Source organism: Taurulus bubalis, assembly GCF_910589615.1.
Source record: "Taurulus bubalis genome assembly, chromosome: 1".
Taxonomy (NCBI): Eukaryota; Metazoa; Chordata; class Actinopteri; order Perciformes; family Cottidae; genus Taurulus; species Taurulus bubalis.
This window is the reverse complement of record NC_136589.1, coordinates 14,253,706-14,325,794: the sequence shown is the minus strand read 5'-3', so window position 1 is coordinate 14,325,794 and position 72,089 is coordinate 14,253,706. Positions and strand designations below refer to the sequence as shown.

General features: G+C 42.0%; 3 protein-coding genes across 3 annotated transcripts in view; 2 read left to right on the top strand and 1 right to left on the bottom strand.

Annotated features, from left to right (window-relative positions):
* The window catches only part of crip2 (cysteine-rich protein 2), a gene marked incomplete at its 5' end in the record, with an annotated part of 20,364 nt that extends 20,035 nt beyond the window's left edge, over positions 1-329 (bottom strand). Inside the window, one exon of the mRNA XM_079217586.1 lies at positions 287-329. Within this exon, the coding sequence (XP_079073712.1) occupies positions 287-329 (43 nt within the window). The remainder of the gene's footprint in view (positions 1-286) is intronic.
* Positions 330-15,113: 14,784 nt separating this feature from the next.
* Positions 15,114-54,609, top strand: mta1 (metastasis associated 1; the record flags this gene model as incomplete). The annotated part of the gene is made up of 19 exons (XM_079231949.1): positions 15,114-15,141; positions 24,140-24,207; positions 27,075-27,168; positions 38,539-38,665; positions 39,649-39,712; positions 40,069-40,186; positions 41,557-41,659; positions 43,230-43,329; positions 43,708-43,896; positions 45,141-45,215; positions 45,708-45,766; positions 45,977-46,056; positions 46,153-46,272; positions 48,561-48,712; positions 49,516-49,705; positions 49,801-49,890; positions 50,870-51,025; positions 53,016-53,165; positions 53,654-54,609. 18 exons carry the CDS (start codon positions 15,114-15,116, stop codon positions 53,123-53,125), a joined length of 1,923 nt encoding a protein of 640 aa, XP_079088075.1. The 3' UTR covers positions 53,126-53,165; positions 53,654-54,609.
* An 11,076-nt stretch (positions 54,610-65,685) lies between these two features.
* tmem229b (transmembrane protein 229B) lies at positions 65,686-66,264 on the top strand (the record flags this gene model as incomplete). The annotated part of the gene is made up of 1 exon (XM_079217271.1): positions 65,686-66,264. One exon carries the CDS (start codon positions 65,686-65,688, stop codon positions 66,262-66,264), a length of 579 nt encoding a protein of 192 aa, XP_079073397.1.
* Between the last annotated feature and the right edge of the window lie 5,825 nt (positions 66,265-72,089).

The following is a 72,089-nucleotide window of genomic DNA, read 5'->3' as shown; positions in this document are numbered from 1 at the left end:
TTCAGAACTAGTAGCCATTTTTTATAAATGTAAGTTTTGTAACTCCACATATAGTCTAATCCTAAATTTGTAAAATGTAGGCTTTGTTTTCTTCAATTAATGGACAGAGTGCTTTATATCTATACATGCACACTATTCATGAAATGTTTAAATGAAAGGACTGCAACGTGACAAAAACTGAACCACGTTGCACCCCCCAAGAAAATAAAATGATCGATATCACCATAAATGACCCAAAAGTAATTTAAAAAGGTGGGAACCAAAATAAAAGCGGGTAAACACTCACCGAAATACACCGTCTTCTCACACTTGGGGCACTTTGAAGACATGTCGCGGGTCGTGGGTCGAGTGAAAGTGACCTGTTTTGTTTGTGCGGAGCGGCGTGTTCTCTCTCGGTCTCTTCTCTCCGCAGCAAGTGTCCCCGCACAGGAGCCGGGAGCATCTTTTGCATAGCTCCGCCCCCCGTCTACGTCACGGTACCCGACCTTGTGTCCCCTTCATGTGTTATGGGAAATGTTAGTACTCGACAAGGCTTCTTTCCAGTTGCTTGTTTTAACGTTGTTGTTTTTCTTAGTTTATGTCTCTTTAGAATACGTATTGCTATGGAAGTAGTCTTCAAACATGTATCGAGCAAACAAATAGCATTTTATTATTTAGCTAATATATACACTCCAATCACTTTGGTCACTTTAATCACTTTAAGTGGTGTAATATAAATTAATTTTAAATACTTTCTATTCCGTCTGTATATATGATATTGCTACTTTGGATTATTTTCTTCATTTTTTATGTGTCTCTTGTGTGCACTGCTGCTGTAATCTTGCAATTTCCCCTACTGCGTGACTATTAAAGGATTATTTTAATTTGATTTTATCTTGTAACTATTTACTGATGCTAAAAGCAGCTTCAACTCAAAAACTGAATTTCTATCTTGTTAATATTTTGAGCTGCCTGAACATGCTCGTCTCGGGAAAAACAACAACAGGCTCTGTTTTGGTTTTTATTTCATATTAGCAAGAAAGTGTCCCAATGTATACCTACGTTGTATAATTACGTTGAAATGAAACTGACAATCTGACTTAAGCAGCGAGTGACCAGACTCAACAAGGGTGTGCATTCCTCTTCAAAAGGGAGCAGCGTCGAGCACAGAATCCATGATCTTCTAACGCCACAACATGGCAAATAAACACACAGGACAAGCCACTTTTTTCTCCGCTGACGAGCAGGAGATGATCATGAACGCATATGAGGAATTCAAGAGCATAATCATGGCAAAATCTAAAGCTGCATTCACATCAAAAGTGTTGCGAATATTCACAACGCTTTTGCTGTGAACGCAGCTTAACGCCGCCACCGCTGCTGACATATGCGTGGCAAAATATCAGACAAGTTAAACGTGTCATTGTTGGGAGAATATTTCGGCTAATTTTAAGTGCCTCATCACCCAAATCAATTAGATTAGATTCATTTAAATGTACCTGCTGGCAGTAGAATACAAATTAATATATACTGTATGCGCGTATGTGTCGTGTACTATATATGTGTATATACATGTATGTGTTGTCACGGTTCAGCGCCACACTTTTCTTTAAGTTATTTTCATCCTGTCTGCCTGTCTGTGTACTAACTGTCCTGTCATTTCAGATCCTGCTGCACGCCCCCTTCATCAGTCACTCCCTCCTCGTCAGTCCTCATTTCTTGCACCTGGCCCATCCCTGTCTCACCTGTAGCACATCCCCTCATTAGTCTTCACTACTTAGGTCCCCTCACTTGCACTTGTCCCCTGCCAGATTGTCTTGTGTTTTTGAACCTAGCTCTCCAGCTTTCCTTGTGTGTTACCTGTTAAGTAAAGGAATCATATTCTGTACCTCTGCCTTCCTGAGTTGTGCTTTTGGGTCCTTGGGTTATCAGGCCGTTACATGTGTAGATTAGCATATAACTAGGAGTTTGAATATGTGTATGAGCGGATCAGTATGTATGTATTATTCATAATCAGAAATTCAATCAATTGAAGCAGTGAAAAGAAATTGTGTGTGATTCTCTGTATTCTTATGAGTCCACCTTAATCATTTTCTACAGTAATATGTATGGTGTACTAATAACACTGTCATATAATTATGAGTGCTTTCAACATATAGTTCACCATAAGTTTCTTAAGCGCTAAATAAACTTTACGAACAGCACGGCCTGCAGCGGCTTTCCCGATGTTCTCCACATCGCCGACACTGTACAAACATTTACCACTCGCAAAAAAGCTCCAGTCTGTGATCCAGTTAACGCATAAAGTATGTGAGACGGCCAATGCTCGGTGTTCAATGTACGGCTCAAGAAGGTCTCAGAAATATATGATTCCTTGTCAGCAGAATAGATAGCGCTCGTACAGGAAGTCATGATGATGTGAGACCAGATCTTGGTGATCTCGAAGAACTCTCTCCCTATAAAACTAATATTGTTCCTTCATCAATGAGGAAGGGAGCTGGCATTTTTGTCCGGTGGAAGTGGCCAGTTTATCCAGTGAATTTCAGTAAGCCTGCGCTGGAGCAGGTTAAGGGATTTTGATGTGTTGCTATGGTGATTTTTCCAAACTTGCTTCGTGGAATCGAAAAAGCCTGACCTGCGTCATCTTATCCTGAAAATTATCCAGCTAACTCAGTAAGCCAGGTTCGAGGAACGGTCTTTCGAATCAATAGCTGTTTTTTGGATGTTTTACGAGCAGTACCTAAAGGCAGCCTTTTTCTCTCTTTCTCTCTCTATGAGCCAGCCTGTGGTCTTGTCATAGCCAGACTGGGCCAGGCGGGAAAGCTTTTAGAGCAAGTAGTGCAGGCTACACATGCACTCCCATTTCCTCCCTCCCCTCTTTTCTACAAGAGGAGTAGGAGTAGTGTTGGGGTTGAATCACAATGCTCTCTTTCAGAATGAGTGACACGTAGGAATTTGGTTGGCAAAGGAAGACGTTGAAACGTGGCTCGGGTGGATTGACTTTCCCCTGAAGAAGGCTGCTGGCTTCGTGACATATTTGGCCTACTGGCTGCAGAAAAACAGCACCTGGATTTATCACAATCCAGAGTGACAAGTGGTTGTATCATTCACTTGTGATAACTTAATTAAAAACTGATTATCAGCTCCGACAACAGTTTGTCTGCCTCTTTCCACTTAGGTGTCTTGACTGAGGTCATCTCTTTCACACATGGGTGCTGTCTGGTCTGTCTGCCTATAGTGACACTGTGCAGGTCCTGGTCCAGGATCAGACACTCGGATATTTCCCACATCTGTGTCCCGGCTGATTAGCACCCGTCAGCATGCCTGTAACCGGTTCCTCCTTATCTCTGAGCTCACAGTTAAAAAACAACAACCTGATATCAAACAGCTTGAGACTCAACAGCCTCTCAAAGGCAGCCAGATTGTTCACATGGGCAACTTATGGGACAATTTAGGGGGCAACCGTGATCAGCATCACAGCCCAAGAAGAGGTTTTTCAGCAATTCCCACTCGCAGTAAAGTTGGAGGAGAGAGTCTTCCTGCCTCAGCTCTCTCTCTTTCTCTCTCTCTTTCACTCTCTCTCTCTCTCTCTCTCTCTCTGTTTCACAGAGGACACAAGTTCACGTTCAGCTCCAGTTTGCTGTGGTTGCACGTTTGCGTCGCGCAATCAGACTCAAACCTGCCGAGAGGAGAGGAGGAGGTCAAATACACTACAGAGACAAAGAGGATGTAAGAGATGGAGAGTGATAGGACAATGTTCTCTGCACTCCTCGGCTCACTGAACACGGATGAAGACGAGAGGAAGGGTATATTATTGTTCCCACTATCTGTAACATACAAATAATTTTGACTGAAAAGGAGAACGCACAATCAGCAAACCATTCCTTGAAAATCAAAGTTTAAAAGTGTCATTTAAATCATTGTCAAGGTCGGGGATGTATGGAGCTAAAATGAATGACAGGTGAGGGAACAGATGGCCCTGACAGGCTCGTACTCCGTCAGCGTGGCTCCGTGCTTCTGAGGAGACTGGGTAACCCCGGTGAGACTCAAGAGGACGTATCCAAGCCACGAGTTTCACTTTTCACTTTCTGATCATGGTGCTTGGTTCAGACCCTCACGGTTTCTCCAGAGCAGAGCAAGCATTCAGCCCCACAGAGGGAACGATGGGAAAAGAGAGAGAGAGAGAGAGAGAGAGAGAAGAGAGGGATGTGGTCCTGAGGGCGGAAAGGAATGTTAGTATTTTACTTCTGCAGAGTTACCATGGGGTGAACAAGGAAAAAAGCATCTCAAATGTGACACATCCTAATCTTTTCTTTATCTCAAAGTGTTCTCAGAGGAGCACTCTGACAATTTTACACATGCAGATCTTTTCTTTCACTTGTCATGAAGAGTACCACAGCCGGTGAAAACAGTTGGCTGTGCAGCTTAAATTCACTTTAGTCTGAGAAAATAATCCCAATGATGCCGTTCAGGGTTTCTCAATTCAGCTCCAGACTTCCCATTTATAGCAGAAAGCTTGCATTAAGAACTGTGGGTGTGCAATGTTGTTGGCATTTGATTGGCCGGGGGAGTCGAACCAAAGATGCTGTTCAGATGCATAATAGGATTTCATAGGATTTAGTCAATGTTTGAGCTTGACCTATACTCGGGAATAAACGTCAGGATATCCCAACATCTGCCGCATCAATTTTAACTATTCTTTCTCTCAAATCAATGAGGATGCCGCTTGACATTTTGCCTTACAAGGGTGAAAATGATTTAAAGCTATCACAGAATATCCATTTGATTTCCTATAGCATAGCATTGTGCAAGCATTGCATTTCCATTTCAGAGCTTTACTTCTTCAAAAAAATCCACAGGGAAACAAACACACTCAAAATAGTTAATTGGAAAAAAAAAACTTTTTTTTTATAATGGTCTTTGAAAATAATATATTATACCATGCTAAACAGTGTAGTTTAAAGACGTTGAACGGGTTATTTTAAATCTTAATCATATATCTATGTTGTTAAATTAGAAAACAAATCAAAGGTAAAGTTTAAAAATAAAAATAACACTTAAAAACTTACGCCGTCATCACATTTTCATAAAAAAGTTGCTAAATTCAGATTGGTTCGCTCAAATACATGACATCCTATTTTTCACAACTAAGCCCCACTGCTTCCAACCAGTGATAAGAGCAAAAAGAAAACAAACAAAATATTGAAATCATCGAAAAATCACCAAAATTGTTCAGAATTTGTCAGAAATGGTGTGTTTCTATCATAGTCAGGAACTAATTAAAAAAAGGAATTGCAGGGCCTTTGCATCCTTAGTGTGCATGATCCTAGTGGGCAACAATCTCCGAGCCCTTCCTCGTGGTAATCCTCGACCCTTTGTCCACCAGGTCTTATGAATTCCAGAATGCACACCTGTTTTAAACACCACACACGCCAACACTCATTACATACGCCTTAAGGCCAAACAGATGCCATAGCTGCCTTTAACCCCAGACAGCGACAATCCCTCAGTTACTTCCCTTTTCCTTCCTGTTCACCCCCCATCCTCCTTCTCCAACACACACACACACTCATACATTCAGGCTCCACAGATGTGAATGCAGGCTAATCCACACGAGCCACGTGACACTCAGAGCACACAGAGCGGCCGGCGAGGGCCCAGCCCAACACCACAGCTTCTTTCAGCCAGCGGGCACGAGAGCATGCAGAGAGGCGACAGGACCGTTTAGACCGGTTTGAGGGGTTCCAAGGGCCTCTATTTAAAGTGGACAAGCACGTCATTTAAAAGACCTCAGACAGCTGTGGTATTTCTGAAAATGTGAGAGCTGCAGTGTTTGTGTGGACGACATGTGATCATGCCATCGGAGCATGTGCGGGTCTTTGGGTAGGAGAGAGAAAAAAGAGACTGAATTAATTATTGAATGCGCTCCAGAGTGCCGATTATTTTAGAAACAGTAGCCTATGTTTAGCTCCGCGAGGAGGAAACAGGGGTAAGATTAATCTGTCTCGGCAGATGATAAGCTATATGTTGAGTGTTCAGGGAGATTTTAATAGCCAACAGAGATACTGAGAGGACAACAGGGACGGTTTTATCTGCCGTCTATCTACGGCTCTCCTTACAGAATGCTGTCCTCTTGACACAAACAAGTTAGTATAAACGACACACATAATATGCTGTCGTTGTAAGCCACAGAACCATGATAAATAAACCAGCAGTCTCACCCACAGATGATCACTTGTTCTGTGTTTAGTCACTATGTTTGAGTTGGTAGACCTCTATCAAGTAATATTCAGGTGTTAGACAACACCGGCAACATGTACATGTATGTAAACACCACCGATAAGCTTGTCCAAACTAAGTGCAATTAAAATCAGAAGAAACCACATTCAAGCCAAAATTGTAATATATTAGGTTGGAGAACAGAACAAATACCAGTGTCTGAATGAGTAACATTAGAGAAGGGGTTCTGATACTGATTCTAGACAGTAAAATTATGACGAAAACATGCACTTTAACGTTCAGCCGTATCTGATTTGAGGCTTCAGCAGTTTAGAATGGCAAATCAAATTTCAATCTCTTGAATACAAAATGTGTTTTTTGGCTGATCTGTGGTGGAGGGACACAAAGGGTTTCATACTAAAAAAGTACTAAAACCACTATATTTGAAAGCTCAGACAGCTGAAACCTCGTGTTAGCTGCAAATTTTGTGGTGATTTTGATTAAATACAATTTTATTTCAGAATATGCACCATGTGAGCACAATAAAAACTGCAAGAATTAGAGGTCTGAGAAATACATTTGAGACACTGTGCCTGGACCAAGAATAAGTACAAATGCAGAACAAGCCTCAGCTGATATATACTTTCATGGTGCAAATCTTCTCACTTATTTTCCATAAATGAAATGACTAAAAACTGTTTGCCATACAGTAAACGGGTGACCTTTGGGGGAAGTTGCCCTTCTCCGCCCCCCGTCAGGTCTACATACTCAATGGGACCTTTGACAGCACTGGGGTGTTTTTTTTACAGACAAAGCAACAGTCTGTTTGGGCTCCATGGCAGTATTTCTAAGTGGAGATGGGAGAGCGCTCCTGTATTTTCTTTAGCCGTGGACAGTACATTTTGAAGTATTTCCCTCGCACTTGGACTGTGAGGGGTTTGTATTGCACTGAATGCCGTTTTTAGTGATGTGGGTGTATTGTTTTACTTGGCAGACGTCTTCACTGATCACTGTTCGTTCGAGGTTCCACTTCAATGCATTTTCACTGCTCCCTTGTCTAATCTAAAAGTCTATTTTAAACCGGTGCAATCTCAATATATGTAATACATCTGTGGTTTAAATGTTCTGCCCTGTGTTTGTTTACGACATGAGGGGCGAGGGTTTTGGCATCATGTGTGCTGCGGCGATGAGGCGCGTTGAATGAGGGTGTGGTGGAGGCAGCTGGCAGAAGTTTTTTGGAAGGTTTTTATGTCTCTTTCTACACGACATCCTGTGATTCTCTCTCTCAGAGCTCCCTATCATTTCTAAGGGAATCTTTTAAGCGACGCACAAGGGAACTAGGCTCTAAACACAGTCAACCTGCATGAACTCACAAGTCTTTAAACACAGTATTATCAAAATGAGGATAATTAACAATGCAAATACTTACTTTACGATTATTTAGATTTAAAGGTGACTAAACCACTTTTATTAGGCTATTTAAACCAGTATTTAAAATACACCTCATTATACTTCTTACATCCTTTGTGTAATCCCACTAAAGACCCTGCAGTCTGTCGAATGTCTGACTAATCAAGGCTTTTCTATTTATGCTGCAGCATGTTGTTTAAGTGAATGATCAATACGCCCTGAAGACTCCATCTTACTCAGCTTATGCATCAAAATGTGCTGCGTGAGCATCGATCAGCAGCACTGACAACTGGCCGGCCGTATCAATCATGCACTTTGGATGCATGAAGTGAGAGTTTGACACAAACACAAGTTTTTAAAGAATACAATTTGTGGATAATGTTATTTCCAATATTCAAAACAGGTGCATCGATATACAAATGTGCACTGGGGCCTGTGGAGTGGGAGAATGTTGCCGTTTGATATATAAACCCTCAAAAAGGAAAACTCATCTCCATCAGGCTTTTCTTTTTTTGTAAAGTAAGCACCAATCTAAAACAGCCTCAGAGCATAATATCAAAGTCTCTATTTAATGATGTCACGATATGATATGTGGTAGATAGGTACCTCTCTTCTTCTCCAATACAATAGCCTCAGTACCTAATTTGACTGTGAAGTCCAACACTTTGCTGGTCAAATATACACCCATATAAAATGGTGTGTGTGTGCTGCATAACTAGAAGGCTAACTAGTGTACACGGGGACCAGTAAAAGATGGTGTGCACTGGGGCTCCTTGCAACCACGCCACTGATTCAAAGTTATAACAACAGTTGAAGTCAAAAGTATCTCAAATTATTCTTGAAATACCCGAGAGAAACTGCCTTCTCTTTCCCAAGCACTCAAACTGACAGGCGTTCCCTTGCTAAGTCAGTCCACAAACGATCTCACTCATTGTGACAAGCTCTGTCTCTCTGGTCCCCACATTTCATAATAAAAAATTCAGCTTTGGAAACGTTTTCTTTACCTCAGTATTTCTTTCCTTTCATATTCTCCTGGGAACTGAGCGAAAATATTGTCTTCCAAATTCAATTTTTGTGTGATATCCTACATATTCAGAGTTGAAAAAACATCTTACAAATTAGACTTTTTGAAAATTATTTTAATTTTTAATTTTACAGCATGTCCACTGTAGTGGGCCACAGGACAATTTCCGTGTGAAAAGACAGCCAAATATAGAAGATAAGAAAACTAACAAATTATGGCTATAGAGTGATATTAAACCATAATACATTCAACTTGATTATAAAACAAAATAATTATAATAATAATTCTTCTTCTTCTTCTTCTTCACCTGGCTCAAACTCATCCTCATCTCTCTCATCATCTGAAAGCTCCAAATCTGATTCTCCCTCAACTATCTGGTACAGCATCCTTTATGCTTGAGTTTTGTCTCTGACAACAATGTTGAGTCATTAAATACATACATTTTGTCCTGGTGTCCACTGGTGTCCACTGGTGTCCACAAATTTACATTCATGAAATGACTATTATTTAAATAAACAAATAACTGAAATGCTTCAGAACTAAATATATAATTTCTGACATGTTAATAAACAAGAAAATATATGAATATAATATAAAAAAGACAATAATTTAGCAATATTTGACTTACCCTTTGACTTTCCATAAAATGTGCTGGTTGATCTTGTATCGAAAGAAAGAGGAAGTTGTCATGATCCCACTCCTACCCATGTGGTATCAATGGAAAGCCCAGGATGTGTTCTTTAGAGTAGAGCAGGACTTGATAGGGTAATTTAAATGAGTAAAAGGAGAGATGCAAAACCAAAGTGTCCACCACAGAGGACACAAATGAATGGGCTGGGTCTCAGGAGGATATAGCTGTCCTATATGCAGTAAAACTAACTTGTCACATTCAGTCCATCAAACACGTTTTGTTCCAGTTGAGCTCTTAATTAGACCCTCTGAACATGGATCTGCGATGGCAAACACCAGGTCCCGTCCGATTTCAGGAGCATCATCCTGTTACACGATGGTCGAAATTACCTCTGGGCTATGGGGTGGAAATGATAATACTATAATGATATAATCATTTAAAAATAAAAAAAATATATAACAATGCCAATAATGCTAATCATAATTAAATTAATATTTAACCACCTGGAAGAACAGGGACGTGCATTTAGACATTATAATTTGCTGACTAAAGATAACTCTAATTTAGCAAAACATTTTCACTAATTAGACACCAATAATCGACTTATTGTGAAGTAAGTCTCAAAACACTGGTCAAACAGCCTACAAGCAAATTAATCTTATTTGTACTAATTCATCCAGCATTGTTCAACCTGACATGACAACTAAGTGTAAAAAGTAAAATACTCACTTAATCTGCTATAACTGCCTGAAGGTGTATCACATTATAGGCTCTAATCAAGTTTGTGGCGACTCAAGAGAGATCAGGTTTCCATCCCAAGTGGGAGCCAAACAAGGTGACGTATCTAATTAGCACACTAAGATGAATTCAGCAGCTTTGTGTGTGTTTGGTTGGCAGCACTCAGACTGAGTCATGATTTAAAACCCCAGTGATACATCATTTCAGAGGCCCTGTAGTGTCTTTAACTTTGATGATATATACCTGACTCTTCCTGTGTGTCAGCTGAATACCACAAAGCATTAACTCATGATTTATTTCAACGATAACACATTTTTAAAATTGAGACATTGCAGCATCTAGTTGCATCTTGAATTATTAATCATTTATAAGAGCACCTATATCTCCAGTACTGATCCTTCAGTGATCTAACTGGTTGTGTTTACATATATTTGTCCATGGGAATTCATGCATGTGTGTATTTTCGGCGGTCAGACATAAAATATGGATGTATCACAAGTTGCTGAATCTTCGTCTCGACATCAGCTGGTGATTGTCTCGCCTCAATAAAACGACAAACACTCCGGCTGGGAAGGAAATTCAAGACTTGACTTTCTGATGCCATTTGCCATTCCTGTGATTCTTGTTTCATGTCTGAGCATTGCGTGGGTTCCCCCCCCTACACACACGGCGCAGTCCTCTCACCAACTGCCAGTGCCTCTCCTCCCTCTGAAGATGAAGACACATTTGGCGGTTCACCAGCTGTTTCACAAAATATGTGCGGCTCTCTTCGTCTGGCGGCTCCTGGCATTTTGGCACATGATCCCGCGGTGGAGGCCGGACACTTGGCTGATGGGATTCCCTTGCAAGGTGGGGCCAAGTCCCAATGTGTGTGTGTGTATATGTTCCACATATTCAACCGCCTGCATCCATATCTGACACAGTTTTTTTACCCTCAGTGTGATAGTTATTCCACTTTCATTCTGTGAAGGTCACAGTATCAATAACCCGCGATTGCAATGTGGTTAATCCCTTTTGGATTAGGGCCAAGGTTTCTTGTGAGTGCCTTCAGAGTGTGGCTGAGTGGTTCCAGACAAGCCATGCTGGCAGTAACAGATGACAGACTGAGAGATGACCTCCAAAAAGCAACATCCATAGTGGAGCAGCTTTCTGGCACTCTACAGAGAGACAATGATGAGGACATGGTGGCAACGTTTGATTTATGTTATCCTGGAGGTCTATAGTCAATATATTGATGCTACTCTCTGGCATTGCCCCAGTATTCATGATATCTAACTGAAGTGTCCCTCCCACTACATCACTGCTCTGTGACGGAGCAACTCAGGAAGGACAATAGACAAGGCCATGTGAGGGATGACCCCTGCTGGTGGGATGAGGTAAGTGCAACTTAAAGCATCTTGTTTTTTCGATTTAGGCATCGCGGCTCAGAAAAGTTGATGGTTTCCTGCTGGTCTTGGGGCTCAAATGTGTGTTTTTCACGAGTTACAGATCATGGACAGCACTGCATCCATCTACGCATGGCCTTAAAGCAGCATTTTCTTTGTCTCAACTGCCCATTTTGACTTAAGCAAGACAATAGCTCCCCCTGAAGTCCGATGTTGATAAGTGCACGCTGTAGGCCCTGTGTAAGATTCTGTGCAGTTGCTGATATTTGTTGCTGTGAAATCTGTTTGACAGATCCCCTGCAGCAGAGATTCCCAATTAAAAGAGTTGTCGCTGCCTCGCGTCAAAGCCTTCAGAGCGCTGAAAAACATGGCTAGTCGCTAATGACGTCTGCAGCAGAGAGCTGTCAGAAATTACACTTGTGTGACTTGATAGACTTCAGCTTATAAGAGTTGTTTTCTTTAAACTGCAATGATGCCTGTTCGGTTTGAGGTGCTGATGTCACCGTATTAAACCTACAGCATGAGTTGCCAAACAAAGGCTTGAAAGATAACTGTCACTCACCTGGCTGACAGTAACTCTGTGGAGAGCACTGTCACAGGTATCGTTCGGTAATAAAAATGATTGAGTAATCCTAATGTTTTTTTCCACAACACATAAATACACCTATGCATAGTTAAGGGTGGAGGAGAGAGCACTCTAACAATAGTCCCTTTATTGCTCTACCTCCCATAGTGTCTCTGGATCCAAGCACTAGCTCCAGTGAGAAAACCAAAACGAGGAAGCACAATCAAAGACATGGAGTGGTTTCTGCCAGGAAACAGGCTTAATTGATTTTCTCTTTGTCTCTCCACTGCATGTATCTGTAACATGGAGGAGTGGAGGACCGAAAGAGGACGAGGGAGAAAGTAGGAGAAACAAAGAGAGGCCATCAGAGGTCATCCTCCGGGACTGCAACCAAACTGAGGGGAGGTTGTTGTTTTTTGCAGACGCTGTGCGTCTCGAGTCGATCCATCTCCGCGGACTGAGATTTATTGGGGAGAACACCTGCACCGTTCTGCAATGTATACTGTTCTGCATGCATGCTCGCCTGCCTGTGTTCCTGACTGCAGCAACATCTGGCAGAGGAGCACATGGATTCAGAAAGAACATCTGCACAGCAGCAAGCAGCCAAGTAAACAAACACTCCGAATGAAAGTAGTCACAGTTACCAAACATAAGGTGACATTGTTGACCGCTTTTCATTAATCCCATATTAAGTATTGGCACTCCCAGTTTATTAGGGAACATTACAACTGCTGAGAAGACAGCTCACTGTATGATATAACACACACACACACACACACGCACACGCACACGCACACACGCACATACACACACACACACACACACACACACACACACACACACACACACACACACACACACACACACACACTGTGCAGGGATTCACTGCATTACATTTTTATTGCTCCGAAAGAAGAAGTCAATTAGCAAGGTAAGCATATGAAATAAAGTGTAATACAGGGAGCAATTTTCTTAACAGCATGCAGCAATATTTAGACAGATAATGGAAGTGTGCTTCATGCAGAAAGGCTCATTGCAATGAGCAGCATACTGTAAATTGGAAAATAAATATATACTATATGCAAAAAATATCCATTGGGTAATAATGCTCTTTCATTTCTTTTAACATAACATATTTAATGTAGTTCTCTCTCTGCTCATTGGCATTTAAAGATATCCTTCGATGAATTGTATTTTCTCTCGCTCTTTTTCTGAAGAGACCCCCGAGACAACAATACAGGATCCCTCCAATGCAGCACAGTTCCAACATTAAGACTGCACACTTGAGCAGGAGTGCGTACTGTAAGTACACGCCATTGGCTCATGGTGGTCATGTGACTGCAGACTGTAGTCCCCTGTGTTAGGAAACAGTAATTGAGGCTTCCATATGGTATAGATCAGATGTAGCCTTCACCACAGCATTCCTCCAGCACAGAGGCTCCACGCTCGTGTCCACAATGAAAACTGAGCTAATCAACCGACCATCTACAAAAGACTATTTAATATATGCTTTCTCTTGTCTTACTGTATCTCACTTATTAAACATCTTCTGCTAAACACTCTTTTTTGTATTGAAAACAAAAGCAGCATTCTTGTGGGGGTTTATCTTAGAAACAAATACTTGTTTTTATTACAATATACTGCAATATAATCTTAATCTGTGTTGGTCTTTGCAGTAAAAAAACATCAAATTTTTCCATACAAAATCCTTCCTACTGTCTATTGGCTATTTGCATGCACGTTCATACATTTAACAAAATAGGTGGTTGTATTAGGCGTGTTAGTCCTACACCTGCTTGTGATGCTGCCAGAAGCCTGTGTATCCCATACTATAATATCATCAGTCACTGTGCTGCCCTCATTGCACTCTGAGTACATAATGTAGTGCAACTATTTGCTTTGCAGTTATACAATATGAGCTATATGTGTGAATATGAGTTATAAATGAATAAAACCTGCATTGTAGTATGCGTCCCAGATTGATTCATTGTTCCACACTGTTGCATGTGGACAACAGGAAATTAATTGATAGGAAAATGCAGAAATCAACAGATGTGGATTTGACTTCATTACTGAGCAAAGACTGAGAAACAATACATAAATTCAAGAGTAATCGTAACAATGTCACATGAATATCTCACATTAAATTGTCTGCAGTTTAAAAGAAAATGGGTCGATAGATATGCAATACAAAGTACCATGACATACATGTTGTACCAACTATAAACATGTAAACAAAAGTGTGTGCCTCAAACAAGTCCAGTCATTATCTGTTAAGTACTCTTTATCCATATAGTTATTGTTGCAGTGGCTGTTGGTAATAAACTTGTGAGTTTAGTGACCCCTCTTGCATTAATTAAATGTAACTAAGCCCATTCCTCTCAACCCCATGGGGCCTCTCCCCCCTGCTGGTTCCTGGACCACTTGACTCCACAAGGGTTTGGGATCACAGCGTTGGGTTGTAAGCATGGGACAGGGATGCTTAGTTTTTAGACACACAGAGTTACAGGTAAGTATTTTATTTTTTCATATCTACCAACTCCGGGGCGTGTTTTGTCTTATCAGCAAACTCTTCAAGGTGTACAACCGGAGCTTCCCCTTCAAGTGTTGCAACATGTGACACAAGTTTGCGGCAGTTTTTAAGCCAGATGTATTGCGTTACATCGGGGTAGTAAAGTAAACCCGTTTCCGTTTTTAACGTCCACGGGGGGAAAAACGAGATTTGCTCCTCCATTCGTCATCTACACGAGCAGCGTACTAATTAACTACGCAGGTGACGTTAACTAAGTAACTAGCGTTAAGTGCATTGGGAGAGCCGTTGGTTGAGGATATCAATCCGTGACGTCACGTGTGGGACTACAACAAGGCCCGCGGCGAGGCTTCGTGTTGAACATGGACAGCTTTTGGTCGGCACAGTAAAGTATTAATACAATTCGTTATTTGTTCCACTACTTTCACCGCCTAAATGCTGCCGCCTAACTTCGGGTTTAAAAAAAATAGTGTACTGTCTCTTTAAGGTCCCTCGGCTCGTCTGTTTCGTATTGATCAATCCACCATTTTCCAACACACAGCGGCGGCAGCGCTAACACAGCTCTCCGGCAGCGCGAGAGAAGAGAGAGCCACCCCTCTACCTGGAGAGGAAGCCAGGGACCGGGGGCAGTCATGGCAGCCAACATGTACCGGGTTGGAGGTAAGGTGGAGAAGGTGGTGGCGGTGGAGGGGGGGGCGACATTTTAGAAACCTTCCTGTGATGTTTTTATGTCGGATTCGCCTCGATCCGCCGCGGGTCTTTGGTATTTTGCAGAGCGTAGGTCTATCTTTCCTTCCCCTTCTTTTATTTCCCTAAAGCTAAAGAGCCTTGTGCTTCACTGATGATGATGATGATGATGGTGATGGTGGTGGTGGTGGTGAAGAAGAGGAGGATGGCGATGAAGAGTAGTGGTTCGCTTACTGCTTGGATTCCCCTCGTTTCTTTTGTGTTTTTTGGAACTTACGTTGCTTCCAAACAACTACTTCGATATACCGATGCATCCCAAGTAGTGCGTTGTGTTTCTAGATATTTAAGGTGGAGTGGCGAACGTATTGTAAAAGTTTTTTTTGCGTGCCCTTCAACTACTACCCTGGCTACTCTCATAATACCAGCATTATTAGTGATCCACTAGTCTGCAGAAACCCAGTGAGGCTAGCAGGGAAGCAGCAAGGAGGTGCGTTTATAGAGAAAGTAACTAGGTTTTAAAAATCAAAAAGTTTAAAATTTAAAGAAGTATCTTAGTGCATTTTAAAAGAGCATTTAAAATCTTTAAACAGGGTTATTTATTTCCTTTTTTGCATATGCATCACCAGTTAATATCTTATTAGGATTCCCTATTTTCTTTTCCCACACATTTTCTGCTTCTGTTGCTGTAATTCATATCCTAACGGTATGTGAAAATAGGCACACGAAAGTTATTGCAGTTGGGGGGACTAAAAAGCACAAAAGAAATGATGCGACCATAATCAAATGCTTTACACACACACACACACACACACACACACACACACACACACACACACACACACACACACACACACACACAGTGTTGCAGAAATTTGACTCAATGTGACATTTTATTAGACTACTGGTAAAATGTTCTCTTCAGTATTCATCGTAAAAGTGTCACAACAATCGCATAACAGTGTGCCATGACAGGCGTACACTGTCACAGAGATCTGATCAATCTGTACCATCAAGCATTCATTTTCATTCATGTTTTTTTTTTTTTTTGCAGTTTGATGTTCGATTTTGTTCTAGTTGAGTAGCCAAATTGTATACTTCTTTTTAACTGTATGCATGTCAAAGGGAGATGGAGGTAAAGCAAGAGTGACTGATTTAAATTCAGGATATATATATTTACATGCGAACACTGACAATTATCTAGTGAAACAGGAATGCTCTGACTTTCCTTGGCATGGTACCCACATCAGAAATAGCTCGTAGTGAACGTCATAGCTCTCGTGTTTAGTCAAATTAAACAAGGCCTACCTGAATGAGAACAGGATTACATCCAGAGCGAGGCAGAAATGTAACACTTCGTCAGCCAAATGTTGCTGAATTTAGTACATCTCTTCACTCTGTATCATAAACGGTACATATATGTGACTCGCACGATTCCTCTGCCTGTCTGGCTACTTTGTAGCTGTATGGTGCATTTTTTTCCCCTCTGTACTGTAGCAGTTCAAAGTGAAATTAATTAACTATTTACATTAATACCGTGACAACTATCAACCTATTTCCAAGTTGTCTTGTCCATCCAGAATCCTGGAGTCACAAGTCAACTTACAACTTTATGGCCTCTTGGAGGCAGCAGTCAGAGTTTTTTTTTATTTTTTATCTGGCCAAAGCAAAATAACTCCTGCAACTGTTGCTGTGGATAATATTGTTAACTCTCTTCATACAAAGCAATTCTGTGCTGCAATCTCTGTAGATCTGTCCAAGGCCTTTTACAGTGTTGATCACAAGTTCAAACCATTATTGATGGTTTCAAATCAAGTCCCGGAGTGGTTGACGAGGGTATCCCTCAAGAATCCATATTAGGCCCACTGCTATTTACTCAGATAACACATAATAATCATTTCTAACTCGCCATTGTCATGCACATGTTTATGGGCACCTTTCTGCTGAAATGAGCTGCAACACAGCTTGAAGTTAGAGTCACTCCTCCCTTCGAGATACAGATCATATTAACTTACCAGTTATTGTTTGTTCTTGGTAGACAAAATCCAAACATTATGAATATGCCTAATTGTGTAATAACCCAAACTAATCTAAAACCACAAAGCATTAAAATCTCATTACTGAATAAACATACCATCAAGTTGTTTTTCCACACTCACGTTAATAATGGAGATTAAAAAAAACAAGCAGAATTTAGGCCAAAAATAGGTCTAATAATTGATTAAAAGATTTTTCTGAGGTGACTTCAACTCTACATCAGAACAAAGCAGAACCCTTGGAAAGATGGCCGCCACTTTGTAAGACAATGCAGGATCATCTTGGAAAAGCAATGACTTCCCTTGTGTTTGAACCAGGAACAAAAGCTGGCGCCGTAGGCCCCGATGTCTTTGTTTTCATCCTGCAGGCCACACGCCACTCTTCCTGCAGCGCTTGTGCCCCCCCTCCACAGTTAAGTGTTGGCGACTAAGTATAGGCTATATTATAAATCTTATTGTCTAAATGGTGTGACGGGAAGAGAGGCTCTAACAAAGATAATGTGCACGAGACCACAGAAGTTTTAAAAGTCTTTACCTCCAAACAACAGTCGCAAAGATTGGCTGAAAACTTGTTCACACAAAAATGACACTCTTGTGGGACAATGAGACACGTTTCTTTTTCCAGTCTGTGCGCCCATATGAACATTAGGACATTTTGCTGACTGTAATCCGCCCTCCTGTTCATACTGGCCATTAAACGATTCTTTAATGTACTTCCAATGTAAAGTGTGGGTTGGGACGGACAAAATACACAAATATTTATATATATATATATATATATATATATATATATATATATATATATATATATATATATATATATATATATATATATATATATATATATATATATATATATATATATATATGGGCTTAGTCATCGTGACGATCACAAGGCAAAGGGTGGACATATTTGATTAGCCTTGCTGGATGACGGGGCGTTGTGACAAAGGTTGATACTGGTTCAACGTATTTGCCGGACTGCCATGTGTTTCTTTTGCTGTAGCTCTGTAGGTTGCCAACACCTTGCTCCTATACAAATGTCTGAGAGGGACGGAGGCTTTTTTCACACAGAACTTATGTCTTTCTGACGGCAGCCTTATTTAGTGTGGAAGATACCCACTTGAGTCCTCTGAGGGACCCACCTGAGTGTTTCCTCAAACAGTGTTCCTGTGCTTCTCTTCAGAGGAGGGATGGATAACACAAAGAAGGGATTTTGCACTAAAAGTACTAACTTTAGAAGATGCACACTTGATTTGTACACTGGGGCTGCTAAAGCCTGATATTGGCCTCATATAAACGTCTCGTGTTTTTCTGCACAGGATAAAGACTGTAGATTAAGGGTGAATCTTGATAGCCAGTATAAACAGAAGAGATGTCTTTTCAATCTTCACATGAACACCTGACTATTGTTTTTAGGTAATCATGAAGCTACCCTTTGAATAAATACTTTAACTGCAGCTATTGGAGTGCGACAGTTCTTGCACAGAATGTGCTAAATGTGTTCACTAACTTAAAATGTGACAAACTTTGTTGTCCGTGCCCACATTTCTTTTGGCTAATGAGGACTTTTTCCGTGCTGCCAGTTATGATTCAGACCCCGCTTAAAGGTGTTGTAATGTTTACTAATATACAAACTGACTAAGTTACAAACTTTTGACAGTGCCCACACTCTGTTTGGCTGGTGGTTGGTGTTAATTTCCCACGCTAGCAGTTGCCTCTCTCTCTCTCTCTCGCTCTCTCAGAGACTTGCCATCCTGTCAAATTCAGGACGATCAGTCAGCCAGATGCATGACAAGCGTCGCGTTTCTTTAGAGGCCAGACTGTACGTCCATCCATCGCAATTAACAGGGTTTGCTGCAGGGCTGTCTGGGCTTGTGGCGTCTTTGCAGCACCCGAGATATGTGGTCGTCTTTCCTGACCTAAAATAGTTGTTTGAGGGAGAAGTCTTGTGTACAACTTGCACTCGTTCGCTGGAACAGTCTCATTTGAATTGGGACAAGCTGCACTGGTGGCTGCGGCACAAGTGCAAGACAGATGCATGATGGGAGTGAAATAGCAGTTGCTGTTTATGAGATGCATAAAAATACAAATCCCCTCTGCTTAAACATCACAAAACAGATTAACTCTGACATTTAGGATAAAGGCACATTTTATATTTTTTGCGTGAAACGGTGTTCAATGTGGATCATGTCCAAGGTCAGTGCAAAGTTGCGCTAGTCATCTAGTGTCTAAAAGCAGATGTTCACCACCAGGAATGAGGAGTGAAACTAGGTGAGATGAATGGGTTGACCAAGACCAGTTTAGAGTGACATCAAAAAAATAAAAGTGAGACCGATTCAGAAACTACCTGCCATTAGCAGAACCCTCCATCCATACCATGACAGCCTGAGCTGTAATCCCGTCCACGGTTGTTGCTCACCACGGTGTGTGTGTGAGCGAGCATTAGGTGGGGGTATGTGCGCATGGCCAAGCGTAGGCGGACGTTCACGTTCTCCGCTTCCTGCTTCTCCATCTTCCCTTCCTCGCTCCAGCCCTTTTCACTCCCGTCACTGCACTGTAGTGTGCACAGACACCACTGCTGTATTTTCATTGGAGGTTCTTTTGAATACCAAACAAAGTGTGCAATTGGTATCGGAAATTATCAAGCACACTTTTTTTTTCTCTCACTAAAATAAGGCATCCCAAAAAGATTTTTGGATTGGTTAAAAAAAAAAAAAAGAAGAAAGAAAGTCAAGCCATGCTGCACCTTTCTAGTACTTTGTGAGTTGCCAACGATGCCTCCAGTTTGTGTCCTGCCTGAACTGGTGTCCCGGTTAGGTTTGGCTGTCTGCTTCCTGTATGTTGCGTAGCAGGAAAGACGCTTCAATGGAGGCTGTCGAGACAGAAAAGGTCTTCATTCTCAAAGGCAGGTGATTCACCAAATATTTGGAGATTGTGTGTTGGATGAGAGCCTCTTCTTTAGGATATATACGATATAATGCACTGGTACTCGACCCTTTTGGCTGTTTTTTTTAATAACCAAGCAATGCATACTCACAACCCTGTCGTCACAGGTTGCATACGTCTGCAGGTAAAATAAAGAGGGATGTTCCCTTCTCAAATAGTTCTGATTTTAATATTTTTCCTGAGGAGATAAAATTAACTGTTAATAATAATTAATTGTTATGTTGCAGAAATGTTTTGTTAATCCTCCCTGTTGCGAACCTAACAGGGTTCCTGAGCATTGCGCGGAGGTAGAAAAAAGGACATTTTAAATATGACAACCATGCCAACTCATGAAACAACCGTCTGGGAGTCTTTGCTTTACTTTAGATTTATCTTCAGACGATTTGTAAGTGTCGGCAGAGACCAAACGGTATAATACTTCTTCCATTCAAGATACCGAACCCTACGAAGTTGTTTTTACGGTCTTCGCTGTCTGTCCTGCACATGTGGCCCTTTTTGTTTTCTCTAGTAGGTACAGGTGCCATTCTGGAATTATGCTGTTCAGGTTTTTGGAACGCACCCAAAAGTCCCAAATGAACAATTAAGCCCGATAACATCACGAGAAACTGATTGATTTTTAAAGCTAGATCCGTTGTTACAAACAACATGTAAGTGCGTCGTTTGGATGGTGATCCAGAAGTCGGGTAAAAGGTTTTTTTTTTTTTTGTCTGTTTTTCTAACTAGTCCTCCACCTAAATGTAAACGATCATACCTTTTTACTCGTCTGTCGTCTCAGATGTTTGATCCTAATTTTAACTTTGATTCCAACTCGCTCCACAGTTTTGTTTGTTTTTGTACTTCTTTCGGCCCATCAGTTATCTTGTGTTTTTCCTTCTCATCACTCCGTCTGTCAGTCTCTCTGGCCTGGTTTGAGTCAGCTCAGCAGTCGCTCTCGCTCTCTTTTTCTTTCTTTCTTTTTTTTGGGGGCCTCAGTAACATGCCTTGATTGGCTCGCACAAAATTCGACTGCACTGTGACATCACAGGTGCCGGAGCTCGCGGATTGGCTGCCGACTGGGAGCGGGGGATGGAGAGTGGGTAGTGGGGGTTATACGCGGATTGAGGCGGCAGGAGGGCTGATGGGGAAAATGGAGAGACTGAGTGACGCTTCTCAGTGCCTGCAGGCTCTCTCCCTGTTGCTCTCATTTTGAGTTCCTCTCCAGCTCGCTCTCCACCAGGCTCTAGCTCCTCATATGGTGGAAACTCCAACACTCAAAACAGTCCACTGTTGACCGTCCCTTAACCGCATTTGTTTTTTCTTGCTGAAAGGCAGCGAGCAGGGGACACGGCTTGAACTTTAAAAGTGATTCCATCTTTTGGTAACTTAAGTATGAGCCAGGAAAAGAAAGGAAGGCGGCGAGCTGCACCCAACATCCCACCATCACAGTGGCGCTAAATGCACTGTGAGACGCGCTCCCATTACGTGTGAAAGAAAAAGAACCGTACTGTGTGGCGGGGAATCGCACCAAAACTGAACGTTTGACATGTGGTTCTGCTTCAGTATGAAATGGTCATGACGCATTTCAGCTCTCGATTAATTGGTCCCTCTGAGCTGGTGAATGTTGAAGGCCGCGAAAAAGAAGGAAAAAAATAAATAAAAATCAACATTTTCTCTCTGCGGTTTGTCATGAGACCCGTCCCTGTTTTTGAGTGTGAAAATGACTTTTTGATCGCGGTTCTTTTCAACATTGACGCACTCTTATTTACCTTTCATGTGACTAGGATATGTTTTCTCTCTCTCAGCAGGCATACTTCCAATTATTAACATTGTGTCCAGTTACAATATGTGTACACACTCACATTAGAGCTGAAACCACGAGGTGATTAGTCAACTAGTTGATTGACAGATAAGCAATATATTAAAATAGTTAATTAAGTAAGTCATCAAGCAAAAATGCAAAACTTGCTTTCTAAAATGAGATGATTTTCTCTTTTTTTCCTTTTACATTGACCTCTGCAAAACTTGTTGCAGCCATTTTTCTCTTTTTTTTTTTTCCACATGTTATCCATTAAACAGTGACTAACATTTTCAGACATCTTGGAGAATAATCAAAAAATAATTGACATGAGTTAATGGAAGTGATTGTTAGTTGGAGCCCTGTTATACAAGTGTCCCGTTAACAAGTGGGAATTACTTTCAGGGTTTATCGACTTTATCACCGGGTCTTTTTCTCGGTTATCCGATTCATTCTGTGGAAAAAGAAGAAAATATTGCTCAATGCAATGTCTACAAATTGCAGTTTTTGTAACCAAAAGATAATCCGTCTCCTTTTTGGATGAGAGACGAGAAAAAGCAGCCAAACCTCATTTAAAAAGCGAGAAGCATCCTGTGCGTGGCATTTTTTTCTTGAAAATATACAGTTAATCATCAACGCGTCATTTACTCGTGTGAGACTAATCAATTCATCAACTACTTGTTTCAACTCTAATCAACCTGGTGTCCCCCCAGGGCACCGCGGCTGTGGCTCCTCACTCTTGGGAGTCTCACTCACTTTTTTTCCCTAATGATCACAACCAGTCAGAAGCCAGTTTCATCTGACCTCCGTGGGCCGGCTGCCACCCCTCCGGTGTGTTTTTAGAAGACGAGCGCAATATCTCGTCTTCATTTTGTGTCTCGGCGCCGCTCAATTTCCAGTCGGCCTGTTTGATATTCCACAGCAGGACGGAGATGTCGCAGTGGCAGTGGAGTCTCGTAACAAGCTGTTTCGGGGTGAAGGGTAGACGGGCGCGATGTGACGAGCGCGCCTCGTCTCGTAGCGATGTTGAGTCGTCAGTGAGCATGTGGTTGCCAGGAGAAGCTGTTATTGAAATTACACTCAACATGCTTTCTGACCTCCTGCTGCTTCCTTTGAGTTAACCCTCGCGAGGAAGTGTTGCACTCTTTTATCTTTCTACAAATGATCATATTAGGAAGTATTTCATTGAATTTACTTCATGCTGTCCCCACCTACTGTCTGCTTTTAGCTCTTTTAATTGGAGATAAATTACATTGGCAATCGGTGTGAATCTGTAGAGTTCAGCTGTGTAAGTGTAAGTTTTACTGTAAGTCTATACTCTACCAAAAAGAGAAATAGGGTCGACAATACGAGATACATTACAGATAGTTGTTTCAACAGTGTTCAGGTGATTTGCAGGTGGACGTTTCTTCCATGTGGATGCTCGATAGATCTGGATGTCGGTGCAAACATGACGACTGCGTAAACCAGTTTGTTTTATACACGGGAGGTGCAGGAAATAATAGCAGGAGTCAGATGTTTATCGCGGTTATGCTGTTGGAATTTTGGGCGATCTCTGGCCTAGTCGGTCAAAAAGACTGGGGGCCCGGAGGAGGGGGGGAGATCATGGGGGAAGGGCGGGTGAGGTTCAGGGTGAAGGGAGGATAGCTCCAGCTCCAGGCAGCCAACCAAGTGTGGGGTATAATCTGACAGCACTCAGCCAAGACACATGCGGGGCTAAGACCAGGCACCCTACCAAGACGGGGGCCTGTGGGGACATCCTGGTGAGAGCTAAGCCTCCAACGGGCCTGGAGCGGTGCCAGGACACACACACACGGTAAAGCTTGTGCAGTCTCTCTCACCCGCACCAACGCAGACACACAGTGCATGCAAACAGCGGTAATAAGGCAAAAGAAAGCCGGAGGAAACGCGAGGCTGCAGCCTGAATGGAAAGCTTCGGAGAGCCAGATTTATTGTGTGTCGGTGCATCGACGTCTCATTCAGTCAGACCTCCCAACTGCAACTGGGTCTCCTGTGTATGAAATGAACCTAATTGAGTGGAAGCAGCATTTGGGGGATGTCTGTGTTGACTTATTAAGCTGTCATGGTGCGGTCCAACTGGACGTCACCCTGAGCGTTTGGATGACCTCGAAATGCTGACTGACATTTCTTTTTGCACTCTTCTCCCCACTCCCTCATTCTACCTCTCCTCCTCCTTCGTGTTCTTCCTCTGCAGATTATGTTTATTTTGAGAACTCGTCCAGTAACCCACTGCTGATCAGGAGGATAGAGGAGTTGAACAAGGTGAGTTACTCCACGTCTGTCTTGACTCACAAACCCATTCTTCCAATGGGTTTGTGAGATTGAAAGGATGCCATCGGTTTTATTCATGATCATACATCTTTCAAATTACTTCACATGTTCTCGACTGCATCCCTAAAGCATAACAAAAATTACATTTGGCCTTTAATGTGAAATCTTTTCTTTTCTGTAGAATGCCCTTTTTGAGTTCTCACAAAGCAGATTTTCTTTGTCTTTTGTGATAATTGGAGGCTTCTTTATTTTATATACGCCCCGGATTGGTAAATTAAAAAGGTTAATTTTTCATCAGGCATAAGAGAAAATAATTGTGTTCAAGATTGAGTCCAGTATAGTCCTGAAATATTTGGCTGATTTAATTATTTAGATAATCAATCGATCCTTGAAGTGATTTTTCCAGCAAAAATATCGAACAATCCTGAAATGTGAGAATTTGCAGATTTTCTTTGTCTTATATGACTGTAAAAGTTTCAGGAAAAAGACAATTTGAAGACGTCACTGTGGTGTTTTTTCATTTTATTTTAAGACCTTTTTAAAGACTAAATAATGTATTAATTAATGAAGAAAATTATCGGTACATTAATCGCTAATGAAAGTAATCGTTGGCTGCAGCTTTACGGATTCTTAACTTATAGTAAAATGGAAAATGTGTCTGTCACATAAAAAACTGGATATTTTGTGGCACGCTGGTACAATGACTCGCATCAAGATCAATATTACCTGAAGGAGTTAGTTATTCAACTGCTTTTATTCTTAAAATCTTCTACCAACATTTTGTGATCCAGTCCTCCTCTTTGACCAGCCAGTTGATGTGCTAATAACATAATAGGTGACAATAATGGCTATTACCGTGGACAACAGCGTTGCAATATGTGTCTGTGTATGAAAAGTGGTAACAGCCGTATTGATCTGTCATCACGAGTATGATTATGATATTTGTCTGGTAAATCCCAGCCTGCCATCTCCTTCGTTGTCGAGTCAGAGGAGCAGAAAGAGAGGCCCGTCTCTGTGGACTCGTTCCAGGTGCCCGCTGTCTGTCCCCTGTCTCCGCCCTACGCCGGGTAATACTGAGGCTGTTTCATGTGATTGACGCAGAGCTCAGAGTGAGCCCTCTATTCTGCCCGTCACTGTCAGTCTCTCTGCTCCTCTGGGACGCTCCGGGTTTCTCTTCCGTAAGGGTTGAGCTGCACCTTTTTAGAAAGCCAACCGTCAGCTGCTCAAAACTATGGAACGATGACAAATAGTCTGATTTGTACCTTGCTGCTGTTAATTTAAATGTCTTTTACAACAAATGCAGTATTTTTTTATGACTATAACTAAGCACACCGTTTTGTATTTAAGAGTTGAAGAATCCAGGGCTGCAACTAACTATTCTATAAAGTGGAAGGAAAAAAAGTTAAACCATTCTAATAGTTTCTGATTTCTGTCTCTTTTAAATTGACGAACCATTTGCTTAAGATACCAGGAAGGCCTTTTACCTCTTTTTTTTTTTTTTCTTTGTTTCTAAAGGTTTTCACACCGAGGGCATCCTTTTCTGTGTCATTAATTTTCCTGTCAATAAATGGTTCTGAACGGTTGTTGTTTTTTCACAGAATGTGAATATTACACAGCAAAAAAACAATGTTTTTCTTTTCTTTTTGAAAGGGGTTGATGTTTCTGGATCTATGTTTTATTGTCTTGCATCGACTTGTCTCCTGTTGGTGCCTTTTTGGCCGGGTCGTCAATGTAAATGACAACTGATTCTCGATAGAATTATCTGGCGAAAAGGCCCTTAATGACTTGTTTATCATATTCACAGGGTTACAATTTTTTAGAAAAGTCTAAGAATTGCCAAAAAGACATTAGTTAGTGCTTTACATTTTATGATGATGTATATATGCTTTTTTAAAATTACACCTTTTACTCATGTCATAGTGCTAATTATAAATCTGTTCATCTTTTTTAGTCAGTTTTCATTTTTTTATTAATATCCTCTATGTTCTATTTCATTTCGGCCTAGAGTCTTTGGTAAGGCTTGCAGTTTTAGCTTTTTTTTTTTTCTTTCTAATTTGACTTCTTCAGATCATTTGGACTTCCGTAAAAATGACAATCCGACACTCAACAAAAGAGCAAAATCTCAACAAAAATTAATTTCTGCATTTCATTTAAACCTTCATTTATATAGAACTTAGCTTTGCTGTAAAAAAAGAGAATATAATTTTGTGCTCGTTGCTCCACCATTTATCAAATAGAAATGAGGGGAAATTGGATTTTTTAATTATTCGCTGATTGAAAAAGTAGAAATTCTGCATTGCTACAGAAGTTGGCTGTGTTTTCTTCATCAGTCTTCCTCTCTCAATACGTTTCACTGGAAAGGATTCATGAGCGAGATCCTAATCCAATATGCTCGACCTTTACAAGATACAAATATGTTTAACACTTGCATCACAGGTCATCAAAATGGCCTTTTCTACTCTATTATTCACTTAATCTCTTATGCGTATAGAGTAAAAACAAAAAAAGAAGCTACAAATCATCTTCTTAATGAGCCTTATAGCTTATTATAAAGCAATTATTTTACCCAATTTCTGTTCCTCAGGCAGCTCCTAATTTAACAAACATGTCATATCAACATATGAACGTAGCATTACTAGGATCAAAATGAATCTTAGTGCTGCTCAGACGACCTCCTAACACACCACTCTGTCCTGATAACTGCAACACTCACTGAATTTGGAGAATTGCTGTTGCCTCACACCGTTTTCAGCCATAGTTAAGAACTAGCCTCATCTATGGGGTTTTTCATCTGTGTGTGTGCTCTGTGTGCGGCACCACTTGTTGCCGTGGTAACGTCGATTGTCTCTGGTTTGCAGACAGCCAATGGGAACGTGGAGGCCAAAGTGGTGTGTTTTTACCGGCGCAGGGACATCTCCGGCACACTCATCGCCCTGGCAGACAAACACGCAAGTGAGTGACTGACCGACCGACCGTAACCCCGCCAGCAAAACGCCAGGCGTCCCAAAAACGCACGCAGAACAGGTTTTAAAACATGGCACTTTTTGGGCAGCCCCTCCCCTCCAGTTATTTTCCACTGCGAAGTTACTGTGCCTTCATTCCAATTTGAACACGATTAATCCAAACTGAAAAAAGTGCACCTCCGTTTGTGTGTTTTTTTTTTTTTTTTAATTTTATTTTATTTTTTGGGGGAGGACTGTATGGCCTGTTTGCACATGGGGACACACACACACACACAACAGGGACTTGAGTTTTTGTGCTTGGTTACTGCGCTGAAAGAATCAGTCCAGACTGCAGCAGCCCCTCCTCCGACGGGCCTGATTGCAGACAGCGTTCGATCTGTTGGGAGTATCAATATGACTGTGTCGCTGCATATGTGCTCTTAAGTGTGGGTGTGTAGCGCGTGTTTGAATATGGTGCTGTTCTCCAGAGCTTGTAGCATTTACTGCAGTATCTGGAGCAGCTGGCAGACTTGGACTGGGCTCCTCTACCTCAAGCAGGCCTTTTTTTTTTTTTTTTTCTTTTTTTATGTTACGAGTACCAGGATGTTTTTCAGGGCGAGACATGATTGATTTAAGAAACAAATGATGACGTGTAGAAAGAGAGTCGGGTAATACAGAAGCCCAGCAGCAGCCCAGCAGCAGGACAGATGCTGAGTTTAAGATGGGTGGGGATAAAAGAGCGTGGTAGAAGTCACAGATAACAGAAGTGAATCTCTTATGCTGTGTTCACACCGGACGCGACGCGAATTTGCGGCGCGACCAGTTTACATGTAAAGTCAATCCACAGACGCGCTGCGGCGCGATTTTGCGGCGAGATAGACGCGCTGGAGGCGGCGCGAACAGAACGTTTGACCTGGGGTGAACAAAGCGAAGGACGCGGCGCGAAGGACGCGGCGCGAAGGACGCGGCGCGAATTCGCGTGAGTTGAATTATCCCAACTCTGGCGGAGAAATCGCGTGACTCAAAGTTGCGGTAGCCAATCAGCGCTGAGAAGCTCCGCCCATCACCACCGCCGTCTCCCCGTTTCTGAATGAAACTGCTGCTGCTCCGCCTGAACCAGCGCTGACAGCGGCTTCATTGAGACGCTGTTGTGGGACTATGGATAATATTATGAACCCAGACACCATGGAGTTTGATGTTCCGACATATGTGGAGTTTACACAAAAAGTATAAAGCAGAACTAGTGGTTATGGCTAGGTCGCTTGTCTCTCACAGAGGCAAGCAACAGAGCTAAGCCACGCCCCTTTGGTCGCGCCGCGAATTCGCGTTTGGTGTGAACACCCTCTTAAAGGCCACAGACTGTCTTGAATGTCCAGGTCGCCTCCCCAGTGGTCAGTGGGAAATGATGCCTTCAAGGCACTGCGCGAGAGTGCCTGAATTCAAAGAGTAAAGAAGCAGAGGGGATGCAGCAGGATTTTTATATTTAAACATGAAATTCTGTCTATTTTCTCTGATCTAATCATCTGTAGTGGTGTAACAGACCGTAATTGATCTGTGGTCTGTTCGGATCCTCCCTCACGGTTTGGCACCACAGATTAATTACACAACAATAATAATAACCATTTAGTGTGAAAAGTATTACTGGCCATCGTCGGCGGTGAAAATATGCGATCAAGACATCGTCATAAAAGCTTTGTCGCTGATGCCGATTATGCTCCACAGTGGACAACAAATCTGTGTTGCAATGTTCTTGAGGAGACACAGTAACGGCAGCATCATAGGAGGTAACTGGTAAACCGCCATTGGCCACTGCGCCATTGTAGAGCCTTGTGTGGCGTAACCACTCCCGTAACTACGGCCACACACACACACACACACACACACACACACACACACACTCACGGCTTCAGTGCAGTTGAAATGATTTTTTTCTGGAACAAAAACGATGTGTATTGGCCGATATGGCTCATCAAAGTGTTATTTATAAATGCACCAAAGTGCTTGACACGTGATGGACAATACAAAGACAAGACAGAAATTGACATCAGGGCCTCTTCAAAAGTTATATTTGCTCCTTTTTCGTGTCTGCTGCTCCGCACCGTGACTCAACCGTGACGTGAGCATCCGCTCCCAGGTAACTGGTGATACGTCTTCAAAATAATCTTGATGGGGAAAATACCACCACCGACCACCCACATCTTGGCAGATTTAGACTGTATCTGCTAAATTAGTCATCCTCTCAAAGCCACATTTAGTCCAAAATATATTTGATGATCTTGAAACGTTAAACAGTTGGTCTCACCAGCGCATGATGTTGTCGCACTTTTGAGGCGTGGATGGAACGGAACAGTGGCTGCCGGCTCCTAAAATTGTATTTTTCAGGCGTTTAACGTGCGTAAAGGCCAGGTTGTACTTGACATTACGCATTTCATATTAAGTGTCGTCTGACCACGTCTTATAATCGCAAAAGTGTTATTAGGTGGCGGGGCGGAAATGGGTGTCCTCGCAGTGAAGGACAAGATGCGATGAGTCGTACTAACGAGGATAATGGCGCTCACTTTAGGACAGTGTCTGGTCTTTTTGGTGCAAAAAGAGGCGTTTAAACCCCGCATGGCTTTACTGATGCATTAACTTTCATTAAACTTACCAACAAAAGCAAACACAAATGGATCAGGGTAATCAAATCGGTGTAAAAAAAATAAAGTTGGTTAATTCAAGCACTGTTTGCTTTTACTCCCGCCACCATTCATGCCAGTAGTGCCGTCACGCTACCAGTAGAACGCTGCCATCCTCTAGTCCTGACTCACTGAACTGTGTGTGTGTGTGTGTGTGTGTGTGTGTGTGTGTGTGTGTGTGTGTGTGTGTGTGTGTGTGTGTGTGTGTGTGTCACCCACCAGTGTCCTATTTTGTTTGTGACTGCACAAGTTTGTGTGTGTGTGCCTGGGGATGGGTGGGGCGATGGCAGGAGGGTGATTGTTTGTTCTGTCGGACCACACAGCATTAGTTTGTGTGTGTGTGTCCCTTTTTAAGAAAGTCTGTAATCAAGTTTTTTTTTTTCTTTTTCCTGGCTCAAAACAAGGAGGGTTAAAAGAGGATAAGTCACTGCTTCACATCGCATCATCTCACATGTGCATTGAAATCTGGTCTGCACTTGTCGGAAGCCTCAATATCCGTTGTAGAACATGAGGATGTTTTGCTTCCTGACCCTGAGGTGTCTTCAGTGGGGGTGTCGTAGTAGCCTTCTTTGGGTGATAAAGAAACCATATTTACCCGTTTTTAACGGCCACAAAGTATAAGGCCGAAATCTGCTGAAGGCGAACAAGACTAATTTAAGACCTCGATTGAACCGTCTATGGTCAATCTACTAAATTGTGGCCCAATTGTTGCAGGGGTCTAAAATGGGAATCTCTGGATATTATATGTTCATCTTCAAGTTTCTGCAGTGGTCTCAGTAATATTAGTTCCAAAGTGTACTTGGTGTCACATGATCACAAATACTGATACAGTAAATATCTAAAACTATTTGATTCTACTGGCAAAATATAATTGACAGAATAGTAGATGTCCTCTTTTGAAGTTAAATCATAATTGCATTTTAAGTAATACCCTCTCACACTTTTGTCAGATAGCCTTTGCTTTTATTAAATATAATTTATTTGAATTATTTTCTTTCCTAATTTAAATTCATCCTATTTGATTGTGTCAGTATTTGTGTCAGTCATGTTCTCAGATGTTTTGAAATAAAAAAATATCATTATCTCCAGATTTTGTGTTCATTTGTTGGGGAAAACGTAGCTCAACTTTATATATTTTCTAGCATTTGCGCGGTGTAATGTAGTTGCAGAACAAGACGACATTGAGGCAAACGGCAAGGAATAGGAGACTATTAACGATCTCATCAACTTTCCATGATCCATATGATTGATCGTGGAGTGTTTATTTTTGTTTTTGTGGAAAAGACGTTTGCCATTGGAAACACTGGCGCTTGTCTATTCATTCGGAAAGCGCAATGACTGATGGTGTAATTTCATCAGTCGGTCGTTGAGTGACAGACTTTAGGGCTTCTGCTTTGCTGCGGGGCTGTGGGGAAAAAAAATGACTTCTATGTTCTTCCTCATTATGCAGTTTTGGCATCTCCTTTTCCAATTCACTATGCTGATTACAATACAGCGCCGCCACTTCGACATAAAGCTGCAATTTCAGTTACAAATGACAGAAATCCTACAAGTGCAGCACTTTGTTTTAGAAAACGCAGTTGGCGACTCGTCTGAGTTAAGGGTTGGAGGCGGGACGAAAGGGTTGGAGGCGTCGGCCTCATAATTCTCTATGCAAGAAAAACCCTGGTCATTATTTTCAGCGTTGGCTTGCGTTCATACATTTGCTGCTTTATCTGCACATCAGTTTTTATGCAGGGTTTTTGGTTCTGCTTAAGAAAGACAAGTGTGTGTTTGGTGTACAGATCACATGCAGGTAAAAGAACCCAGCATCAAATTAGGATATCGGTGCGCTGATTAGACAGAGCCGGAGTGGAGTAACGCTTGCATGAGCAGTTTTTGGCTGAGCTCTGCCAGCTGCAGTTCGGTAAGGGTCTTTCAGACATTTGCAACATGTAAAAAATGCATGGGAGGAATGGCTGTGCACCGCATGGGTGTGGGCTGTATCCTGTCTGCGTCCTTGTAGCTGCTGCGTGTGTACGCGCATGTGTGGGTTTGTTCATGTTTTAAATTCATGATGGACTTGAGGTTTTAGCTCTGGGCCTTGTCACAGGAATAGCTGAAGGGACACATTTAATTCAGTTTCCTTATGGATCAGTGAAGACCGGCAGTTGTGTGCGTGTGTGGCTGCATGTGTTTTTTTTTTTTTTTTTTTTTTTTTTAAATTCTTTTTATGTGTGTCTGCTGTGAGTCATTGATCAAATATTTTGCTTGCAGAGATTCTAAGCACCGGGGCACATGGGGCCTCCAACTCCGGCATTAGCCCCGCCCCCTGTGAGCAAAGCCGCCTCCTGAGTGGTCGGCCTCTGTGGCGAACTTGGCATTTTACCTCCCTGGCCACTCCCTTCAGACGTTTGAATGTGCCATGACTCAAAGCTTCTTTTTTAAAATCTATTTTTGAAATGCGGCTCCTAGGTCCCATAAACAATAGACAACAATGTTACCAGTGAGCTGACGCACAAAAGTAGAACCAGTGAAGTCAAGCTGGTCGGGGGGGATAAGTGTAGTATATCAGAGCTACAAGTTTATTTTAGCTTGGACTGAAGTGGATCATAAACCTCTGTTGCAAGTCACATCTCTATTTTTTTTTTTTCATCTGGATGCTTCAGTTTAGTTTTATAAGTGAAATCGTGAGCAGGAGGGTATAGTCTCGATGTCTCTTATCCCACTGTTTGTAGTTGTCGTACCACTTTAGCTTCACAGCCGCTCTATATTTAACATGAGACGGTGAGGTGTCATGGAGGTACGTCATACAGACGGAGGATGAGTTTTTCTCATTTGCATCCCCAGCTGCAGAGCTTTTCTGAACGGTCCTTATCGTCTGCAATGGCTCCAAAGTTAAGGGCGACACAGTTGAGCCTTGTTGTGGTGCGAACAGAGACTTCATGTTGTTGTTACAGCTCATTCATCTTTTTTTGGTTTATAAAAATGTAATTACTTGTTCTGTTTGTCAGGCAAGAAAGTGGCAGAGGGGATTATGCTAAAGCAGTGGTTCTCAAATGAAGTGTACGTGAAGGCTGCGTCAGATTTGTAAAAAAGATATTTAAAATGTAGCATCCATTTAAAAATAGTTATTTAATAAATATTCAATAAAATATAAGGTGTAAATTCATGAACTGAATTGTATATTAAATCTGGCACAGCGCTGTATTTGCGCTGGTTGGGGTAAAGTATACCTCCATGTGTGGCCTTTATTGTCTGCAACTATATAGAGTTTGGTATGTTGCTGCGGTTTTAATAATTTACCAGCTGTCATACGTTTCTTTGTTTTGGAAAAGGATTAACTGCATGGCAGCAGCCAGGTTACTGGTTGGAATGAGGTTCACTCGGGAAATGGAAGAACAGGTTTGCATGCAGCGCAACGATCCGAATACTGTTGAACTTTGTTTACATGCACTGTCTACCACTTCAGCCCAATTACAGACATTTTGTTTCTTGTTTACATGGTGTTTTCAGACATTTGACTTCAAGGGGAATCCCAGTGATTTTATTTATTTTTTTACACACAATCTGTTTAAGAGATGAGCTATTCCGCTCGTGAAAACAGCTGTTTAATGTCTTCTGGTTCTCTGGAGGAAGATTAGTTTTGTTCAGGGGAATAATCCCTCGATGTCAAAAAAGCTATCTGGTGTTACGATTTTTGTCATTTTGGAAAGCCTTGCAAAGTGGAGATGTGGAGTTTGAATGGCGTTGGTATTTAAGACACGTTTCCTTTGCAACACGAGGTGTTCAGGATACAACAAAAAGTGAGGATACCTCGCTCTCTGCTGCATCAAGTTTGACAGTTTTTCTACAATACTAAATATCTTAAATACTCCTAAGTACATGTGCACACACCAATTGACATATGTACGTCTAACAATCAGAAGGAGAGGGTAATGTTCAGCAGAGGTCATTCAAACGGGTTTCATTAATTCAAGTAGTAGTCCTCTCTTCACATTAACCTGCATAATTTTCTTCTTCTGCAGGCCATGTTCTACATCTGCTGAGTCCATTTGATTTACTCGCTCTCTCGTTGTTTCCTTTCCCTTTACCTCCAGGGAATACATGTTGTCAGCTGGACTACTAGTCCCATTGTAACCGTAATACAGAGCGCATGAGAAAGGATCAGCACTTGTTGCACTGTTTGGTTTTCCACCGACTATGCTGCTCTTGTTCTTACTCTCGTATATGGAATGTGCTGTGAATGAGCACTTTTTTTTTTCTTTTTTTTTTCTTCACAATGAACTTGTCAGTTGGAAATGCGACTAAACGCACATCTTTGACCAGGCCAACATGGGGTGGCCTACAGATACAGTTGGGCGGCATTGACAAACTGCGATCCCGATACTGATTATGTGATGATGTTTTGAGAAAGACGACTGGTACTTTAATTGAAGGGATTGCTAATTTAGTCACCGAGAATGAAAGAAAGTGTTGTTAGTGGACAGGACTGTAATGTACGGTCATGAAATGCACATTACTATACGGATACGTACTGTAAAGCACCTTTTTAGGACCAGGTTAAGACCACATTTGACCTGATACCTGTTATTTTTCCTTCCGACAGATTATTTTCGAGCTGCTTCCGCCGCCGCCCGACCTTTCGTTAGCACACAAAGCGCACAGTGCATCACAGAGGTGCAGTCAGTTCGTTAAGGTAATAACGGTCCGCTGTGCTCTCCTCGCCCTCAGGCCTGCTTCCCCTCCCCGCCCCTCCCCGGTCTCTCAGCCCTGTAAGGCGACCCATTCATCAATAATTGATAATTGGCCGGGACAGGTGAGATAGAGAGGCAATTTGTAGAGAGTATGGTATGGGTGCACTGCCAGGAGATTGGCTCGGAGGAGGAGAGGTAGAAGGGCCGAGGCTGGGGAGTTGAGTTGCTAGTCAAGGACGTTCAGCCAGGGGCCAGTTGGAAGGGCCATCCAGCTGGTGTGCGTGTGCGCGCGCATTGATTTCTGCATACAGAGGCAGAGCCTCATTTTGGATAAAAAAAACTCTATTATACTTGTAAAAGGGTTTTTGTTGTAAAGGCAGAAATCTCATAAAGACGAAGGGCACCCTTTCCCAGGACAAACACAATAGACCGAAGTAACAATTTCCCAATTTTCTTCAAAAGAACAGTTCCTCCTCATTTTGTTGTTTCGCTCAAACAATAAAGGCATCACAGCAGCTGGTACACCCCCTCCTTGCTCCATTTCAGTATTTTCTTTGAGTGAAAATAATATCTTTTCCCGTCTGTGTTTGTCGTATTTCATGCAAGAATGCTTCCTCTTAAAATATACAGCCATTCGGAGGTCCGTGTCTATTTTCTCTGACCGTTGCGCGGGTGCATTGTTTAGTAGTGGAGGCACCCTGCGTTGCCTTTTTAAATAAAATAATAAAGTAATTAATCAGCGGAGACAAACCTCTTAACCCTTAATGTTGGTTATCTGGGAATTGTTAGTGTGCCTGGTCGCCATCTTTTTTGCTTTGGAGCTTTTGTGTAGCTCTATTTATAAAAAAAAGAAAAAAAAAGAAAAAAAAAAAAAAGCCTCTGTGCCGTGATGCCATTATTCTTCTACACAGCTCCTGCATAACTTAGGAGTTGCTGTCATTCATTTTTCTTAAGATTCATTTTAATTTTTTTTAAACTTTAACTGATCTGCTGTTAAAAGTGAAGGGAAATACACACCGCTCGTTTTTCTGTGTTGTGTACAGCTCGTACCTACTTCCTCTTCACAGTATAAGCCGGTTTGGCCAATTATTGATCCAGTCCTTCGCAATTTTATTCAGTTTTTTTAGCATTGTATTTTCATGCTTATAGAGTTCCTTTGCAACGGCACCATCTCTACCAGTTAAGAGCTCATTATGAGCCGCTGAGCTGGAAAAACTGGAACATCAACCTTAAAGTGTCAATGAAATATATTTGTATTGACACGTGTCAGCAATAAATCAATATTGTGATATGAGACTAGATGTCGTCTTAGATTGTGGCAGATTTATTATGTGGGATGTGTGTCATTTCCTGGTTTTAAAAGCTACATTAGAGTTAAGTGATGTGATTTTTCTGAATCTATTTCATTCATAATATTCACATTACAATGATTATTTATCAAAAATCTCCTCATTAAATATGTTGTCAAGGCACCAATGGTCAGTTTTAAATCTATATTGAGGTATTTGGTCAACAAATATCGTGATAGTCAGTTGTCTTCATATTGCCATATTACACGTGTACATGCACACAATGTCAGAATAAGATGCCTCTCTAAAACACCCAAACAGTTTGTTTGCCTTCCTACAACTTCCCACCATCTTTCCTAATCCCTTTTTAATCTTGTGTTTTTATTTTCCCCTTTTTGTATTAATAATCTCAGTCCATATTAGTTGCTTTTACATGGCAGAAGATGGAGCGAGGCCCATGCTGTGTGTGTGTGTGCGTGTGTGTGTGTGCACTTTGCCTGGGCACTGATAGTGTGTCTGCTGGGTGCTGAGTGCTGGGCAGAGTGAGTGAGGGAGTGAAGGAGTACTTATTGATTTTGGCCACACATCTCTTCTCCTGAAAATCCCTTGATTGCTTTTGTTCTGCTCCCCGTCTCCCTCTTTCTGTCTCGCTTCCTTTAATGAAACTCCAAATGAATTGGAGCACGTACAGACTGCTCTTCTTTCTCTCCGTCGCACTCGCTCTCTCGCCGGCTTCCCCTCTTTCCGTCTTTGTCTCTCTCTCCCCCTGCTGATTTCTCTTTCTCCTGTTCCCGCCTCTCCTCTCCCCCTCACCTTGTCTTTGTCTCTCTGTCTTCATCTCTTTTGTCACACTTTCCTCCCTCTGTGCTCTTCTGTTTGTCTTTGTTTATCTGTTTTCCTGTCCACCTCACCTTCTCTTTTCTCCTCTTCTCCCGTCTTCCTCCCTGCCTCCCCTCCTCCCACACGAGGAAGCGAGATGTGGCCGACCAGCAGCAGCTAGATCTATTCTCATAGGACGACTCGGACACGTGACTCACTCAAACAGGCGGATGGCCCTTCAGCGCTTATCCAGGGCTGTTTGGTTTTTTTCCTCTCTCCATCGATTCCGTTAATCCAAGCTATCAAGGTTACACCTGAAATAAAAGGAAACACCTCGGAGAATCCACATTGTAGCACCCCAAGACACAATGCCGTATACGCTGAGGCCGACTTGTGCGAAATTAGCTCGATCAGCAACACAAGCAGAAAGGGAAGCGACGGCAAAAGTCAGTTTACTCATCAAGTGGAGTACTACCACTGTAAAACAGTATAATTCCTCCTCCTCCTGGAGAAGCCTTGTCCGGTCGGAGATGTATGCAGATTTGGGAAGACGTACTCGTTTAGGTCGGGATGGGAAGTGTCCGGTGTTTCTTAAGATTCTCTTGTGAGTTCCTCAACTGTATGGAGGTGCAATCTCCATTTACTTCTGTCCTTTTTTGAGGCCTCGTTCATCCTAAACCCGTATTGTAATCTTCGCCTTAGACGCCCATTCTTCATTTTAATAGTCCAAGTTTTGAAATTTCTGCCACTGCCCCAATTCTATGGAGGTACATTTATTATTTATTCATGCTCGCAACAACAATAAAACAAACGGATTTAGCGAGGACATGTCTCTCCAGAAACAATGTCCTTCTCTGGATAAGACGCAGATTGGGTCGAAATTTGTTCTAATAAAAACGTATGACTGTGAGGTCTGTGGATTAGCCTGAATAACTGGGACTCTAGGAAGAAAGGAGTGTTTTTTTCTTTTTCTTTCAGTGCTTTTAGCATCACTAATGAAATTCCTCTCGGCTCTATTATTTTGGGGTCAACAGCGGAAATGTATGAAACTGATATCTCAAAACCCGGGGCTATAAAACTGAAGCAATCTGCATAAATTTGATTGTTTGTTTTTGGGAGAGGTGTAAATTGGGTGAACCAATGATTTTATTCTAAGTCCCAACCATAAAATAGACTTTTGAGGAAAATTGCTTATGGCCTAAATCTAGAATTTGGTTATTATAAGACTTTTTTTTTCATTTGTGTTTCTTGAAATTGTGTTTAATGAAATGCAAATCAAAAAGTCAGGCGCTTCTCCTTGCTCTGTTGACATCGGCAAACCGGATACGCATGCTTTCAGTGCACGCTGATAGCGCCGCCCCAACCGCGTCATTACGGAAGCCAAGAAGCAATATACGGATCTTTTCTGAATGGAAGCTTTACATTGGCTTGCTGTGTGTTTTTTTTCGCTGGTCTGAATGCAAGAGGAGACTGTAGATAGGTGTTTTTTTTAACATTAAATAAAGGTTATTTAGTCTTTTTTATGCTTGAAATACATGAGATTATCCAAGTAACAGTATAATGAAAACGCAGCTCGGGGGAATGATGGACAATCTCGAGCCGTGTGAAACATGTTGTCACTAGGAAGAACTACAGAGTTGGCTGAAAAAAACATCGACAGATGTTGTTTGATTCATATTGAAGGTGTCGACAATCAGTGAGATTTTATGTAAAACATCCGAATGCACACACAAGCGTCCTCCTCCCCGAGGACGCTTTGTCCCGTTGTCATGTGTGCGTCCTTGTGCTTATATCTTCTTGTTGTACATCTCAGACAGTTTGTGGACGATATATATTTGCATTCCCCATTCTCCCTGCGGACGTCATTGTGCCTCCTCGTCCAATGGGTATCTGTTTGACCTTTGACCCTTTTACCACACAGGGGAGCTGGAGGAGGAGATGGAGAATCCAGAGATGGCCGACCTCCCCGAGAAACATAAGCACCAGCTCAGACACAGAGAGCTCTTCTTGTCCCGCCAACTGGAGTCTTTACCTGCCACACACATCAGGTACACACTGCTGAAACAACACCCGGGTGTTATGCCACTCGAGTATCCGTTTCGCTTTAGTTTTTAGACTCTCACAGGGCCCCGTTTTGATAATGCATACCAATCTCAGGCTGTGAATGAAGCGTTTCTTTTATACTACGAGTCCACAAATCCCAGTTTTCAACTCAAAACTTAAAATAACTTTTAAAGAACAAGAAAAGTACTCGTTTTAAAATAAATGGCAAAAAAAAAATAAATAATTAAATGGGGACCTGTCATTCGTTGACAGTCCTGGGTTATTTGATGATACCTGTGGTTACCGTACTAACTGCAAATTTGGTTTAATGCAAAAACTTTTTTCACCTAGTATTTTTATGGTCGTAATAGATTAAACAAATTTCTACTCTTTGGATTCTGTTCGTGTGGCTGTAAAAACCTGCATTCCAGTCTAACGAACTCGGACGTAAAATAATTCAGTGTGCACGTTAAATGCTAAATGTCAACGGTAAGCCGTTTCTACATATAAGAACACCAGTAAGCTCCGGGTGAACCTACCTGATCATTACAACCTTATTACTTGACATTTCTGAACAATGGCAAGGAGAGCAAACTGACATCAGCCGGCATAAAAATAGTCTCTGAGGACTGAAAGCTGATTAAGTTTTCTAACTTTAACACTTGTGTGCTGCCGCGCGTCAAGGCTGCACACAGGTGTTTTTTGAGTTTATCACCCTGGCATCGGGTTTGCCTCCGGCTGCGGAGGTGCGACGACTCGGCTGATAAATAATTTGGATTCAGGCATCGTCGCTGCAGTTTTTTTAGATTCATCCGACATCAAAGCATCCTCTTAGACTGTTCGAACCAAGGTAGCACTTCTGCAACCTGTTATTCTGTGTTCCACATGTTATTCACTCGGTCTTCCCTCCTCCATGTCTTAACCTGTTTGTTTGTTTTTTTTTCCTTCCTTCCTCGCCTCCTTTCCTTACATCCTATCTGGACTGCAGGGGGAAGTGCTGTGTGACTCTGTTGAACGAGACAGAAGCCCTGAAGTCTTACCTGGACAGAGAGGTACGTACCGCCAGCTGAAATGACAGGACGCGGCCTTCTAAACTGTGGTTAGGTGTGTTTGATTTCAGGATTAGAGGGGGGGAGAGAGAGAGAGGGGGAGGGAGGGTGTGAGAGATTTATGAGTTAAGAGATTCTTGTTTCCAAATGAATTATTCAACGTGTTGACCTAGAATGTTCTTTTCACATACAGTAATGAGGAGACGAGAGACTAGCAGAGGGGAAGATGCGCGCGCACACACGCACACATATGCAGACATGGATACACTCTCTTTCGCCTCTCCGCTCGCCCGTCTCGCTTCCTGTTCCTTTCCTCCCTTTAATACCCTCACGCCTTTCTACCATCTGTATTTTCCCAGGATGCCTTTTTCTATTCGCTGGTATACGACCCTCAGCAAAAGACTCTGCTGGCTGATAAGGGCGAGATCCGCGTGGGGAACAAGTACCAGGCCGACATCACCGACCTCCTGAAAGAAGGTACATCATACTTGAACTTAAATCTGGGGCTTTTTCTTTTCTTTTTCTTGACACAGTTTTCCAGAGAGTCTTATTCACAGGGTCGCACATTAACGTTTTTCCTTTTTATTGCACTCCTGTGTGCCGATTTCTTTTTAAGGAATTTTTTTCCCTCGTTTCTCTTGAACATTTCATGAACTTTTAAGGTGCACTGAATATCTTTAATTAGTTATTTAAAAAAAAAAAGTGATTAACCTGGGTTTCAATGGCAATCACAGTGTGGTGGCATGATTATACATAATCAAAGCGTCACGAATAACAAATTATTGTTTATGTGCTGCATAAGTGATGATATTACAGTCACCTGCAGAGCATAGAAAGGATGGAGACCTCACTGTTGGAGTGTTTACCATTACTTTTGCTCAACAATCTCTAAAAGCACCCGTTTCCTCCTCACACAGGATAATGTGTACACTTGCATCAGGCAGTAATTTTAACAACTTAATACAATGCAACCTTTCCAGAAATATAGTACACGTACATATGTATTTTTATGAAAGCACATGGACACCTGCTGCCGCTGGCTTCCTCTGGTCCTACCGGCCCGTCCACCACATGCTGCTGTCGACATCCGATAATCTCGCCCCGCATGTAGTACATGGAGCGGGTTGGAGATTAAAAATGGAAGAAATGGTTTGTTTCAATTGATTTGGCAAGTTTTGCTAACTAGTGTCATCATAAATGTTATTTATTTATGTGGCACTTTGAGTTTCTTCTGAAAGAAAAGTGTGTTTAAAAATGACATTTATTATTATTTAATGTCCCAGATAATCTACATTTTGAATCGAACGTGGTTTTTATTTTAATCTCTACTAATGTGTGTTTGCAAGTTTGCAAGTTTTTTTGTGCGACATTTCCAAAATAACTTTTGATTCTCGCAGCCTGAAGGATATTTTCCAGACAATGTGCCAGTGTTGTGTGCAGATATTCAGCATTTTTAGATGTGACTGTTTTCCTGCCATATTTAGGGGTTTCAGTGTTATGCCAGAATTTTATTCTTAGCAGGTGGGGAAAAAAAAACTCTGAAATTGCAATTAGGCACCGTAGGGACACCAAGCGCTCTAATTAAAGCCATGTTAAAGACATTCCGCTACATGTGTTGAAGTTCAGGTTGGTTTGTTGCCGCTGGCGGCTTGACAGACTCCACCTCTCCAACTGAGGGATTCATTCAAGCTTTACACAAGCTCATCATGGAGCAAAAATGAAAAAGGAGAAACCAGGAAGAATGTACAAACTCTTGTCGTACATATGTGGTCCACGAGGAACCGCAGTAGACTTGAACAGCGTAGGAGAAATAACTGTGTGTCTGTGTGTTTTCTGCGTCCGTGCAGACGAGAAAGATGACCGAGACCTGGAGAAACTAGAGGAGAAGATCTTTGACCCCAACAGCTTGCTGACAGAGAAACAGATTGACCAGTTCTTAGTAGTTGCTCGGTAAGTCAAAGTGCTTTTTTTTAAAGAAACCATTGGTACAGATGAAAACGAGATGCGTGTCGATATGTGAGCTTTAGAGGTGTTCGGAGGCAGAGAGCAACGTCTCCAACCTTTTTTCCTCTGAGAGCTAGTTGTAGTTTGTGTTTTACTTTTATAGTCCTTGAATAACGCTTCAGCCTTTTCCTTTGAATGAATGAATATATACTTTATTAATCCCCAAGGGGAAATATTTTTGTTTGCTTTATTAGGATTTGCGACACTTTAAAGCTCATCTTCGTCATTTGAGTAAACGAGCGTCTTGATCTCCTTTTTCACTTTCTCCGTTCATAGACTGCATTCAACCTGAAAGTCCAGAGAAAAGTTGCTGTGGACTTTGAAGTGGCGCTACGTCTTTTACCGACTTGACGCTCGCACCGCAAACGAGGCGTGCACACACTTAAGTGTGGAAACAGGATATTTTCTGCCTTTCTTTTTATTGGCCTGGCTATTTTCTGAGGTCATCGACAAACCTGGTGTGTGTGCTTTCTAGCCTGCTAACGTCGCACGGTGTTGCACAATGTCACCAACGTAACTTGTTTAACCAACAGCTGATTGGCAAATAAGCCTTTCGTGACAGAAGGGGGCGGGATGTCTGTGAATTTGATCGGATAGAAATCAAAACGGATTGATCAAGTGACTTTAAACCATTGACGAGCCACTCGGAAACGGGTAGTGAGCTACTAGGAGCTGATAGGCGTGTTGGTCTGACTATTCCTTTAAACCAGTGGTTCTCAACTGATCTGGCTGCAGGACCCACCATCACCCCTAAATGACAAGCCGTGACCCAAATCCAGGAAAACACTTCTCCAATTGATTTAAGAAAAATATGGTGCAGTTTTAACCTGAGATTAGTACAGGATATCACAGTTTGCACGAAAAAAAAAAGACTCAACAGCTTTCATGCACAAACATGAAGTAAAAAAGTCAAACTACTGAGAAATGGTTTCAAAAAGACCCAAATGATGTAACATTAGCTGAGAATACCCTCTCACTGAATCTATGGCCAACGCTGCACTATGGAAACAATTCTGTGTCTTGAGGAAAGCGGAAGCGTTCGTGGTGGGAACGCAGCATTAAGGAGTGTGAATAGACAGCACTCTCCTTCAAAATAAAAAATCCCCTTCAAAATAAAAGCACAGGGTATTTTTCTTACAATATTTTTTCGCTCAGGCATGAAAACGGGTCGCGACCCACCAGTTGAGAATCACGGCTTTAAAGTATCTCAAATGCTTCTAAACATTTGGTCGTCTTCGTTTCTTTTCTTTTTTTATTATTTTTTTTAAGAGCTAGCAGTTTTATCTCAGTACAAATTGGCTGGAGTTGTATAATTGCTCTGACTACAACACTGAATATTTTATCAGGAAGCACTGGATTTTTATACATAAGTGGTTCAGGATAAGACCTTCAGAGAGAACTATATCAATCACTAAATGTGAAACTCAAATCTTATTTCTCTCTAGAAATTATATATATATACACGTCTCTCTATATGTGCATTTTCTTCATATTGTGCATCTCGTCTGTCCTTCAGGTCAGTTGGTACATTCGCCAGAGCCTTGGACTGCAGTAGTTCTGTCCGGCAGCCCAGTCTGCACATGAGCGCTGCGGCGGCCTCCAGAGACATCACCTTGGTGAGATACCCGCACGTATACACGCATGAAAGCGGCCTCGGGTTAAATCGGCATCACACCGCCATCGGTGGGAAGAGTAGCAGCTGTGCTTGTAGTGCACATGCGTGTTAATGTGCGTTTTGTGGTTCTGATTGTTGAGACTTGTCTGTGGGTATCCTGAAACGAGCACCGGACCCCAGAAGCCTAGTGGCTCTGTTCTGCCCTAGATCTTATCCTCATATATAAAACATAGATGAGGACACACACACACACACACAGCCCTAAGCCTTGAACAAGGGGGCTGCATATAAAACTCCATAGACTGAACAAATCATCCACGTTATTCTCCTCCCAACAAGTCTGCAGATTAACCAGTGTATTTTCCCGTCGTGTGTTCAGTTTCATGCCATGGACACCCTCCACGCCACGGGCTACGACATGACCCGAGCCATCGCGGCGCTGGTACCCCAGGGTGGGCCCGTCCTCTGCAGGGACGAAATGGAGGAGTGGAGCGCCTCGGAGGCCAACCTGTTCGAGGAGGCGCTGGAGAAATACGGCAAAGACTTCACCGACATCCAGCAGGATTTTGTAAGTGGCAAAAGTAGTGGAAAGGAATTAAACGGTGTAGTGTGACATTTTGGGGAACTGTCACCGGTGGATGGTTAGCCTGGAAATGGGGAGGGGGCGGCGGCAGCTAGCCTTCTTAAACGGTACAAAGAAATGCCTGCAAAGGCAAGGCAAGTTTATTTTTGTAAGAGCCTCACAGTGAGAGTCCAGAAAGTTGGCAGAAGAAGGGCGGCACATCATCAGCTGTGTCACTACAACACATTGTTTGTACAGTTTTCTTTTTTTTTTTACAGATGAAACAAACAAGGTACCACATGGTAATTCGTGAGGTTCATAGATGTTGGGAGGTGTATTTCCAAAACTGCTTCCTACAGGGTTAATTTAAGGAATTTCCTTCATGGGAAAAATCTAATGTCAGCACTATTCAGTGTTAAGTTTGTTTCCCGATAACATGATCATGATTATCAGGCTTGAGGAAAATCTATTTCAATACATTTTCACCTTTTTGTTTAATAAAAAGCATTTCAGCTTAATTAAATAGTGTGGAAATATGTAAGTAGTAGTATTGAGCAATGCGCTTCATCTATGGAATGGGTCTTGTCTAATTTAAAGATGTGTGTACTCGGTATTCAATGCCACAACTTGAGTGGCGAAAGCACAGAATTAGAGTTGAACTTATGTTATTTAGCTGACGTTAGATGGAGCAACTTTCAAGTACAACAGTGGTCTTGTCGGCTAAAGTTACATTCTAGCAGAGAGTGACATGTCAAAGATGTGCACAATAAACAGTTACACAGAGAAACACTCTCTCGGCTGGCGCACAATGGCGCTGCCATTTGTGGACTTTGCTGATGCACAATCTGCTGAGCGCTCACTGTGTGCGTCACTCCACCACCTGGTGGCGGACTGCCGCTAGTGCGGCTCGCTCAGGTTTCCACCCAGGCCTTCTCTCAAACAGGACTACGCCACCATTATGGGTGTGGCCTCAACCTAACGGCTCTTTTTCCTCTCAAACTTCTCAGAGGCCACTCAACAGTGCTTCTTCAACTCCAGCAGCTTTGGTGGCCAGTTCTGTTGTTTTGTGGTCATTTAAAATAAGGAAGCTACTCGTCTAGGAGACGGGAGTGCTAAATCCACTGCTTAAAAAGCATGTTGACAGTTGGGTGTGTGTAGAAAATGCCACGAATTTCTTTGTTGGTCTGCTTTTACCAATTTAGCAACGTCTTCACTGAAATAATGACTATTTTGTGGCCTCTCTCCTCCAGCTGCCATGGAAGTCCCTGACGAGTATTATTGAGTATTACTACATGTGGAAGACCACAGACAGATATGTACAGCAGGTAAAACAATAAACATTATATCTCAAGGTTTCAAGAAACATATCTTCATTGGCATTTAGTCATTTATACCAAGCTGTACTTTGTTTGGACTGTTACACATTTACCTTTTTTTTGCATGCATCCGATTTACATCTTTAGTGTGATATTTAAAAAAAAAGAAAAGGAATATTGTTATCTTCTGTAATTCCTTTACACTTGATTTTAGTGTTTCTCGCTCTTTTTTTCTGGTGAACAATTCCATTTTGTTTTCTTTTTATACTCCTTTTTCTCACAGTTTGACTGTATTCTGTCGTCAGGGAGGCTGCAAATTAAAACGTATAACAAAAATAATAACCTCATTGTTCTTATTGGAAATGATTCAGTTTCATTCAAACATATTCTGTACGCCGTCTTAAAACCAATGGAATTCAGATGAGGGTGTCTTTGGAGCAAACATCTTATCACATTATTATTTCTCTTCCTCTTCCTCCTCAACCTCTGTCTCTGCTCCAGAAACGATTAAAAGCAGCCGAGGCAGAAAGCAAGTTGAAGCAGGTCTACATCCCGAACTAGTGAGTCCCTCAAGTTTCTTTATGAATCAAATTATTATTATTATTGTCAGAGCTCCTGTGTCACGAATGCATCAGGAGAAGTTGTTTTGACCCTCGACAGCTACACACGCTTCTCTCAGTTGATTAGTGTTCATGACCGCTGCTGCTGATGGATGTTATCTTTCTCTTTGATGGTCTTACCCTCTCACTGTTTCTGTGTCGCCCCTTCAGTAACAAGCCAAACCCCAACCAGCTGAGTAACAACGTAAAACCAGCTCTGGTGAATGGAGCGGCGGTTGCAGGGATCGCAGGTATCCCGGGGAACCCTGTCCAAGGCGTCCAAGGCGTCCCAGGGCTCCCAGTGGTCCCAGGTGTCCCAGGGCTCCCAGTGGTCCCAGGACCTCCAGGCGTCCCAGGTGTCCCAGGACCTCCAGGCGCCCCAGGTGTCCCAGGAACCCCAGGTGTCCCAGGCGTCCCAGGCTCGGCGCAGATCCCTGGCCTCGGAAGAGCCTGTGAAAGCTGCTACAGTAAGTCACTCGGCGCTGCTGTCGTCATGTGACCTGCCGTTTCTTTTGCTCATTGAAAAGGAATCCAGGACGTCTTGCTAAATTGTACATGATGAGATTAGGATAATTGCTTTGGCCTTCACAGTTTCAATCATAAATATATAAAAGGGGCTGTTTCTTGAGGTGAATATGCATTCACCTCAAGTGGAAAAACAGGACCTTTTTAAAAGTTATATCATTGAAATGCCTTGATACTAATTCCTGGCGCCTTGCCACCACCGATGAGATCCGCCCTGAGATGCTGAAAGCGCTGGACATTGTTGGGCTGTCTTGGTTGACACGCCTTTTCAGTGTCGCATGGGGGTCGGGAACAGTGCCCATGGACTGGCAGACCGGGGTGGTGGTTCCCATCTTCAAGAAGGGGGACCGGAGAATGTGCTCAAACTATCGTGGCATCACACTGCGCAGCCTCCCGGGAAACGCTTATGCCAGGGTGCTGGAAAGGAGGCTCCGACCGATTGTCGAACCTCAGATTCAAGACGAGCAGTGCGGATTCCGTCCCGGTCGTGGAACAGTGGACCAGCTCTTTACCCTCGCAAGACTACTGGAGGGGTCCTGGGAGTTCGCCCAACCAAGTCTACATGTGCTTTGTAGACCTGGAGAAAGCTTTCGGCCGGGTCCCTCAGGGGTTTTTGTGGGGGGTGCTGCGGGAGTATAGGGTGCCGGACCCGTTGGCACGGGCCATCCGATCTCTGTACGCCTACAGTAGGAGCTGTGTTCGTATCCTCGGTAATAAGTCAGACACGTTCCTGGTGGGTGTTGGCCTCCGCCAGGACTGCCCTTTATCACCGGTCCTGTTCGTGACCTTCATGGACAGGATATCTAGGCGCAGCCAGGGGGCGGAGAGGATCCGGTTCGGGAGTCTCGGGATCGCCTCTCTGCTGTTCGCGGATGATGTGGTCCTGTTTGCCTCCTCGGACTGTGACCTCCAGCATTCACTGGGGCGTTTTGCAGCCGAGTGTGAAGCGGCTTGGATGAGAGTTAGCACCTCCAAATCTGAGGCCATGGTGCTCTGCCGGAAACCGGTGGATTGCTCCCTCCAGGTGGGGACAAACTGCCTACCCCAAGCGAAGGAGTTCAAGTATCTCGGGGTCTTGTTCACGAGTGAGGGTAAGGTGGAGCGGGAGATCGACAGGCGGATCGGTGCGGCTGCAGCTGTAAAACAGACGCTGTACCGGTCCGTCTTGGTGAAGAGGGAGCTGAGCCGGAAGGCGAAGCTCTCCATTTACTGGTCGGTCTATGTTCCAACCCTCACCTATGGCCACGAACTCTGGGTCGTGACCGAAAGAACGAGATCTCGGATACAAGTGGCCGAAATGAGATAGAGATAGGGTAAGGAGCTCGGACATCAGGAGGGAGCTTGGAGTCGAGTCGCTGCTCCTTCGTGTCGAAAGGAGTCAGCTGAGGTGGTTCAGGCATCTAGTCAGGATGCCTCCTGGACGCCTCCAATTAGAGGTTTTCCAGGCACGTCCAACTGGTAGAAGGCCCCAGGGAAGACCGAGGACACGCTGGAGGGATTATATCTCCCGGCTGGCCTTGGAACGCCTCGGGATCCCCCAGAATGAGCTAGAAAGTGTTGCAGGTGAGAGGGAAGCCTGGGTCGGCCTGCTGAACCTGCTGCGACCGCGACCCGACCCCGGATAAGCGGCTGATAATGGATGGATGGATGATTCTAATTCACAAACGTAATTCCTTTTTGCACAAAGGTGCTATTTATCTAAGCCGCAACATAACGTAAATGCAGGTTGGTGACTTTGTGCTTCATGAGTGGTTATTTTGACATTTTAAAATGTCGTGGAGGTGATGGGAGGTTGTTTCTCAGGAATTTTACCAATACGCTGAAACGCCAAGATAAAATGTATGCACTCCAAAGTTTAAGAAAATTGGTAGTTTATTGTGAACCAGGGCCAAACCAAAGGTTTTATATGGCATATATAGCATACATAGTTAATTTAAGGAGCACAGATTGACGCCATGCTCTCTCCTATGTGGCACACATTTGATATTGGATTTACAAAATGGTGAGGAGAGAGAGAGAGAAAGCGAATAGAGAACTTGCCCTGCAGCAGAGTATTATTTAAGTTATTTTAGTGGTTCTAGTTAATTCAGTGTTGAATCATTAACGGCTGTGCTCTCGACGAGCACGTGTTTGTGATTGTGTGGATTATATATGTGTGCACTTACAGTATATACACTTACAGTATTTTATACTTTCTCCCGTCTATGCTTGCGTGTGCGTGTGTGTGTAGCCAGCAGCTCCTACCAGTGGTACTCATGGGGACCTCCAAACATGCAATGTCGCCTGTGCGCTTCATGCTGGACCTACTGGAAGAAGTACGGAGGGCTGAAGATGCCCACCAGACTGGATGGAGAGAGGCCTGGACCCAACCGCAGCAGCCTGGTACAAACTGACACGCGCTTCACTGGATATTTAGTTTATTTATTCTGCAAACAACAACAGCCTGCCTGTTTGCCTGAAGCTTTACCCTTATCTTAATTAAAGGAAGAGTTCATACTCCAGAGAAAAACATTTTGCTTCTTATCCTCATTCAATATGAACCACCGGTTGACGTTTTATGCTCATTAGAGCTGCTTATTTCATTTTCAAACTATTTTCTCAATTAATGATTTTGACGGCAAAATATCAAAGCAATGGGTGAAAAATGCTCATTATAAATTACTTATTTTATTTGTATTCGACCAACATCCCAAAACTCAGTCATTCAATTTACTCTCATACATGACAAAGAAAAAGCGTAAAATCTCCAACGTCATTAGCCGATTAAATAGTTTTTGGGTCCAAAAATAAAGTATTTGTTGGAGGTGAACATTGGATCATCAACCCTCGTCTGTAGCGCTTTCAAAACTCTTTGAATACAGACTTTTCAGATCACAGTCCTCACAAGTAACCATGGCGGCCTGTTATCGTGTAAATACTGCCGATGTGTGCGTACCAAGTGTGTACTGTGTCAACACGCCAGATGAAGTACCACACACGCTCTGTATGGGTAGACGTATTGTTGAGCAGTGAATTCGAGTAAATCATTAGCTACTAAATGACTTTAGCACCAGCTAATCTGCGTTAGCCGGCACAGTGTGTTGAGCGGATGCTACTTTGTTCATTCCAGTCGGCTCCTTCGTGCCAACCGCAATCAACCACGAACCCGCGACATTAATAACGTCTCTCTCTGTTTGTGCCCCCAGAGCCCCCATGGCCTGCCCCTGCGGCACAGCGGCAGCCCCAAATTTGCAGTGAAGACAAAACAGGCCTTCTTCCTGCAGACCACCAACCTGACGATGATGGCGCGTCGCCTTTGCTATGACATCATCAGGCCACGATTTCTAGCCAGGCACCCCTACCTCCCCGTCAACACAGCCGCCATAAAGGCAGAATGTAAGGGCCTTTTCTTCGTCCGCTCAGGTGGACTGTCTCATCCATTTGTTGTTGGGTTTTTTTTACCATATTTTTTTTGCAATGACTTTCTACAGGTGCCCTGCGGTTGCCAGATGGACAAAAAAAGCCTTCGCCACTGAAACCCATGGAACGTAAACCTCTGGAGTCTGTGGTTCGGTATTTAGGTGAGAAGACGCCGGTCACATGCTGCATCTGTTAAATTAATACCCCATGTTTAGTCTGTTTTTTATATTGGTGTGCTGTTGTAAATGACAGATTGGCTGGAGTGTCATGACATTTTATACAGACGATGTTAGCATTTAGCTCAGCCTCAGAGCTGCTTGCATGGCAGGCTACTCTTAGTATTGTTAAACTGTGGTTGATTAGTGTTCCTAAAGCCACATCACCCCAAATTCAACAATACATCTTTTGGCTTGTGCCATATAGTCCAGCTATATCCGAGAGAAGGCAGACATGTCTAAGGCGGATATCTCCAGCACTCTGCGACTCGCACCAAAACAATCCTGATTGATAAACGGCGCTACGACTAAGAGGAAAGAATTGGGATTTCGATTTTGGGGTAAACTCTTCCTTTAACACATTAATTCTGAGAAAAGTTGTGCTTTTCTCAAAGGATTAAAGTAGGAAAGGTTAAACGCAGAAGTCGTATTTCATGCACGTACCTGTTTGTGTATGAGAACTGTCATGAAGTTTTGTTACAGTATTTATCTCAAAGTATCTTCGTAAATATGTGTGAAAGTGCAAATATCGAGTGAGACACACGTCTGGTCCTCTGTCCTTCCCTTATCTGTCTGATTAACTGTAACCAAACCTAACTACTTAACTATAGTTTTACAATACTGTATTATATAAACTCTATGTGAAGGAACGTAAAGGCCATGTTTGTGGGTGGGTGTTTTGATTCATTATTGTATTGCATTTACTTTTATTGTTATTTGTATTTCCTGTTATTTTTTACTTTTTGTTTGTTTGCTTTACTTCCCTAATTAATTTCTTCCTTACTACTGTAAACTGATTAACACATACACACAAATGAAATACTTGTGCTGTCATAGTGCATACTTGCCAATAAAGTATATTTTAAAAAAAAAATGCAAAAGTGCATATGTCTTTATATTTGGATCCCTCTTCTCTCCCCTGCAGAAGCACACCCCCGTCCAGCCAAACCTGACCCGCTGCCTCGTGGAGCGTCCATCTCTTCAGCCAGCCTGACGCCCATCAAGTCCTCCCCCATCCTCAACAACGGCTCCCCCACCATTCTGGGCAAACGCAGCTACGAACAGCACAACGGACTGGATGGTGAGTGAGAGGAGAGAGGACACGTTGTTGTTGTTGTTGTTTTTTTTTTTTTTCTCTCAGCTTCAAAGTAATTCACTGAACTCCATATGTTGAAGCCTGATTCATTTCTACATCAGCTTTTTAGCTTCTACCCTCACTTTGCCATCCACTATTAGTTATTATAGAATATTTGAATACTTAAAAACATCTCATTTGATTTAAATCTCTGCTTTAGTTGAAAAATTTGCTCGATTTAAAAAAATCTATTTCTTGGTTGCTTTTAATGTGAGACTTTTAATGCAAAATGATATTTGATGGAGTAAATTACTTGAAGCTGAAGTTTTTCTATGTTTATGATCAAATCTAACCCTTTTAGGCAGTTGGTCATATGTCTGAAATTATTGGAGTGGAATAATGCTGTCATCATAAGCTTTTAAACACATTTTAGGGTTACTTTTTTCCAGTCTAAGTTTAATTATTTTAACGGTATTAGAATGCAAACTAGAATGCATTACATTACACATGAATGTAAAAGCTTTTAATACCTTTTGGAACATGGATTATGTGAATATTTAAACTGAGCTCCACGGCTCACTCGATGGCTACAACACACCTCCAAGATCCACACCGAAGGGCTTGAGTGGGGTTCTTATTTTTTTGGGTTATGGCCCACTTTTACCCTCTCCCCTGTGAAAAGAGAGAGGGGAAGAGACAGACTGAGAGATCAAGAGAGGGAGAGAATATGCCACAGACAGAGAGGAAGAGACACACACACACACATACACACAGATTGCGGGAGGATCGGCCTTGCTGCTTTAGCTGGAGGCTACAGTCTTACGTTGTCATGGTAACAGAGGAGGAGAAGGAGGGCTGGGTAAGTGTATCCTGAGGGAGAGCATCTCCACTGGTTTGTGAGCCCACCTCGGGCCCAGGCTGGGATAACACACCGGGGGGAGATTAAGGTTGGAAAGCAGCCAGGATCAAGTTTGAGGGATTAGCTTTTATTTTCTACATTTATTTATTTTGCACTCTCCAATTTATCAATTTCATCATTCTTCATGAGAAATTTGTGGCATGAGGAGCAGCCTCTATGTTCTTTATTTTTTGCAGTATTTAATCAATGTCTGTGTCCCCGCCCCCACTGCGGACAACGCAGAGCCCTGAAGCCCCGCCCACACTGCTGCATAGCGCGCTCATTTATTAAAAGTTTATTGATATCGAACGTGTCGGCGTCCAAATTGCACCGAGCAAAACACCTGCTATGTCTGAATGAGGATGATGATGGTGCTCGAGATGATAAGCAGAGGGCGTACAGACGCAGACACAGATTCCTTTCCTCAAGATATAAGACTTTCTTGCTGCGAGAGGGCGGAGCTTCAGGGTTTGAGCTTTAGTTTGAAAGGGAGGAACCAGGAGGTGCTTTAGCATAAAGACTGGAAGCAGGAGAACCGGCTAACCTCGCCTTGTCCGAAGTTCAGAGGTTTCTTGTTTATTATCCGTCCACAAGCATGACCTGTATAAACAAGCTGCTCTCACCTGTCCTTTTTGTTTTGGATGTATGTTGACATTTTATGAAGTTGTTTTCCTTACAGACCTCTCATGTGTAAAAAAATAATGAGAAATTCATACTTATAAAGATAATTTGCTGAATGTATGCTGCTGGTTGTTTCTGTTTGAAACCAGTGAAGAGGAGAGAACCGTTCCAACTGTTGATAAAGTGTCTCTTTGCTGGATATCTCAATTAAATAAAGGAAGATGTAATTAGTGGAAATTGATTACCTATAGTGCTGTTAACATTGAGGTCTGATTGGAAATCTAGAAACGTGGAAACCGCACCTCATTTGTGCTGTGGGAAGATTTTAAGGATATATTTCTTTTATTGGGTGATAAACAAATCAATACACTAGTACTCTATGGAGCCACCAGGTGGCAGACTACTTGATCCATTAGTGAACTCAGTAGTCAGTGGATTTGTCTCATTTCATCTGCTGCTCTCTCCCATCATCTGCAGGCTCTAAATCCAAAATCCTGGCTCCACAGTGGGACATCATGGCCAAGCGTCTGAGCGAAGCCGGGCGTCCCTCGGTCTCCATGCAGGACGAGGTGCACGAACTCGACTGAGCACTCCGTTGGAACGACCTCTAATACAAACCCCAGTGAGGTGAGGTTATTTAGTTGTTGTCGTCTTACATTTGCCCCGTGGGTTTCTAAAATGTTTGCTTAAATTGACATGAGGTGCCAAACATTGGTCGGGGGATTGGTTAGTTCTGATGGAGTTCATTCATGTTCACGCTGTCTGAGCTGTAAGCAGGAAGTCCCACAGGCTGACTCATTCATTGGCCAGTTTTGAAGATGGCATCCTGCATCATCATCATCATCATCATCATCATCATCGCTACATGGACCAACAAAAGGAAATCAAATTTCACATTTCATCCTATTGGGCTGAATGAAGTGTTTAAATATATTTTTTTTTTAAACAGAATCTTGATGCGGTTGTTGTCATCCACACCAGAGTTTGACAGATTTAACACAAACTAAACTACTAAAACCAAACTGGTTCAACATCAACATCAATAGCCCTTGCACCGCTTTTGTTGTTAAGTCACTGTACATACAATAATTTCCTTGGTGTCTCCTCCTCCGCAGAGGGTGACATGAAATGGAAAGACACTTTCCAACCAACCACGGCCGAGGGCAGCTGAGGAGACGACGCCATTAGTCCCCTTTCTTGAGTCAGTATGGGTCCGTCACGCTGCTGGAGACCAATCGATTAGTTGATCACTTTGGCTGTGGTCGATGAGAAGACGAGCCTGACTGTACAGGACTGTGTTTATTACTTACATTTCTCGTTATTACTGTCATTGTAATTATTGTTATTGTTATTATAATTTTTTTTACCAACTATAACTCCGCTTATTGTTTGTCGATCAAACGATGGAACTTGTGAAGTTTCATTAAAAATTGCTTGCAGAGAGAGCCCTGTGGGAAAGGGTGGAAGGACTGTAACATAAGCCACTTGCATCTTTTATGTCTTTTTTTTTTGTTTGTTTTTTAACAAATTAAATTCAACGAGGAGACAGACTTTTATTTCAGCGCCAGGAGTTAACTCCTTGTCTTTTTTTTTTTTTTTTTTGTTTCGATGAATTTGAATGCTTTACGGGAAATCTTATGTTTTGTGAGCCGGCCCTGCTCTTCGGCCCCCGAGAGAGGTTTAACTTATTGAGAAAGACTTGCTGTTTTTTCTACCTTTTTCACAAGTAATGCATCAATGCTTAGATAATGTAATTAAAAAAAGATAATTGATTTTTCCCTCTTCTGTTGGTGTCTGTGCACAGAGGTGAGAGGTGTTTTCTTACTCACACAGGTATGCAAACAGGGTATATGCAAAATTCCATTCCAAATTGCTTTATATGTTTTTGAACGTTAAAAAAAAGAAAAAGCAGTAATTGAAGACATTAAATGGACAAACACAGCCATGTTTTGTAAGCAACCTTAAAAAAGAAAAACAACCAAAAATCAAGAATGTGTTCTGCTTTTATGTCCAGTATTCTTGTCAATGTGTTTATCTTTATTTTATGTTTAGTAGAAGCTTGTCTTGATATAAACATCAGTCATAGGTCGATACAAGAAAATATACAAATATACAAAACATCTGCTGACAGTTATTTTTGTTGTATCCATCTCCACCATTTAGATATTGAGTTTATTGTTCATTCTGCAGCTTGGAAACAGTCGTACACTTTATTGACAATGTACCTTTTCAGAGGGCTTTTCATGGGAACGTCAAGATAAAACATTACATTAACTATGAGATACCAACCATAAAATAAGACAGAACTGATAAAACATGTTGCAACTTAAAAGTATTTTCTCAGAAAGAAATGTTTTAAGAATTAATATAGAAGATACTTACCCGCTTTATATGTTTTTGAATGTATTAACATCCAGAGGACTAAATTTTCCCCCAAGACGGTGTGTTGGTTTTAGTTACAAAATATCTTTAACAAATAAGATGTGATTTCATATTATAGTATATTATATATATTATTAAGATAATACTGGGAGCGAATTTACAAGATAGCCAGCAGATAAATGTGTTAAAATTAGCCCCATCTTTAACAGCTGCAACTTTAAAGTGGTTTACACATGAATGCATCAATACTAATAATACAATAATTTATATTATTTGGACTTTTGGTCTTTCACTCAACCTTTTCAAAGCAGAGCTTTTAATGTATTTTTTACACAGGTATTGCTACTACTCGCTATTATCCGTGCTTAAATACTGGGGATATTTTTCAGGAAAAAAGATCAACAAAGCACCGGTCTCCACGACCATGTCAGCTCTAATCTATCTATCAATCTATTTATCACATTAATTGGGGTGGTTTCTGTCTGTTATCCTCTCAAATTCTCTAAAACTGTCAAATTGGATTAAAAAAATCTGCATTTATCTGAATATTTACTACTCCAGGGTTTGTCTACAATGAGTTTATTTCAAATTGTTTGTGCGCTGGAGAAACTCCATATTTATAGTTTCCACTAGTCCTTAATCATCGATAAATGCTCTCCTGTTATTTTCGGTTCCAGCTCACTTCTCCGTGGCTCGATGCCGATAGCTATAACCTGATTGTGAGCGAGCGCCCCTCCTCTGTGGAAAATGGCCTCTGTAAGATATTATTTATTTTAGTATCTACCTCTAATGTCCGATGTGGGAAGTGAGTACACAGATAATGTCATTACAGGGTTCTTCAAATCTCTGAGCGATCACTCGTGTCTCGTTGAAAGGGACGTTTCACTTTGAAGACCACTTAGAAGTAGAAGCAGTGGACGGTCATCAGGGTCGATATGTTACAGTTAAATCATGTACCACAGCATCATACATCAGCAGGTTTAACCCAGGTTGTAATCCTACAATTTTTAAGGTAATTGTACTTTCCATTATTTCCATTTCCTGCTACTTTTTGCATCTCAGAGTGAAATATTGTACTTTTTACTCCCCTACATTTATCTCATAACTTTAGTTGTAACTACAATATATAATCAACTAATACATTATGAAATATTATTATTGGTTCAAATGAGATTCTGTTGATAACGCTGTATTGAAAATATTCCCCAGTAGTCTATAAAGTAATTCAAATGGGCTCCACGTCTTCTAGCTGCAGCATTAGTGATGAAACGCATGATTGCATCAATAATTATAATACTATGATATAATACACAATATTATGAAATGGAGCCATTCTGCATAATGAGTACTTTTACTTTTGGTACTTCAAGTACAGTTGGATGCTGATACTTGTGTACTTTTACTCCAGTAACTTCCTCCACGGTGGTATTGTTCCTGATGATCTGTGTTGTAACGACCAAGTGATTCCAAGTAATCAGCGAAACATAAATGTAAACCACCAATGTTTAGATCTCCAACACTACTATATGCCAGAGTAGAGTTTCTACTCTTCTGGATTATTAACTGAATAACTGTCTTCCAAGCTTCTGCACAAAAATGTACATCCTATATGACACAAATCATGTGAATATAAAAAGAAGCGAGAGACCATCTTGTTATGGATCACAGCATTTGTTTGGAACACTATGGCAGAAACACACCACATGACTAAAACACCTGGCCTTAATGTATTGAAGGAAGTAGTTTGAGAGTACATTAAAATCATGTCACTGACTTGAATGACACTGATCATGATGTATGTTTTAACAAAACAAAGCAACATTATTTATGGCGCAGGTGTCACCTCGTCTCGTGTCACTGGATATGTGTAAGGATTCACACTTCTTTAGACTCTTAAAGTATTCATCTCCTCTGGATGCCCAGTTGGAGTCAACAGGGTTACTTCAAAGGGCTGACAGTTTGAGGGAAACAACAGGAAGTCTTTGAAATCGTGAGTACAATAGTCATTCAGTTGATTGTGTGTGTTTTCTGTCAATTGAACATCTTTTAGCAAGTAATTCAAGTCAGTATTGGCTTCCTTGAGACTGTATTACAGCTTCACTGGCACACACCTGCTGCAAATGATGTTAACGAGGGCGGTAATGACCTCCTTTCCTGCTTTGAGGTTTTAAAGGGAACATAAACAGTATAAGGCATTCTTGCAGAGCATTATTAACATTTGCAATAGGAGGGAAACAATGTCCTTCAAGCGTGTGCTGATGGTACCGTTGGCGTCAACGTTGACTGTGAGCACCAAGCATCACTGCTGTAAACAGTCGGCCTCCTCGCAGTGAAGTTATATCAATTACTGGTAAATGGTTTATAACAGGGGAATATGAGGGGAAAACACAGTATCAACTATTAAAATGGGTTATTTGTTAATCTACAATGTCTTTATAATTACCATTTATAACCATAACATTATTTTACAATATGTAACACAACTACTAAATTGTGAATTCTACACAGCTAAAGCTGAGATGCTGTAGGATAACTTTTGGTTTGGACTTTTTACTCATAGTTTACTGGCTTTTGCTACGAGCTATTTTATTTAGTGGGAAAACTACAAAGATGTTTGTTCATTATCATTCATATGTTTTAAATACAGGAAACAGCAAGGAGGGGAAAGTACGTCAATCTCACTGGATTTGGCTTCTCTTGCTTTGACCTTTGGTTTGGTTACCTGAATTCTGTCAGCCTTACTGGCGAGATGCCATGTCAAAATTATGTAAATTCGACTTATCATTATGTTTAACTGGTATATTTTACAATCATATAACTTATGGGTTAGATGAGAAGATCTAAAGTTGATGCTACTACTCTCGTTTGTTTTTAAAATAAAGTGAAAGCTAGCAGCAATTAGCTTAGCTATTAGAAGTCCAGCCCATAACTGGCCTTTAAATTACAAATTGTTCCTTAACACTGTTTTTTTAATACATATTCAACAGACAAGATGTGATGTGTTGATTGGTGAGCTTTAGAGGGGCTGCTGGGTAATATTTAGTTATTTATGGACAGAACCAGGCCAACTGTTTCCCTGTTTTTCCTCAAAACTATTCCTTCATAAATGTCCTAATGTTTGCTCACAGCTGTCTTATGGTATTAAAGTACAGATGTGTTTAACATTTAAAATGACCGCTGTGTTTAAAATATGTATCCAGCCCTGTTCAACATCCCGCGGATCCACACAGACGGACAGACAGCGCTGCGGTGGTGAAATGGTTAACCACAGATGCAAGAAGCGCGTGAGTGTCTGACACGAGCACGAGCATGAGCACGAGCATGAGCTGCTGCTGCTGCAGTCAAGTAAAATGTGTCAATTTCCACCGGACAGCAGCAGCACCGTGCAGGGAGGAGGAGAGGCCGGTGCACAACAGACGAGCTGCAGACCGACACCGCGACGTGCAGGACAAATTTCCCCGGGTGATGTGCTCGATCCGCCGGCCTGCATGCTGAGGGAGACACCGCAGAGCTCCATCTGAAGGTAAACAAATATAAAAATATATATATTAATAAAAACCTGCTGAGGATGATGCATGTCCGTCTGCTGGAGTCAACATGGTAGCATGGCTTTTTAGGAGAACGTATTTATGAAGCTTTTGGGTAATAAGATGTGTAGTTTTTCTGAAAACGGCAGGTTATCCTTAATCAGTGTTTGCTTGCAAGTTGGCAGCTTTACAGTTTTTTTTTTTGTTTAACAAATTAAATTCCCTATAATTAATACAAAGTAAATAGCTGCACATAGTGTTAGTAAACAGCTGCATTCCTTCATTTGGCATATTATTTTACTGTTACACCTGTTCAAATATAACACGGACAGCACCGGTGATATAAACTCAGACAGAGGAGCAACGAGAGGTGACCTGTGTGTGTCATGGTGCCGCGGATCTTTCAAATATGCTTAGTAAGGGATAAACGTGTTTCCAGGTCCCCTGCGTCAAAATCCAGAGGTGAGGAGTCTTTCAGGGCCGGCTCTATATGCTTTCAATGGTGGGGGGCTGTGTACATTTAATGCCACTGTTGCATAATATACACTGATCTTAATTGTTTTGCGTTAGTATTTAATGAGTTTGCCTCCCCGATTTGTAAACATGTAGTGAATTCCTGTAAAGCAGAATTAGACTTCTTGGGTGTTTTCGACCAAATACTAGTTTTGGGGTGGCATCTTTTCTACTCAATAGAGTGCTGAAGGGATGCCATCGTTTCCATTTCTCCATTGGATTTTGGATTGTTGCGGAAAATAAACTGTGCCAAACAAATGTTATGACACTTACACGTTTTGTTCAACAAGATAAACACCACTTTTTGATTTTAAGTGTGAATGCGTTCAGCAGAAGCACAAAGCTAAGGTTCGGCTGTGGACGGCTCTTTATTTATGTCAACCACAGACCGTATTTCAGATATTCAACCAAAACCCATTAAAATAAATCCATTAACTTGGAGACGCGGGGACCGGAAGTGCAGACATGTTAACTAATTTTCTGGTTTTAGGAATCTTTCCTGCTGATGGTGATTTAGGAATAAGCATATTAGACCAGTCTGAGGTGTGTAGTGGTCTGTGGGGTTTCCCTGGAGCAGCCTGGTGTCGTGCCCTCGTGCTCATGCTCAGAACCGGCCTTGATTTGTACCGCACTGCTCAGTGAAGGAGGCGTGATGCTGCAGCGGAGCCCCAGCAGCCGAGCCTGCGCATTGGCCCGTATAGTTTCCAGGGACAACATACGATGACGACTATGGCCGTCTTGCGTAACTACGGCCGTGGAGTTTTATCTACAGACGATTCCCATCGTTATTACATTTCTTTGTCACATTTATGGATGCAAAAGAACGGCGCTATATGTGGCTGTGGCATGGATTTCCAAATTCCGTCATTGATTTACTCCATATAAGGCCTGCAGTTCACTTTCATTTGGGGAGAGATAATCCCTGCTGCTGCTGCTGCTTTGGTAGCCTTTATTCCCTCTCAGTTTTACACCGACTGTATTGATATTATTGACCTATTTATACCTCGAGCACCAGCCTTCACAGCAAGGAATCCCAAAATGACTCTGTGACAGAAGAACAACAACTCACCTCAGCTGTGTGGACACTTGGTCTCAATTATTTTGGTATTAATGCACTCATGCAGGTTTTTCAGCTTCTGCTTCTTATTATAAGAGACCTTGTATGGTATGATGGGAACACACATTAGTACAGCAGGTTAAAGGCACATAAAAGGTCATTGTTGAGGCAGAGGAGAGTTTCCAAACCAAAATGTTCCTGTGTGTGAGTGAGAATATGTGGAGACATGTTCAAAGATCTGCAGCCACTGACAGTAGTTTGGTCACTTTTCTGACATAAATATGTGAATTATCAATAATTGACATGAAATTGCCATATATATGTGTGTGTGTGTGTGTGTGTATATATATATATATATATATATATATATATATATATATATATATATATATATATATATATATATATATATATATATGTATGTATGTATGTATATATGTATATATGTATATATGTATGTATGTATGTATGTATGTATGTATATATATATATATATATATATATATATATATATATATATATATATATTTTTTTTTTTTAATTTATTTATTTACAAGAGGTCTCTGCACCTTGAGGCTTTGGGTCCATAAAAAAACTTCATGCTAAATATGTCTCTTTGTTAAAAGCAGGTGACAAACCTCTTTTGCTTTTGAAATATCGCTGTTCCTAAAAAAACCTGGGCAGAGCAGCCAGCATCAATTATTCATTGTCATCTATTGATTATAAGCTTCTTTGTCTGAAAACAGATTAACATGAACATGCATATCCTTCCATCAGAGGCATAACTCTCCGCTGCAGCACGACGACCAAAATCTCCTGCTTGCTTTGCTGCTGCTCCAAGATTTCTAATCTACGGGGTATGACCCACATGCTGTTCCGGACAGAGGGCTTAGCTGCCATGTTTTAGGGTCTTTCATTAAACTGCAAAGAGCTCAAGAGCTGTAATGATTGTGTGTGTGTAGGGAGGGGGGAGAAGAGAGGATTCTTTCAGAAAAGATTGTTTATAATTGTGTGAATATTTATTGGGTGATAGAGAGACAGACTGGAAAAACTGACAGACAGGCAGTTGCATAGAAGAAGAGCGACGGTGGAAGACACCCCCACCCAGTAACTTAGATAACTCAACAATAAAGATTAAAAGTCAGAGTTGATTGCAACACAGTGTCCCAAAGATAAGGCGCCATATGGACCTCTCAGGCGATGGAGTTTAGGTTCAGTTCCAGCATCCGCAGGAATGAAACTTGACAATGACAAGCTGCCAGCATGTATATCACATAGAGATATATGTTTTTATATAATTCAATTTAGAAACTATTTATAGATAATGAACCAGCTAGTAATTAGTGCTGTGCAGGAAAGACATATTGTCAATATGTGATATTATTATAACAAACAGATTTCTGCGCACAAAATCATTAATAGTGTAAGTGAATGATGTGTTATTGGTGCGTTTACACTTCTTTGGCTATATTCTTTTGCGAACTGTTGCCTTTATTGATTTGAAACCCAGCTCTTGCATTTTGTCCGTTTTATTGCAACAGCTAGTACTCTGTCTCGCAGATACCTGACGTGTTTAATAAAGTTTGCGTCCCGATGCTAACCCGCCATATTGAATTAGCACCATGACGGCTCTTTTTAAAGGTTATAAGGTTATACAACAACTTCTACATCTGCTATAAAACGTTAAGGACAATGAGTTATAAATCTCAGGGAACAAATCAATAGAACCTTTTGGATCTGAACCCTTCAGAGTGCAGCAGCACTCACACACAGGCTCTGTTGGCTGAGCTGCATCCAGGCTTTTAGTCTCAGCCCCCATGGCGTCTCTCCAGCTCTATCAAAAGTACTTGTTTGTGATATCAAATACTTCATGTGTATCTGGGGGAATATTTAGATTTGAAGTGCAGGGGAATGCAATTAGTACTTCTTCATCCAAATGTTTTTACAATCCAAACACTGAGGTTGTTGTATATGGCATTATTATGACATCAGACCACCCAACAAAATAAGACATTTACTTGTGACAGCTATTTTTTTCACTATTTATTAATTCTGAGATAACTGTCAGGTTTAGTTTTGGGAGGAAAGATTTGATTGAATTGCGAAAGACCATTAACAGTTAGACCAGGGCGGATAGGGTTTTAATAATTACATATTAGACCTCATTCAGATTCCTTGGAAATGTAAACAAAATAATGTTCAAACACAAACCTCTGAATATAATATTGAAAAAAAGAGATTTTGATGTAAAATTACTTGAAAAAAAAATACTTGGCCTGTTGAGAAGAGGTGGTGAAGTGGGCGGGATTTGAACTTCTCCCGCATGCTCTCTTTTATCTTCCACACAATTCGATATAATTTTTTCCAAGGATATCTGGGCCATAAAGGGCATTACATCTTTATTTGCCTGCAGACTATATATGGAGTAGGCGTGTGATGCTGTGTAGGATCAGAGCCGGTTCGCTGTTTCAGCGGTAACTGATTCATCTTTGCAATTCATCCGGATCAGTTTATTTTGTACCGCCTCAGAAAATTCTTCTGCACTCCCTCGACACGCAGTTCTCGTCAATCACTCAATCAATAGTGCTCACCACGCACACAAAGTAGTCAATTTGCAATTAGTGGTGACCGGAAGCCGTAAACACCTGTCATCAGCCTTCAGGTTAGTTGTGCTGCATGGGTACATTCTGTTTTTAATTTGATTTATAATTAACGGTTTGTTTGTTTTTCAATAAATTGATCAAATTATGATGATGTAAAACAGAGAAAAGCAGTAAATCCTCATATTTTTGGTCGCTGGAACCTTAAAATATGAAGCATTTTTGCTCGATAATTCACTAAAACAATTAGTCATCTGTCGATCCACCAATTTATAAATCATGTACTTGTTTCTGCTCGGTCAACTCGTCAGTATCCTGGCTTGTGTGTGTCAGGAACCCATGAAACCTGCAGTATTTTCACAAAGACGTGTGCATCACGTCCCCGCGTTCACTGGCACTTAAACCGCACTGGATCAAAGTGACCTTGCCAAAAAGTCTGCATGGGCCTTGGATCCGCGCCAGCGCCCGAGAGCTGCAGGACACGAACAGGGATTACGCCGTTATGCGAGGTCGGCGATGGGTCAGGTTTCCGCTATAATCAAGGAGTCAAGGTTCACAGCTGTCAGCATGCTGCCGGCACAGTAAAGGCCCCTCCTGGTTGTTGTTGTTTTAATTCAACCTCGGCTGGCTGTCATACCGGTGTATTCTTTGCTGTCAGAGGAGTGTCTTCTTTTGAACTGCACACTCCCTTTCTCTATCACTCTCTCCCTTCATCATGTTTCAAGAATATACACTCAGCTGGTGTCTTCCCCTCCGTGTCCTCAGACAAACCCTGAGACTTCCCTCCCCTTTCAGTTCAGAGAGCACCCTGCTTGCGCTCTATGGGGGTGGGTTAGTGGGCGACAACAACAACAACAACAACAACAACAACCGAGTCAAATAGCACCCAGTGGGTGAGCGCTGCCCTGCTGAGGCAACAAGTCAATCGATGTGCCCACACACACACACACACACACACACACACACACACACACACACACACACACACACACACACACACACACACAATTTTGCATTCCTGATATTTTTTTGGTGTCTTTTTTGTGTCTTCTATGTAAGTTGCTTGCTACTGTGACAAACAAATTGTCATTCTCCCCTCGAGGATGAATAAAGTATCTCTCTCTATCTCTCTAAATCGGTTGAGATTATTCAAACTGTAATTTCATTTTGTTTCTGCGCTTTAAAATCCTGTTTCAAACCTCGTTCGCGAGAAGACGTCGCACTGGTTTCACGTGTTCCTTCACTAAAGTATAAATGGGTTGGTTAGCAAAGCGTCCATCCATTCACTCTTTTCATCCGTGTCCAGCAGAACCCGTTCGCTCCGTTACAACTCGCTCTCCTCCGGTTTCACGACATCAACAAATCTGCCCATGCTCAGTAAACGGCGCTAGCGGTTTCTAATGTAATCTGACCGGCTGTGTTGACGATGTCAAAAGGCTGAGAGGCTGCCAAAAGTCTTGAGAAGTCAATATGATGTTCCATCTGAATGGATCTGGCATAAAGACGAGAGGCAGAAGACACAAGTTACAGATGTTCAACATTTGTAAGAACACCTAAAAATTTTCACCAGCAAGTCATTTTTACACACAAAAAGGGAGTTTTCTTCAATTATTTCTTGCTAAAGGTACTACGATTTTAAGTTGACCTATTTAATTTTCCCCCTCTCAGTTTCACGGCTGAATATTGAAATCAATTTTTTTTTCTCTTCATTTTCAGTTTAGCGAGCATGTGTGTGCTTAATAAATGTGTCTGCGCAGATGATGGAAAAAGAGAGCCGATAAGGTTAAATGACAGTTTAGCATGCTTTACTATAACGGGCAACTAATCTTAGATGTTCTAATGCAGTAAACCTGTTTTGTCGCATCCAGACGAAGGATTATGCTAAAAATCTTTTGCAAATAATAGATGAGAGGAGTGGGAGAGTTTCCCAGGCAAGCAGTGAAAAGATGGAATGAGAAGTTGAAGGAGGTCAGGTGGTGCGTCCCTGAGGCCCAGAACCTCACATGAAACCCTTGTTCCTTGTTTTGGGAGAAATGTGCTAATCCCCATGAACCCTCTCTGGAACCCAACCACCCTTTGAAGACAAAAAGAGCCCAAATAAAAAGAAAATCTGCTTTAGTTCTTCAAATAGGCTTTTGTACTCCTAACCTCTCTCTGAGCTTGTATGCTACGGAGTGGTTATGATGCACCGTATAAACGGTTTCTGTTTCCTCCGGAGGCTTCGCGTAGTAGAAGATATACACTCAGCGGCCTCCTCAACCGTGTGGTCTTTGAACTCCTCAGTATGACGCTGTTTGCCTTCAGTGTGAAAGAGAAAGAATCCGACCCTGCGTGGGCCTCCCGACACCTGACACCAAAAGCCTGTGCGCAGATTTGGAAAAAAAGGGCACATGAAGTAGGCGGTCAGATGATAAAGCTATACTTTACATAAGAGACCACCTCAGTCTGTCAGTAAATAGCATCAAGTGAGGGAAGACGTAGGAACGTGCCCCCCGAAGCTTTGTCGCCTCTAATTTAATTTTCCACATGCCAATCAAGTATTTTATTGCCTCGTCCTTCATTGAACTTTGACTGGCCCAAGATGAACTACAGTATGGCCATTCAAATTGTTATCCTCAAGAGTTCCTCCCTGGTTGACGCTGTAAAAGAAGTAGATAGAGGTGTGCAGCCTGTCACACTTCATCTGAACGCTCACTGTAGCTGTTTTATTTTTTCTTCTTTTTTTCTTATCCAGTACTGCCTGCAATGTTTAAAACTGCTGTAAAAAAATACAGAAAATTGAACTGAAAGAGGAAGTTACACCAAAAATGACACGCTGCATCGTTCCCTCATGAGGAAAATGGCGGACTACGCCACTTAAAATAAAGAATATTGTACAGAAAAGGTATTACTGAGTAAACACCTTAAATGTCTGAAAAAATATATAGCATAAAATTTAAATGAATGACTGTTTGACGCAAAGGCAACGCGGTACGTTCTTTACACCTCTTCTTTTTGCTCCTTTCTCCTCAGACCTGCACTGCATCACCCGAGACAGAAAACCTTTTGTGTGAAAGTAAGAGGAAGGAATGGCAACCACGGAAAACCCGGAGGCCCCCGTGCCTCTGACAGCGCTGTCCCGCTGGTACCTCTACGCCATCCACGGCTACTTCTGCGAGGTCATGTTCACGGCCGCCTGGGAGTTCGTGGTGAACTGCAACTGGAAATTCCCCGGCGTGACCAGCGTGTGGGCGCTCTTCATCTACGGCACCTGCATCCTCATCGTGGAGCAAATGTACCTGAAGCTGCGCGGACGCTGCCGCGTGCTGCCGCGCTGCATCATATACACTCTGTGGACGTACCTGTGGGAGTTCGGCACGGGGCTGCTGCTGCGCCAGTTCGACGCCTGCCCCTGGGACTACTCCGGGTTCCGCTACAACTTCATGGGGCTGATCACGGCCGAGTACGCCGTGCCCTGGTTCTGCGCCTCCTTCATTGTGGAGCGCTTGGTCATCCGCAAAACGCTGCGGCTTCGAATCCACGGGGGCCCAGAGGACGGCTGGTCGAGCCGTCGGATGGATGCTGCGGGAGCTGTGGGAGGAGGGAGGATGAGAGAGAGGAGCCAGAGGATGGGAAATGATGCCAACGGCTACCTTAAAGGGGAATGAATGAAGGAAGAACACCATCTGAAGCCAGCCCAAGTACCCTGCGACACCACCTACAACCTCCTCAGCCACGTTTCATGAGCTGTCCTCTCCCTTTAACGGACAAACGGACAACTACGCACACTGGGCTGGTGTGCAGAGGAGCACCAAATATCAGAACAGCCATGAAAACCAAACTTAACTGAGGCTTCAAACAGCCAAATCACTCACTGTGCTCTGCACCATATGCATCTCATAACGACCCACTAATTTCCATGTGGGGTTGACCTGAAGGAGATCATGGTCTTGAATGACTCGGATTACACTTTCAATACCTCCTGTCCCCCTGACTGCAAAGACCTCCGAATAACATAACAAAAAAACAAGTTGCAAAAGTTAGTGTTACCATCCTGTGAAGGAACAAATTCAAGAACAATGTCAGTTTTTCAAGGGCACGTCTGAGAGCAGAACGCTTGCTGCATAGAAATCCTCTGAAAAAAGTAGCTGCAACAGGTTATTTAAAAAAAAAAGAACATATTTGTCCTTTAGTATTATTCAAAGTAATGTAGCCACAAGTAGCTCTTTAGGAACATGCTATCTGCACTGAGGCGTTGCGTGCCAGCTTACATCCTGAGGAATGTTTTAGTGAATACCCACAATGCCTGGAAAAAGTGCATGAAAAAAAGTTGTCTTCCAATATAGTATACATTTTTACAAAGCTCATTCAGCAGTCACAGTACGTCAAACTGGTGTGTGTGTGTGTGTGTGTGTGTGTGTGTGTGTGTGTGTGTGTGTGTGTGTGTGTGTGTGTGTGTGTGTGTGTGTGTGTGTGTGTGTGTGTGTGTGTGGGACTGTTGCTCAGGCAGTTGTCATGGTCGATTCCCGGTTGTCTCCTCCTCACAGCATGTTGAAGTGTCCTTTAGCAAGACACGGACGTCCAGACTGCTGAGCCGGTTTACTGCCTTGCATGGCAGCCTCTCCACCGTGTGTGTGTGTGTGTGTGGATGTAGTCCATTTGCCATAATATCAGGGGCTCTTCTCTGTCGGCAGAGGCAATGCTTATGAGTCGTGAGCAGCAGCATGAAGCACCAAAAAGCTTTTCACGTCTGGGCGTCCATTTTGTTTGCTGTAATGTAATCAAAAAATGTGTTTTTTACATTGACGAAGTAGCAATACTTAATTTTTAGTGACACAGAATGACGAATTGTTTAGATGTCGTATTGGGTTTCTCGATTAGAGGTTTCTTGGTTTTCAGCAGCATTTTCATGACCTTTCTCTTCATTAGCGCCACAGTTAGTTTAACGTGCGTGTAGGAAACGTGCAGCAGATTGTGCTGAATTCATTAAAAGGAAACCCGAACATCTCTCCTGACTCAAGTATCGGACTTTGTTGCTCATTCTCTTTCCACCGTTGATGATTTGTGACTCACAAAAATGTTTTTGGTTTCCTTTGGCGAACCAAAAACGAATAATGACCTCTGTGATATTTGATAAAATTCACAAGTGTAACTGTAACAGTCCAGGTAGTATCAGATAAACTGTAAGTGTATTTTTTGAATGGTCCTATAACTCGAAGCAGGTGAAAACATGAGTGATGCAAATAATGCTCATTTCCTTTGGTGTTGTTGCTCCTGAGGATGCTCCTCTTGTGTGTGAGTAGAACGACCGCGGACCGTACGCTCCTCACCTTCATGCATACAGATAAATCACTGGTGCTACTGGATCGAGCCTGAAGCCGGTCGGATATGTCCGTCTTTACAGGGATTCCAAGGTACCAGAGGATCGACATGACAATACTGAACTACGTGAAGTTATGACCTTCATCATTGTGCTGCAATAAGCATGCAGCGTTCCCCTGCAAGTCCAGAAGGTGGGTGGCAGAAAGCTGTTCCACATGACAGATACATCTGCTGCCACCCAGTGGACACATTGAAAACTGCAGCTGGAAAACAAATGTTTTATTTTGCTTGGACAACAAATAAGACTGCACGAAAAAGAAATAATCTTTTTTAGGATACAAATCAGAAGGATATGTTTGTTTTTTAAAATTTATATTATTGTGTTTTTATTTTACACATGAATCAACAGGCTTCAAAGCAATAGTCGCTTCTGACCCAGCAATGATTATGAAGCTCAAGGCCGTGAACCTTTCTCTTAAAAAAATGTAATAAACTATATTATGAGAACTTGTGTGCAGCAGATGTCTTTAACTAATCTACTCTGATGAGGCAAATCACAGCACCACATTCATGGTTTTTGCAATCATTTGATTGGCCGTGATCGTTAATGTTTAATAGTTATAAACGTTTCACACTACACCTTTTAAAACATTTAGTTTGACAAATTTTCCCTTTTAAAACATTCATCTTTAAACCTTTTCACTGTCCAACTTTTAGCTTTAACATTTTTCAATGTAAAACATTTAGTTTTACAACATTTACCTTTAAACCTTTTCACTGTAAAACGTTTAGCTCTAAAACGTTTTACATACATGTATTCATATATGTATGTGTGTGTATAACTATGCATGTGTATGTATACTGTATTTTATGTTCTCAGAAAAATGAATATCACTGAATTGATAGCTTTATATTTACACTTATGTTCATGATTTATTTTATGATAAAATTACCTACCTTCAATAGTAGTAGTTGCATTTTTGTCTCCATAAATAAGTCTTTCAAAGTTTTAATGGGAGTTTTAATTGGGAGTTTCCCAAGGGCACCTTAATTTCTTAACAAAGATGGCGGCCCGCCAGCTACCTTGCTTAGAAAACGAGTTACAATTTGGAAACTGGTGAAGAAAATCACTCAGCAGACGCACATATTTTCATGCAAATGCTTGGAAAAGTCTTCAATGATTGTTAAAATACAGTCAGAGTAACTGTAAGTGTTGTGCTAGCAGTTGTACTAGCAGTTGTACTAGCGCTAGTTCGCTTGGTTGGGAAGTAACCTTAATAAAACTCATATTTATTGTTGGTTTGAAATACACACTGCAAACTAGAAATACTGCTGGTGTGTCCTCACACTTGTTATTTTGAGAAAATGAGGAAGGTACTTTGTCACAGTGGTACTTTGAAATAAATATCCTAATTTGTACTTTTTTATTTTATCATGCTAGCGTGCCTGCCCACGTGTGCTAAAGCGCTAAACCCAAAGCAAACCTGTGGCTGAAATGAATGCCATTAGTTTTGTAGGTCATTTATTTAATAAACAAACTAAGTATTGGACACATTTTTTGGTGATGACAGCGCTACATGCGATGTCAGGGTATCCCCAAATGTCTTGCAATGAATTCTGAGAGCAGAATAGATGATCTGGAACCAAATTTCATGGCATTAATACTCATTTTATTCCACTTAAAAGAGGAAAAATCCCAGGGTCAACCAGGTCAGTGGGAGCATTTTATGTTCCGCCAGCTTCAATGCATTTCTCACAGGGAATCAAAATGTTTATGTCATAGAAACATTTTGTATTGTCATGCTTTTATTTCTCCAAAATAAAGAGACTCTTTCTGTCTCTGCTATATTAAGTTATATTAGATAGATAGATATTTTATTCATCCCCAGGGGGAAATTAGTTACAGAGTAAACAAAACATATTAAGTATGAAAAATATTCAATATATACAATACAATAAAATAGTAGAGCAGAACATATTCAATTTAAGAAAATGTAATAATAAAGAAAATGCAAAGCATATACAGGGAATTATAATACATATTAAATTAACTAACTAAATGACAAAGGCGGTGGTGCTAGGGTTATTGATATAGATTAAATTGAAGGAAGATCTGGCCAGAGGTGATGTATTATAGTCTTATTGAAATAATTAGCACATACACATATTAACATCAACATTGAATATGAACACAATCAATACATATTAAATTCTGCTCCTGCACTGAAACACATGGGCAGAAATATGGAAAGCTGCAGTACTTTTTTTTGACCACAGGAGGGCTCTTTTACACCAGAAAAGACCAACTCGCTGTGTTTATACAGCACAAGGACACAGGTTGTTCCTGAGTCATCAGTCTACATGTACAGATGGATTTGTTAATTAAGCTATTTTTAAGACTAGGCTTTCTAAGATGGGACAAAGATTGGCTTAAAGTATAACGTTATGCAGGCCAGTTGTGCAGTTTGATGTGAACCAACATGCCTGCTCATTTAAGTCAATATTTAAAGTTCTCTCCTCTTTGATTTGAACCTGTCATGCGTTTATGACAGCGTTATATAGCCTGAGCATAATACAAATAAAAAGCAACTCATTCATTTTGAATAATGCTTCGATGACAGATTTAATTTGTTTTCAGTCGGGGCCTCAGGCAAAAATGTCCACCTCCTCCCCTGTCTTGCTGGCACACCTTGTGTCAGGTTCGGGAGAATCTCAGTTATTTACGTGTCTTGGCAAATCTTTTAATTGTCTGTGAGCTCCCTGCAGCTCCGGGGCCCTCCTCAGAAGCATTGCCTGCCTACCTAAGGGTGTGTCCGCTTCACACACTCTGCTGCACTAATGGCATGGACCCTGCCTCATTTGGCACGGCGTCTTCATCGTGCCTCCTTCAATCAAGTCACTCGCACTCCAAGTATGGAGCGTTAAACAACCTGTAATCTGTAGAGATGACAATTGTCCTCCCCGAGGCCGGTTTTAGGGCTTTGTGAGTGTTTTGTGTAGATGTGTGTTAAGCCTTCTTTCTGGGTGTGTGTGTGTGTCAAGTTTGTGTTGAGCTTAAGTTTCACCGGGTCTTTCTTGTTTGACCTCATTGTTCTCGGTGTCAGGTGTTCAGTTTTCTTAACAGGAAATACAAACGCATAGACGTCCATGGATTAATAGAAGGGAGAAAAAAAAATGGCAACAAAGGTTGCAACTACTGTGCATGCGTGGCACTGGCATACGGAGTGAAAGACATACATTTAACGTCCCCAAACTCCAGTAAAATGTGATGCATTTGCATTGTCATATAAAGTCTTGAGGCGTGAGGGATCGATGCATAGGTTTTTTAAGTCTGTCGGACAGTTGAATGTCCGGTTGGCATTGGAGAGTGGTGGGGCGAGTGACGGCGTCATGGTGCATTTGTTGAGCAGCCCTGGTGAGGTGTGTGTGTGTGTGTGTGTGTGTGTGTGTGTGTGTGTGTGTGTGTGTGTGTGTGTGTGTGTGTGTGTGTGTGTGTGTGTGTGTGTGTGTGTGTGTGTGTGTGTGTGCGTGTGTGTGTGTGGGATCGTCTGCAGAGGTTTGGAGGGCGAGCTGACAAAATGAGTTGTTCCATCAAAATCCAAGGCAAGACCTTAACATTTGCATTTCCACTGAATCGGAGCCAGCGAGGAGAGAGCTCTCCATTGAGGGGAAACTTGCTTGACGTGTGAATGAGCAAATGCGTCGGGCCCTATGCCGAAACACATTCATGCGTTCACGGCTTTGGACGGAATCCGGGTCTTTTGCTCAGATCCTGCTGGAAAACACCAACCTTTTTTGTTTCCAGTTGTACTGCTCTCCTTGTGTGTGTGTGTGTGTGTGTGTGTGTGTGTGTGTGTTTGTGTGTGTGTGTGTGTGTGTGTGTGTGTAACACACACACACACACACACACACACACACACACACACACACACACACACACACACACACACACACACACACACACACACACACACATACATCTCCCTGCTGTACACAATTCAGCAGTAAGCCAAACTCCATTTAAATGAATACGGGAGTCAGGATATAGCGTCCAAGCTCCAGATGCTTTATTGTGCAGCATCGACGTACACGGCTCAAATAAGAGTAAAACTTAAAAACAAACAGAAGAATGAGCAAGATGCATATGAATTACAGATTGAACTTTATGTAG